The 72,089-nt window shown below is 37.6% G+C and overlaps 3 protein-coding genes across 6 annotated transcripts; 2 read left to right on the plus strand and 1 right to left on the minus strand.

Moving 5' to 3' along the window:
* Nucleotides 1-1,399: 1,399 nt before the first annotated feature.
* LOC127449590 (replication termination factor 2-like) lies at nt 1,400-43,969 on the plus strand. The gene is made up of 9 exons (XM_051713123.1): nt 1,400-1,553; nt 3,454-3,548; nt 6,792-6,885; nt 7,008-7,147; nt 8,511-8,589; nt 36,142-36,255; nt 37,720-37,774; nt 40,191-40,274; nt 43,088-43,969. The coding sequence occupies exons 1-9, from the start codon at nt 1,485-1,487 to the stop codon at nt 43,285-43,287; spliced, it is 930 nt and encodes a 309-aa protein (XP_051569083.1). The 5' UTR covers nt 1,400-1,484; the 3' UTR covers nt 43,288-43,969.
* Nucleotides 17,815-26,506, minus strand: LOC127449579 (beta-1,3-galactosyl-O-glycosyl-glycoprotein beta-1,6-N-acetylglucosaminyltransferase 7-like). Its single transcript, XM_051713109.1, has 4 exons — nt 26,072-26,506; nt 22,328-23,316; nt 20,059-20,154; nt 17,815-19,071 (listed from the first exon to the last, which is right to left on the minus strand). Exons 2-4 carry the CDS (start codon nt 23,280-23,282, stop codon nt 18,812-18,814), a joined length of 1,311 nt encoding a protein of 436 aa, XP_051569069.1. The 5' UTR covers nt 23,283-23,316; nt 26,072-26,506; the 3' UTR covers nt 17,815-18,811.
* A 622-nt stretch (nt 43,970-44,591) lies between the features above and the next one.
* On the plus strand, nt 44,592-58,737 carry LOC127449576 (transcription factor AP-2 gamma-like). Of its 4 annotated transcripts, none has more exons than XM_051713103.1 (7): nt 44,592-44,717; nt 49,132-49,590; nt 49,685-49,736; nt 52,895-53,111; nt 54,856-54,974; nt 56,187-56,328; nt 57,183-58,737. In XM_051713103.1, the coding sequence occupies exons 1-7, from the start codon at nt 44,622-44,624 to the stop codon at nt 57,475-57,477; spliced, it is 1,380 nt and encodes a 459-aa protein (XP_051569063.1). In that variant the 5' UTR covers nt 44,592-44,621; the 3' UTR covers nt 57,478-58,737. The 4 variants fall into 4 exon arrangements, with proteins under 4 accessions (XP_051569063.1, XP_051569066.1, XP_051569064.1 ...); XM_051713106.1 differs by having other exon boundaries at nt 44,659-44,717; nt 49,135-49,590; XM_051713104.1 differs by lacking the exon at nt 44,592-44,717 and adding an exon at nt 47,371-47,660.
* The last annotated feature ends 13,352 nt before the right edge of the window (nt 58,738-72,089 follow it).

Below are 72,089 nucleotides of genomic sequence, written 5' to 3' on the forward strand. Positions count from 1 at the left end.
TTTTGTTCATTAAATATTTCTATTTTAGCTACAAATGTATTAAACCTTGTGCAACCTTCAGGACTTTTTTGTCTTTTTCATGTTTGTTTTTTCGATCATTTTGGCTGTGTTAATGCCAACGGCATAAATTTTGCCAAAGGTGTGTATTTTTGGGGGAATTTTGATATTTCAACCTCAGTTCCTGTAATACATCTAGAATATGCTGTGTACACATAATAGTTACACTCAGGACCTTCAGGACAAAAATGTCCCCACTTAAACCCATTAAAAATGCAATGTTTGATCCCAGTGCCATTAAAGCACTAGGCTTCAAAATTTAAAGTTTTAATATTTTCCACCAGATGGCGCCATTTTTCTCATGTTTAGCCTATGGAGCAAATACATGCTTTTTTCCTATTTTCTGTTTGCTGTATTATAGAGCACTGCAGGCCAACTGAATAAATGATGCAGCTAAAATTATGTGTGTGTGTTGGTATGGATGTCAGAGTGTGTTTTGTATGTGTGTATTGAGAAATGTGTGTGTGTGTGTGTGTGTGTGTGTGTGTGTGTAAAAAAACAACAGTGACATTATGTAAACAAACTGGCATTTAAAGGGTTAAAATCCTGAAAGTGGAAAATAATATTAATATATAATATTATTATGGCTGTTTTTTGACGCAGACATTTTTGTCCTCTAAGGACCTCTGAGTAACTTTTTTTTTTTTTATTGACGCACAAGGATTAAATTAACCACGTGCTTATTTTTCAATGTCGTCATCAGTGTTGGGTGTAATGCATTACTAAGTAATTAATTACTGTAATTAAATTACTTTTTCATTGAAAAAACTAAAGTATGGGATTATTCTTAATTTTTCAGTAATTTAATTACAGTTATTTCTGATATAATTGTGTTAAATACTGTATAAACTATATAACAATTCTATATAAAACAATTGTGAATTTAAAATAGAAATTTAACGTCTAATTTTAAAATGTATGTTTTCTAATTTAACACTGCCCCTTAAATTCTTTGGCTAGTTCATGAATAATTTATTTGATTTTATATGATTTATTTGAAAGAATTAAAAGAACTATTTCATGTCTATCCTTGTATTTTTCATCTGGATGAGGTTGATCAGGGTTTAAGAAAGTAATTATTAATAAGTAATGCAATTACTTTTCACACAGAGTCATTTGTACAGTAATCTAATTACACTGTAGAATATATAATTAGTAGTTAGTAATTAATTACTTTTTACCCAACACTGGTCGTCATACTAAAATAGAGTATCTAGCGCCCTCTGCTGGTCTGTGCTTAAAACAACATACAAGAAAAGTAATTTCCCGAAAACTCGAAAGGTGGCGCTGTCTAAAACTGAAGTCATATTCACACAGCGGTCACTCTTTACTGAAACTCGTTGGTTGTTTACACGGATACAGGCTTTCACTGTAAGCGGCAGTCATACTTTCTCTCAGTAATAAAGCCGTTTAAATCTATTTTCATCATGGGATGTGACGGCGGAACAATTCCCAAAAGACATGAATTAGTTAAAGGACCGAAAAAGGTTGAAAAGGTAATTAAACATTCATTAAATACTCGTGAATTGTTCATTTCTTCTCCGGAAGTCAGCTCGTAGCGAATTAGCATGAGAATGTCTCGACGTTTGTATTTTCTACATTCATAAAGAAACAGAATTGGAATAAACTATAATTTCTTAAACATTTATCAGTTGGCTGGCTGCTTAATTCAAAATATCTAGGTTATTTGTTATTATTTACAAAATTATTATTATATTGCCATTGTTTTGTACATGTGCTATTCATTTAAAATGGATTTGAGAAATATGCATTTGGGATAATATCATGTTATTTTTTTGAAGTGATTTGTAAATACCATTAATGCACGAATATGGTCATCTTTCAGTACTGTTGTATCATCATTTGAATCCATATAAAATGGATTCACAAATAAATGACAAATAAATGACTGTCGCATACATACACTTAAATACAGTTGAGTTTGCAGTTATAAAATATGTTTTTAAATGCGAAATGATTCAGAAATGTGCAGTGTGTGAGTGTAATATTATTAGAATTAGAGGTAGACCGATATATCGGTTTTACCGATTAATCGGTGCCGATAGTTGGTTTTTGGAACTATCTATTATTGGCAAAAATCTGTCAATAGTTGCTGATAGTTTTTTCATCATTTAGTCATGTCAAAATAAGAGTCCCGAGTGTGTTTTGGCTTTGTGTAGGTTTTGTGTAATTTATACTATAATTCTATTTTTACATTCAATTTGAAAAATTATTACAGGCCGATTAATTGGTTATCGGCATTTCCCACACATTAGTTATCGTATCGGCAAAATCCACTATTGGTCGACCTCTGACTAGAATGATGTAATATTAGTTTTCTATTCTCAAACTCTGGTCAGCATTCGTTTGTGGAATCGTTTTGTATTTATATGTTTATTTTATACCCTTTTCTCCCAATTTGGAATGCCCAATTCCCACTACTTATTAGGTCCTCGTGGTGGCGCGGTTACCTCAATCCGGGTGGCGGAGGACAAGTCTCAGTTGCCTCCACTTCTGAGACCGTCAATTGGTGCATCTTATCACGTGACTCGTTGTGCATGACACTGCGGAGACTCACAGCATGTGGAGGCTCGTGCTACTCTCCACAATACACACAGAACTTACCACATGCCCCATTGAGAGCGAGAACCCCTAATCGTGACCACGAGGAGGTTACCCCATGCGACTCTACCCTCCCTAGCAACCGGGCCAATTTGGTTGCTTAGGAGACCTGGCTGGAGTCACTCAGCACACCCTGGATTTGAACTCGCGACTCCAGGGGTGGTAGTCAGCGTCAATACTCGCTGAGATACCCAGGCCCCTTTTGTGTTTATTTAATATTCTTCTATACTACATGTGAATTGCAGAGAATGTCACTGGATGTTTATGGGCAGTTCCACAAAAATGTCAACCATACAATGGAAAAATGCAGTGTATACAGTGTATTTTTATTGTATATAGTCTTCTTATTTTGTGTATACTGTATATTGTAAATTATTAGGTGTATATTGTGTTGTGTAACAAGCTGTGGAATGACATGGTTGAGTGACAATAAAGGGATTTGATTTGAGTTTTTACAAAGTGTGTGTGGTCTCCCAAAAACTCATGTCCTTTTTTGTCACATCCGTAACGCAAGTTAATTTCCCGATCTAAACTGGAAACAAACTTGTCCAGACTAAAACCTTTCTGATGTCTGGACTCTCTGTACGGTTCTATGATTATACATAAAAATTGTTTGATATACTGGTAATGAGTACTTTATATATGAAGTTAAATTTTACATTTTCAGTGAAAATGTCACATCCATAACACTGGAATTGCCCTTATGTAGAGTTATACAAACTCCATTACTATCAGTATAACTTTGTTAATAGATCAGAACTTTTTGTTTTACAGGTTGATAAAAATGCAGAACTCGCTGCCAAATGGAAATATTGCGCTCTGAATCAAGAGAAGTTAAAGCGTCCCATTGTGGCCTGTGAGCTTGGCAGGTGAGTTTTTTTGGTTTGTTTTTTGTTTTTGCATTTGTCTGATATGTGGCCAACTGAAACAGTTGCGCAAAAAAAGTTGAAAGGCATATTCCAGGTTCAATCCATGCTAAGGTCAGTCACAGAATTATGGTGTAATGGTGATCACCATAAAAATACATTTCAATGTGTTCCTCCTTTTCTTTAAATAAAGCAGAAATATGGTTACAGTGAGGCTCTTGCAATGGAAGTCAATGGGGCTAATCCGTAAACGTCAAAATACTGAGTGTTTCAAAAGCATAGCCACAAGACGTGAATAATGTGTGTTAACATGATTTATATGTGATAAAATTGCTTTTTTAAACTTTCTTTTGGGAAAAGTTATGATTTAAACCACATTCAAGCTCAAATAATACATGAGTTTTGACAGAAGAATTAAGTGCTTTGATTAAATATTAAGATTCACATTTTTGCCTTTAAACCCTCCAAAAATCTGTGTATAACAGATGTTTAAATTGTGTTGTGTTAATTTGATGTTTTAAGTTGAGTGTAATTATGTATAACAGATGTTTAAATTGTGTTGTGTTAATTTTATGTTATTGTAATTGATATATGTCTCATCACTGTCACGACTGCTATGTTGATCGGAACTGCACCCAAGAATTTCACACACCATTGCACTTGTGTATATGGCTGTGTGACAATAAAGTGATTTGATTTGATTGATTGAAATTTACCCATTGACTTCCATTGTAAGCGTCTCACTGAAACTTTTTTTCACTCCACAAATGCTGTCGAGTAAGCTTAACTGGTATCGAACCCAGAATATTCCTTTAAGATTATTGACAGAAGCATTGTGCTAATTAAGCTAATTGTGCCAGGATTTTGTTCACATGTTTACCTCCCTTATAAATAATTTAGCATAGTTTTTGCATAGTAACCATAGTTTATTACAGCATTAGCAACCACAGGTAAAACCACGGATGGCTCCTCATTACTTGCCTTTTAATTTATTTGTTGATAGTTGCATTTTAAAAAGAGTGTTTATATATATATATATATATATATATACACACAGTTGAAGTCAGAAGTTTACATACACGTAGGTTGAAGCCTTTAAAACTTGTTTTTTAACCAATCCACAGATTTAATATGTGTATTCCAGTGGGTCAGAAGTTTACATACACTAAGTTAACTGTGCCTTTAAGCAGCTTGGAAAATTCCAGAAAATGATGTCAAGCCTTTAGGCAATTAACCAATTAGCTTCTGATAGGAGGCGTACTGAATTGGAGGTGTACTTGTGGATGTATTTTAAGGCCTAACTTCAACCTCAGTGCCTCTTTGCTTGACATTATGGGAAAATCAAAAGAAATCAGCCAAGACCTCAGAAAAAAAATTGTGGACCTCCACAAATCTGGTTCATCCTTGGGAGCAATTTCCAAACACCTGAAGGTACCACATTCATCTGTACAAACAATACTACGCAAGTATAAACACCATGGGACCATGCAGCCAGGAAGGAGACGCATTCTGTCACCTAAAGATGAATGTAGTTTGGTGTGAAAAATGCAAATCAATCCCAGAACAACAGCAAAGGACCTTGTGAAGATGCTGGAGGAAACCAGTAGACAAGCATGTATATCCACAGTAAAATGAGTCCTATATTGACATAACCTGAAAGGCTGCTCAGCAAGGAAGAAGTCACTGTTCCAAAACTGCCATAAAAAAGCCAGACTACAGTTTGCAAGCGCACATGGGGACAAAGATCTTACTTTTTGGAGAAATGTCCTCTGGTCTAATGAAACAAAAATTGAACTGTTTGGCCATAATGTTCACCATTATGTTGGAGGAAAAAGGGTGAGGCTTGCAAGCTGAAGAACACCATCCCAACCATGAAGCATGGGGGTGGGAGCATCATGTTGTGGGGGTGCTTTGCTGCAGGAGGGACTGGTGCACTTCACAAAATAGAGGCATCATGAGGAAGGAAAATTATGTGGATATATTGAAGCAACATCTCAAGACATCAGCCAGGAAGTTAAAGCTTGGTCGCAAATAGGTCTTCCAAATGGACAATGACCCCAAGCATACCTCCAGATTAGTGGCAAAATGGCTTAAGGACAACAAAGTCAAGGTATTGGAGTGGCCATCACAAAGCCCTGTCCTTTGTGGGCAGAACTGAAAAGCGTGTACGAGCAAGGAGGCCTACAAACCTGACTCAGTTACGCCAGTTCTGTCTGGAGGAATGGGCCAAAATTCCAGCAACTTATTGTGAGAAGCTTGTGGAAGGATACCCAAAAAGTTTGACCCAAGTTAAACAATTTAAAGGCAATGCTACCAAATACTAACAAAGTGTATGTGAACTTCTGACCCACTGGGAATGTGATGAAAGAAATAAAAGCTGAAATAAATCATTCTCTCTACTATTATTCTGACATTTCATATTCTTAAAATAAAGTAGTGCTCCTAACTGACCTAAGACAGGGAATGTTTTCTACTATTTAGGGGCCGTTTACACGACAATGTTTTCAACTAAAAACGGAGAACTTTTTATGCGTTTTGGCTGTTCTTTTACATGACAATGGTGTTTTGGGGCCTGAAAATGCAAACTTTTGAAGACGGGTTTCAAAGTGCAAGTTTCTGAAAACGCCGTTAACGTCTCCGTGTAAACATACAAAAACGAATTTGTGAAAACAATGATGTCATGCGCATGCGTATTACGTGTTATGTAAAGAATGATGGATTGATAGGCATCAATTTGAGATGTATAATTGTCTATGAATACTGGTGTCTGTGCAAATAACAATAATCAACAATTTATTCATTTGGAGTGTTTTGTATGGAGTGTGAACATTGTACAGTAGGCAGAACCTGCAATCTGAAAATCTTGAAATTAATGTGTGGATTCAGATGGGAAACATTTATTTGTATTTTAAATGTTAATTATTTACTTAATTTTATTGGATGTACCTTTACCCTGCAATTCATTCACCCACCGCTTATGTATATAGCCTATAGACAGAGATGTGATGCCATGTACAGTATTCAATGATATGCTTAGAATATGAAAACATGAGGCAGTGAAAATGCATGTTAGATCCAATGTACACAAGACCTCTCTCTCCATCAGAAGATATCCATATATCAGAGTTCTGTCTGATATCCAAAACCAGTCAACATCAACAGCTTATGTTAACTTACTCTCTTACTCTACAACAAACTATAGCATTTGTTATGAAAGCAATTCTTACAACAGTTTTCTTCCACCAGACTGTATAATAAAGATGCGATCATTGAGTACCTGTTGGATAAGACAGCAGAGAGGCCAAACACTGAGGTTGTGGCTCACATCCGTGGAATCAAGGTCAGTGTAACAATGAGCCCTAAGAGCTTTGGGTCATGTGTATAAGTGTGAAAAAAGGCTTGTTATAGGACCGTATACCTGATACATAATGTTTGAACTGTGTGTGTTAATCTGTTTTGTAGGATGTGAAGGAGTTGAACCTCACTGATAACCCAGCATGGGAGGGTGAAAGCAGGAACATTAAAGGAGATCGTTATGAAGACATGCACTGTGCCATGTTCATCTGTCCTGTTGTCGGTCTGGAGATGAATGGCAAACACAAGTAAGACAACATTCTGTCAGGTCATGCACTTCTATTGACCACAGATAAAATAATAAGCCTCATAGAATGAACGTTACTATAACTACATGCTGAATTCTATGTTTCGCTGCTGTTTCCAGGTGAAATGAACACTAGAGGTGCTCCAACAACTGTGCATTTTATTCACTTTCACACAAATCACGACTGTAATGGCTGATTTATGACTTTATAAACACTTATTTTTCGCTCAAACACTGCTGTGTTATGGTATTGAAGCACTTTCACCATAACGCATCATTTGATAAACGATACATTTTAACGCTTGTATTACAGACTCACCTACATTTACACACTTATTCCAATATAATTAGCTTCTGCGGTAGCTCACCTGATAGAGTGATGGACTTTGGACTCTGAAGTTCATGATTCGAGCTCAGCCAAACACGCAAGCTGACATATAAGACGAAAGTGTCATAGAAGCGACACAAAATGACGTGGTTGCTTCAGAAAATGTGCGTTTCATGTTGCGCTTGCTTTTAGGACACTATCGGTTAGGTTTAGGTTTTGATTTAAGGTAACATAGTCTCTTTTCATTTGATTTAGATCACTATTGGTTAGGTTTAAGTTAAAGTTTTTGGTTAGGGAGGTACGTTTTACTCATTAACACCTTCATCTAAAATTCACCTTAAAAACCTCGTCGGAATACAACACTTTCACTTGCTTTTGGCGCCCCCCGCTGGATATTTTACCGAGAAACTGCAGCGAAATGTGTAATGAAGCACGTCATTTCGCTTTGCAAAAATGTCACGTAATATTCATGAGATCAGGCTGAAAATATGAAGCCTTTCTGGCTGCAACCACCTGAATACACATGTGAGATCAGCGACAGAGTTCCAGGCAATAGTTCTAAAACACCTTCTCATACGTTATTATTACTATCGTCCAGATTTTAATATCACAGGAAAGTCATTAAAACTATGAAATTACACAAATGGAAATAAAGGAATTATTTACTGGACACTTGTTGCCCACTCCAACTCATCCATTCAAAATGAGTTTTCTTCAATTAAAATGTTAGTTTTGTAATGAAAGACATATATAGGCATAATCTATATTTGTGTCCAAAACTAATTTCAAGCATGTTAGCATAAGCCTTTAGTTTAAAAGGATTTTAAGATCACGAGAAGCATAAATTCAGTCAGTTTGTCCAAATACAGTATTTGGTTATTAGGGGATATACTGCCAGAACCATTTATTGTAAATATATCCTCAAATGTATCTCAAAAAGTAAATGAAATAATAATAATTATATATATTTCTATTTCCATGTTCCCTTGAGGGTGATATGATACTTGTGATTTTAATTGCCCTGACTTTGTGTCAGGTTTTGTTTCCTGCAGACGTGTGGATGTGTTTTCTCAGAGCGAGCACTCAAAGAGGTCAAGACTGAGATCTGCCATAAGGTGAGTGAACAAAAAACCCAAGGTTTTTATTTTATTTTTATGTTTGCATTTTCCCCACTGAGCGAGCTATCGCTGCATCTCTAGCTTTGTGTTTGTTGATTTGCTGTGTAAGTGCTTTATTGGATCAACTGTATGCTAATACTGTTCATGAAACCCTACAGGGTAAAAGACCAGTGACATTACCAGAATATACTTCATTTGTTTACTTCATGCAAAATATGTTTAATCTTCTTCATATGTGTTGGTCACAGGACAGATCTCTTGGATTAAATATTTGTTTAATAGATTTTGCTTTTGAATTTTCCAGACCAAAGATTAATTTTGGATTTTGTAGATTTTCTCAAATCTGCTTTTAAGGCAAGTGCAGAGATTTAGTGTGTATAGTTTCCTTTACGATGTATTAATGCCTAATTGGATGGTCAAAATAAGACAGTTTTATGTAATGTGTTAATAGGAATTAAAATGTTACATTGGAAGTAATAATGTTTAACAACATCGATGGCTATCATCGGCATGCCGCGTAGCAGATCCATGCATTTAGAGATACAATTCACTCAAAAAAATAACTCTATGGCTGAACTTTATACCATGTAATTTCAACTTGAATACTTCAAGTAGAGGGAGCCTAATTAAATTAAGTAAACCCAACAAAAATTAACTTGCCAAAACAACTCAAATAAAACTCTTTTTTTGTGATATGCTAGCTAGTGACAGGAAATGTTGGGGGAAATGTGGTGTAGGGCTTTACTGGTTGTTTAGATCAGTGTTATTATCAGAAATAATAATTATTTCTGTAGTTAATAATTAATATTTAAATTAATCAATTGAATCTAACTCATTAAAACCTCATATGGGACTCCAGTAAATGTAGTGTGCTATGTTTAGGAGCAAGTTTGGTTAATTAAGATAATTATTAAAATCAATAGAACATTGATGAGAATCAATGTTAGCTTTTTAAAATCCTTTAAATCAACAATTATCAAAGATAATCGTTAATTGTTAACATCGATGAAACATTAATTAAAATTAACACTAGCTTATTTATCATTCAAATTCAATCATCAAAGATAATTATCAAAAATCAATAGAATATTAATAAGGATTAACATTTACGGGGCACCACCCTGAAATCAGGGACTAATAACCAAATAGTAAAACAGTCTCAATATTAGATTGTTTTCTTAGGAAAATCGACATCCGAAGAATATCGATTTTTCCGGAAAAAAACAATGAATGAAGGTTTGAATCCGAGCACTGACATCCCTTCAGCATGACACAGGTGTATGCAAAACAAACCAAAACACTTCTCTTTGTAATATAAACAAAGTTTATTTATGCAGTAATATCAATCAATAATTAATACAGTGCAGTTAATAAACTTCAGACTTACAACTACAAACTAAACAGTGATATGATTAGATATGGAAATCAAAATAATCCTATAACACATAAGGTGTGGGTGTGTGTGTGGGTGTGTGGTTAGTAGAGAGAGAGATGATTAAGTGACAGCCCTAAAGCCGATTTTGCGATAGTGGGAGAGAAAACAGCTGTGTTCATCACTCAGAGACGCGGTGGACGGCTCGTAAACAGTCCCGTGTTATTTGACTCTTTAATGGATGAACTCAGTTGCTGTCTCATCCGCGATGGCGAAATTGCACAACAATCCAATTTGGTTGGACCACAATACAGCAAAACAAATTTGTGATAATTAATACCCTGAGTATTAATAATGAGCGGACACGGCGGTCCGTAAACTGTACAAGCAAAAACCTTGAAACACAAGAATAACACGCTATAATATTCTATCTCTGCCCAGACGTAACCTCTTACTTGAATCGCATGAGGACACAGGTAGAATGTGTTTTCCTCCGTCCTTTAACTCTGACCCGGTTCCTTGAGGCTCGGGTGATGACGGGAGGCCGTTTCCTCGCTCTGTCGGCGGGCGGTACGGCTGTTGATTCTCGGTGGGCTGGCGGAGAACTCAGAAATGTCGACTTGATTGAAGATGGAAGAGAAATCTTTAATCTCTTCACTTCTGTAGGCAAACGGATGAAGATGCGAGTTGCTTGGCGGTCTTTACTTCGGATCCGTTGAGAGTGTTCGGTTGAACACAGAGTAATCTCAACTCGTCCAGCGAGATGGAGATTGTATGGCTACAGTTTCAAGTCGGACGTTACTTCCTTGTGCCATGAGGTTGCACCTGAGAGCAGCGAAGAGCTGTGTCCATACTCGGTGAACAAAGTCGCTGGAAGCAACTCACGAAACATTTCAGAGGTATTTCAACTCCTGATGATGTCATGTTTGAGGGACGTTCTGTTGTGTGCCTCATCCAATAGGAGTTGAGAGTTCGATCCTTTAGTGAGCAAGGCTTCATGGATTTGTAGTCTGTTTTGGACTCCCTTTGTTTGATTTTGGCGTGATTTTTATCAGTAAGATTTACGACTTGGAAGGTGGGGGCTTGAGTTAGGTTTTTACGACTGTATTAGGCCTGCCTTTGTCTTCTATCTGAATACATGAGGCCCAACAGTGGTGGGAAGCACAACTGAGTGCAACTTAGTCACTATGCCTTGGTTAGCACGGCAATTGCTCAATGAATAATGCAATATGTAGAATAGAGATCAACCGATAGTGGATTTTGACACTACTGGTAACTAAGGTGGTGGGAAAGGCCGATAACCAATTAATCGGCCGATAGTTTTTAAAACTGATTTATAGAATGTCAAAAAAATCTTATTTTTCCTAACTATGACGGCACAGACAAAGAGTCCTAAATGAATAAATTCCCAGATGCAGTTTATTGTTCAACCAAAATCCACAAAATAACCAGAAAGAAATGAAGATGTGGTGCATAACACTGGACTTTTAAGTATAAACATGCATGAAACACCGGGGACTCTTATTTTGTAATGATGAAAAACTATCGGCAACACTTACAAGTATCCCCCTTTATATTCATCTTGCACAAAGATATATAGAAAAACTCTTAATTTTAACATTTACTCTCCCTTTCGAATCACATGCAAAGATGAAATTCAATATATATCTCGATAATTATGTATTTGCTCTGAAATGGCTCAAAAGTGATTTTTTTTTAATCAGAGGAGCCATCATTTCATCTAAACAGCCATTGTAGCCAAGGCAAGTAGATTCAATATTTTGAAAGCATTGAAAAAAAAATCAGCTTTTCTCTAAATGAGCACAAGGCAGAATGAGATTGAATCATTTTCATTGATATGCACTTTTATATTTATATTTAATATACAATGATAAGATAGTAGCTTAATTGAAACCAGTATTTACCTTCATATATTTTTACTAAAAAAGTTTTTGTGAATAAACAATGTGTTCTAAAACTAGTCCACTTATCCTTTTCTGTTATACTGTGCAGCGTTTGTAGATGTGTATAATAACTTGTAGCGGTTTGGAATTGTGCGAATGCTTGAACATGAAGTATGTTTTCTTTCAAAATGTATGTGAACTGCTCTAAAAGTGCTTAAAACACGAGCCCCGTGCGTGCACAGAACAGCGCGTCACCTGTTTATTCAGAAGAGGTGTACCGTGTTTGTCTTTAATCGCAGCCTTTTGCAGTTTAGTTATCACATATGACCATTTATCTATTTTGATTAATTGTGCAGCCCTGAAGGATCATGAAATTGGACTATATAATGGCCAAATAAAAACCACAATAAAATCATCGTGATATTCATGATATTGCTGAATTTTGTATCGTCAGCAAAATCATTACGATTATATTGAGAATATTCAATATGTCACCCAGCCCTATGGGGAACTAGAAATCCTCCAGTTTCAGTTTACCAAACAAAAAAATATTCATGTTATCCCAACGCAAATGGATTAAGTAAAGCTGACAAGACACTTTTGTTAGTTGATTCAACTTAAAGTTCCCTTGGTTTCTTACATTTTTTTGAGTAATATTTACATGCGAGGCTAAGTAAAACTGAGGACAGTTATTTTATTTTTAAGGTGACATTAAAAAAGCATGACCTTAGGGGCGTTTAAATAGCGCTAAAAGAAGCTTTGGCACACCGCAACGAATAGAACAGAACATAGGTTTGTCGAGACGCATTTGTCAAAAGTTTTTAACTTTGCACAGGGTCTAAAAATGGCAGTGCAACAGTTAAAGATGTCCATCCAGTTCATGTTAATATAGAAAAATAATTGAACAGTGCAGGTGGATGCAAAAGCACTTTCAGGGTGAACAGCATCCGGAAAGTATTCACAGCACTTCACTTTTTCCACATTTTGTTATGTTACAGCCTTATTCCAAAAAGGATTAAATTCATTATTTTCCTTAAAATTCTACAAACAATACCCTATAATGACAACGTGAAAAAAGTTTGTTTGAAATCTTGCAAATTTATTAAAAATAAAAAACGAAAAAAATCACATGTACATAAGTATTCAGAGCCTTTGCCATGACACTCAAAATTGAGCTCAGGTGCATCCTGTTGCCACTGATCATCCTTGAGATGTTTCTACAACTTGATTGGAGTCCACCTGTGGTAAATTCAGTTGATTGGACATGATTTGGAAAGGCACACACCTGTCTATATAAGGTCTTACAGTTAACAGTGCATGTCAGAGCACAAACCAAGCCATGAAGTCCAAGGAATTGTCTGTAGACCTCCGAGACAGGATTGTATCAAGGCTCAGATCTGGGGAAGGGTACAGAAAAATGTCTGCAGCATTGAAGGTCCCAATGAGCACAGTGGCCTCCATCATCCATAAATGGAAGAAGTTTGGAACCACCAGGACTCTTCCTAGAGCTGGCCGCCTGGCCAAACTGAGCGATCGGGGGAGAAGGGCCTTAGTCAGGGAGGTGACCAAGAACCCGATGGTCACTCTGACAGAGCTCCAGCGTTTCTCTGTGGAGAGAGGAGAACCTTCCAGAAGAACAACCATCTCTGTAGCACTCCACCAATCAGGCCTGTGTGGTAGAGTGGCCAGATGGAAGCCACTCTTCAGTAAAAGGCACATGACAGCCCGCCTGGAGTTTGCCAAAAGGCACCTGAAGGACTCTCAGACCATGAGAAACAAAATTCTCTGGTCTGATGAAACAAAGATTGAACTCTTTGGCCTGAATGGCAAGCATCATGTCTGGAGGAAACCAGGCACCGCTCATCACCTGGCCAAAACCATCCCTACAATGAAGCATGGTGGTGGCAGCATCATGCTGTGGGGATGTTTTTCAGTAGCAGGAACTGGGAGACTAGTCAGGATCGAGGGAAAGATGAATGCAGCAATGTACAGAAACATCCTTGATGAAAACCTGCTCCAGAGCGCTCTGGACCTCAGACTGGGGTGAAGGTTCATCTTCCAACAGGACAACGACCCTAAGCACACAGCCAAGATAACAAAGGAGTGGCTATGGGACAACTCTGTGAATGTCCTTTAGTGGCCCAGCCAGAGCCCAGACTTGAACCCGATTGAACATCTCTGGAGAGATCTGAAAATGGCTGTGCACCGACACTCCCCATCCAACCTGATGGAGCTTGAGAGGTCCTGCAAAGAAGAATGGGAGAAACTGCCCAAAAATAGGTGTGCCAAGCTTGTAGCATCATACTCAAAAAGACTTGAGGCTGTAATTGGTGCCAAAGGTGCTTCAACAAAGTATTGAGCAAAGGCTGTGAATACTTATGTACATGTGATTTTTTTTTTTATTTATTTTTTTTAATAAATTTGCAAAGATTTTAAACAAACTTCTTTCACGTTGTCATTATGGGGTATTGTTTGTAGAATCTTAAGGAAAATAATGAATTTAATCCATTTTGGAATAAGGCTTTAACATAACAAAATGTGGAAAAAGTGAAGCGCTGTGAATACTTTCCGGATGCACCGTATCTTCTAGCAGAAGGATCCGGTGCATTGCATGCCTGACAGTAACCTTTAGCTGCAACAATATAGTTGTACATTATTGATAATAGTAATTTGATTTATAGCCAGTAGGTAAGACTGGACAATGGCTTATCATCATATGTGAAGATAAGAGCTAAGTCAGCCAGCAACTGAGGTTGTAAAAGGTAATCTGGTAATGCTCACCCTGCTTTTAATGTGTATACATTCTACTGTGTGTACTGAGCATGGTTGGGCTTGGACTGGCTTGGACCATGGCTAATGAGTGTTGATTTGTCTGTAGTGTACTGTACACTCAGTAGTGAATGATTAACTCTGCAGTCCCCTGCTTCATTCTAATTGGTTTCAGGCTCAGTGAGCTAATGTTTATCCGTCATATTTGTCTTAATTAATCAGAGCATCATGGCGGAAATGGAGAAATTGCATGCAGTCTTCTCTAAGCAGTATAAACAAGTTTACATCGAACATGGTGTGCTGAGCTGTGCTTGGAAAAACAAACGGAAAATTTGAATATAGTATGTAAACGCCTGAGGGACTGATATCTCTGAAGCCAATGTTTTAACTATTCATTGTGCTGTAAATCATAACCTGTGGTTATGTATTGTATTACATACCTTTTAGCTCTTGAATGCCCATCTGTCATGCCTGTTTTTGACTAGAGGGAAAGGCAGCTGGTTCTTACGGTCAGATAAGAGGCTGGAACCTTTTCTGTTGCAGTATTGGTCAGATGATGCATAAAGACCACAGTTTCATATGCACACTAGCATGGGCGCAAGCACCTGTTTGTCAGAATTCATCAGAATTTCATTGTCTGAATATGTGAGTGGTGCTTGCCCATGCAAAAGTCACCATCACAAATCACAATGCTAAGGTTTCATAAGTGTCTTTTATTCATCATTTACTCACCCTCATGTGTTCCAGATGTGCATGAATGACTTTCTTCTGCTGAACACAAATGAAGATTTTTAGAAGAATATTTCAGTTCTGTAGGTCCATACAATACAAGTGAATGGTGATCAGACCTTTTTAGCTCCAAAAATCACATAAAGGAAACTTAGAAGGATTCAATAAGACTCCAGTGATTTAATCCATGTCTTCTGAAGCGATATAATAGGTATGAGTGTGAAACAGATCAATTTGAAGTCCTTTTTTTACTCTAAATCTCCACTTTCACATTTACATCTGAATGTGAAAGTTAAAGTGGAGATTTAGAGTAAAAAAAAAGGACCTAAATATTGATCTGTTTCTCACCCACCCCTATCATATCACTTCTGAAGACATGGATTAAAACATTGGAGTCTTATTGAATATTTCTGTTTCCTTAGCTTGAATATGGTAAAAGAACATTCTGACAACTCTGAGGAAGGCATAACGTGAGAAATTCAGGCTACTAGACTACACCGTTGGGTGCCAATGACATGAATGAGAAAAATTAAAATACTCCGTGCTCTCACCCCCCAAAAGTTTTCCATTTGACTCGAGTGTAAAGCAGAAAAAATTTCAAGAAAATATTTTAACATTTACTGGTGGCACAAATGTATTGTATGCAGTGTATATGCATTGTGTTATCTATGTCCGGCACAACAGAGATGTGTCTCAGCACCAACTTTTATTTGACAAATAAATTGATGGCAACCACAGGAAACCTGTAGTGTGTGGTACTGTGGACTCTTATGTATATTCTACTGCTAATTATATATTCTTTGGTGTTAGTGTTGATGTTTTCTGCACAAGCAAACTGAAGTTATCGAGTTCTTCAAATTGAGTTATGCAGGTAACTGTGCTTTATTTCATTTATGCCATTTTTGTAGTTAATTACTAATTCTATAATTCTACTGGTGTTGCAATGTATTACACTTTCGGTTTTGTTTTTTTGTTTAACCTATTTACCTATTTCGGTCGCAGTTTCATCTGACGGTTGCTGAACTGTCTGGACTTCAACAGTTCAATGCGTTCACAGTGAAGCTGTACCTCAAAGCATGGTACACCTGCATTTCCTCAACATCTGCTCCACGAAATGATCTCCAATTGCTCAAAGATCTTGTTGCATACAGTGCAGTTAACAAGCCTGTTGCACATGCAGCTACAACGACATTAATGCACCATTTATGGTACTTGAGTGAAACACTTGTGGGACTAGCTTTCTTTGATTCTGAAATCTCTGCCACTGAGAAGGTTGACATGGTAGCAGCTTTGTCAAAACCTGGTAAAGACAGCCCTGCACCTCGCATTGAATCACTGGATGAAAGCATTGTGCCTCAGTTGACACTATCACACTATGTTTCGCTAAACACCAACAAGTTCTTTGATGTCATGCAGATTGAAACAGACTTCCTACAGCAGGATCCTAGCAGCTGGGAGATCAATGAACATTACAGCATCAGTCATCACAGGGTACAGCAGCTGAAGGTTGTCAATGATGCTGCTGAATGTGGCTTGTCACTGATACAGAACTTCAATTCTGTTATCACAAACCAAGAGGAAGGTTGTTGAAGGTCACCGTCAGCAGTTTCCTGTGTCCAAGAAGTCAATCATTGTTGAAAAACTCTGCAGTGACTGAAATAAGCCATGTCTGAATTGTGCACACTATACACTGTCATTCTTAAACACTTTTAAGCACATTCCGTTTTCAACGCTTTTCAATTTCAGGGATGTTGTGCCACCAATAAACAATGTTGAATTGTCTTAAATTTTTGTGTGTGTTTACTGTATATATGGAAGAATAAATCTAGGGGGTGAGAGCAAACAATTTGCAAACTTTAATTTTGACTGGCACCCTACTACACCGGTTATAAATAACTTGTGAATACGCTGTCATTTCATTCTCTGTGTCTGTTTGGGTCACTCTGCATTATCGCAAGTGAAAACAGCACGTTGTGTGCGGAGAAAATCATCGGCAGCCTGCTCCACTCCCTGTACAGCTCCAAAATGAGAAGCAGCGTGTCTGATCGCTCGCACCAAGGGCACTGTCATAAACAGGGACACTTCTGTCATCTCTCGCTCCGATATTTCATCTCATTCACATGCTTCTGACACCATCATAAAACTGAGTGTGATAAAGTTAATGTTCGAGTCAACATTCGGGACAATATTCATTCAACTCTGTTCTTTTCACATCATGAAGCCAAACCAACTCCGATATATAGGTACATCTGCTATTTTCATAAAATAAACCCACACTGTAATATTCGATGTAGTGCTAGTGTGCTTACGCCACGTTATGTACATGCTGTTGTTATAATTAGTATTAAATACATTGTTTAATGCACAGTTCCTTATTCCTTTTACTGGGATGGTGGGGTTAATGTACATTGCATATAATTTATGAAAGTAGGTAAATACATTTTAAACGGGACAAGATGACTTGGTTTCATTACTTAATTTGATTATGTATACTTTTAAAAACAGCATTTAATATTTTTGGGAGTTTCATACAAGGTTCAGTTAGACAAATAGCATTTTATATGTATTTTTGCATCTGTGTTGGGAGTATATAGCTTTTTAAAATGTATTTCCCATGATATGGTGATGAGAGGAGGGAGACGGTTGAATGCAAATGGGACGGGAGCTAGTGAAGAAACCATTGCAACGCTGCATTTGAGCACATAAACTCAAAAGACACTGCGGCCTGCATAGCAGAATCAGTTGGGAAAAGATGATAAATGATTTCTATATATATTATGTTGTGACTTGTTGAAAAACAGACCATACTGAAGACATAAGAAACATTATTAGAGGCAAATGTAAACTAAAGCAATAGCTGCAAACCCATAGCGGAAGTAGCTTTACCCTGCGGTGACGTAGTTTCTGATATTTGTGAAAAAGTCTAATTGACCCCTACTGTTTGAATGCTCACAACAGAATTGCAATAAGTAAAACCATAGGAAGCAATTGCACTTACGTATATTGCACATGTATAACTTTTATAAACAATTTTTGGGCAAAGTCAACTACAAAGAACCTTGAAAAAAAAACATAAATCTTAATTGATTTCGACTACAGTTTATCCCCTTAATGAATGCTTCAGAAACTGCATTAAAAGGGTAATTGTAAATCAATAAATATTGACTAATGTTATGTTTAACAATACAACAGTTATATTACTAGCTATAGTACTGAAACACTCACAAAACAATTAACATTCAAACAATGTTAAAACTTCAAGAGCTGTATATTTGTCTGTACATCGTGTACAGTATGTCCTGGCAAATTTGCATTGTAGAACGCAGTAAATCTTCCACAGAAGTCTTTGTTTTGTGATCTGTGTGATATTGGTTGGTTTTAAGAATGTGGTAGTTGTCAAGCCTGAAAACGATAGCTGACTGTTAGTTCCCTTTCTTTATGACATTCAATGTGGCGATAATTGGTCCAAAACAGTCTTTACGTTCAAACTCCGGCTGTTTACACTGACCACTTTTGCAAGATGCCATGATGGCTGAATGGGAACTTTGGCTTGTTGGAGAAGTTTATTCCTGTGCCACAGTTCCAGGCAATCCAAAGCTTCGAGGAAGCTTGCAGTCTCGAATTTATTCGCAAACATGCTGTCTTTGTTAACAACCCATGGTAAATCCCCAATCCCGAAGATGCAGATATCCCTGACGTATCGTCCTGTGAGTTCAAACACAGCATTCTTGATGTCATTAGATGTAAGGTTGTAAATACTCAAGGCAGATTGTGGCATTACGTAATATCAAATGAGAAATTGAACAATTTGCTCAATGTGATATTATACAATCTGGGTTGTAACTGTAATGTTTTGATTGCACAAAGACCTTCACTGCAGAAAATAATTTTCTTACCCAGTATTTTTGTCTTTTGTGTGTGTTTATTTTTTTTTTTTTTTTGACCAAATATTGAAATATTCTTAAAACAAGATACATTTACTTAAGAAGCAAAATTCTAAAAAATCTTTATGCTTAAATAAAAGAAAGAAATTGCCAATACAAGATAAATATCCTTGTGTTTGCTTATTGTTTTAAGCATACCATAAACCTCACAATTGTTTTTTAGATTTCTCTTAAAACAAGACTTAATATGTCATTTTGCTTCTCAAGTAAATGTGTCTTGTATTGTGACTTGATTGAATTTGCCTGAAATGAATGCAGTATTTTAATTAAGAATCGTTAGCCGGTGGCCTGGGAAGCTCAGCGAGTATTGACACTGACTACCACCCCTGGAGTCACGAGTTCATATCCAGGGTGTGCTGAGTGACTCCAGCCAGGTCTCCTAAGCAACCAAATTGGCCCGGTTGCTAGGGAGGGTAGAGTCACATGGGGTAACCTCCTTGTGGTTAGTGGTTCTCACTCTCAATGGGGCGTGTGGTAAGTTGTGCATGGATTGCGGAGAGTAGCATGAGCCTCCACATGCTGTGAGTCTCCGTGGTGTCGTGCACAACGAGCCACATGATAAAATGCGCAGACTGACTGTCTCAGAAGCGGAGGCAACTGAGACTTATCCTCCGACACCCGGATTGAGGTGAGTAACCGCGCCACCACAAGGACCTACTAAGTAGTGGGAATTGGGCATTCCAAATTGGGAGAAAAGGGGATAAAAATAATAATTAAAAAAAGAATTGTTAGCCATACAATTTTGTACCTTCACAGCCTTGGTGTGCAGTTCCCTCTTGGTCCCTCCATTTGATTGCACGAATATTGCCTTCCCACCCGCCTTTGATGAAACTGCCGGGTGCTTCTAAGGAGACAATGGAAGACCATGTGATTCTGAGCAGTTTCCGCTCACCACAGCTTCTTACGAAATCTTAAATCACTTTACGGCAACTAACAGCAAGTCAAATTACAACTCACCGAAGAAGCACCCATACTTCTGAGAATGCAACAGTTCCGCTCCTTGAATTTCATTGGCCAAGTAGCTTTCTAAACGGCATTCAGCTTGTCTTTGTTCATGGATTTCTGAGTTGTTGTTGGGATTTTTATTAATTCCAATGACAAGTCTTTTGAATCAATTCACTAAAGTGATTTGTTCACCTACCATTATGCCAGCAAGAGGCAACATGTGTCTTCAGAGCAACGCAAATTTTGTCATCGGCACAGTATATGTGTACTATCCGCGTACAGCCTAGTTTTTCGCAACCTGGTCTCATAGTGCAAACGTGGCTCTATATAAATTTTTTTAACTTGTTTTACGTGTCTCCAGTTACAATTCCCTGGCGATACAACAACTGTGTGTTTCATTCACTTTCACTCAAATCATGACTTTAATGGCTGATAATGACTTTATAAATACTTATTTCTCGACACACTTTTACTCTAACGCATCTTTTAAAAACGAAAGATTTTAATTCTTGTATTACAGACCCACCTACATATATAAACTTATTTCAACATGAATAGCTTACACGGTAGCTCAACTGATAGAGTGTAGATAGACCTGCTGGACCACGGTTCAAGACCAGCCAAGAACTCAAGCTGACACGTAACACATAGAGTCTTCTACATGTTAAAACAAGAATGGTTAGGTTAAGCCATTGATTTGATAAGGATGTCTTTTTTTAAAACGTCTCATTTGTATTTTAAAACACTACTGGTTAGGTTCAGGTAAAAGTTTTAGGTTAGGGAGGTATGTTTTAAAAACATCCATCTAAAATTCACCTTAAAACTTTATCTGAATATGACACCGTTTTACTTGCTTTTGGCGCCCCCAGCAGGATATTTCACTCGAAAACTGCAGCAAAACATGTTATACAGCACGTAAATTTTGAATTGAAAAAAATGTTGTAATGTTTACGTAAACTTCATGAGATCAGGCTGGTTGTTCTAGACTCGCAGACAATGCCTGCCGTTAACGGTACAAAAAAGTATCATTAAGCAATTGAAGTGTGCGTGCGGCGAACACGTCCATGGCAAAGTATACCCTAGCCTTTAGTCACTGTATCATTGACTCAACTGATTCGTTAAACAACACAGTCGTTCACAACCGAAACAATGTAAGTAATCAAGAATGATTTGTTTATTTAAAAGATTTATTCCATCATGTGCTTGATGCTTTGGCTTCATTTGCGTCAATTTTCAATGGCAGAGAAGATATGTACAAACTAACTGGCCAATTTTTGCCTGAATGCAAGTTATTCACTATTATTTACACATACACCTGTTAATCAGCCTTGGGGGCTGGTGTTGTTTCTACTACATTGTGTATTTCAGATTTATTTCTTAATATTAAGCAGGAACAGCCTCTGAAATTGTGCATATATTATAAGCATAATTAAGATTATTTTGGAAACTTGAACCTGTGCTGTGCACACTTTTCTTTACTAGGTTGTGATTGGCATCACTTCAATTTAAAAACCGCCCCACAGTAACAACTCCAGCCCCAAGGCTGATTAATAGGTGTACATGATTGGCAGATGCAGTTGCAAAAGTGATTTGCAATTCCATTTGACTTTTGTCAGGAAATGAAATTACCAATGGAAACATTGCCATTACTAATTCAAAATGACACAATGTATCATCCAGTGATGCTAGAGTAAATAATCTATGTCCTTTGATAATAATTTGGTTCAAAGTTAATGGAAAACTATGCGAGTTGCTCTCCGTGGCGCTGCAGAATTTTACACAGTCAGCAGACGCCGAGAGGTGGCGACGGTGTGCGTACCTTCATAAAAACATTATTGTTTCTAATTTTAGAACGTGCCATGTTGTCTGTCAGATGCGTCCAGTGTTGTGTTGAGAAATATGGATGAAGACTGTGTGAACTATTGTGCAATGAGTAGCTCTATTTATATATATAAAAAGGCAGATATAGATTGATAATCATCTGGAAAATTTTCTGATTATCGATGCGTGGAAAAGACAGATTCCAAGCCTAGTAAGGATCAATGTATTTTCTTTGTGTAGTTTTAGCTTACCCTCCAAATGATTTAATGTTACCCAGTAATGTTCATCAGGGCTGAAGGTATCTTTAGACCACTTCAGCAAGTCTTGGGCCACCGGACTGCTGAGCGCATATTCCACAAACTGTCTTGTCAAGGAGTAATAAGCAGTCCCAAAGTAGATAGTCAAGTTGTGTGGAGGAGGTCCCTTCTTTGCACCCTTGCTCTTTCGTGCCACATGGGAGTCTTTTACCTCTTCGTACTGAAACTCAGTCCTATGCTGCATAGTTGGCGGCTGCTTGACTCCGGGTGTCATATTCCGGTCTTTCCATTCAGAGCTGTGCATGTACCGGACCAACTCCAGGTTGCTTTGGATGGGGAAGTCCTGGCCACACAAGTTTATAACTCTTCTCCATTTTATTGGAGATCTTACCAGGTCCTTCATGCAGTTGATGTCAGCCTTAAGACGGGAGAAGCCAGCGTAGGTCACCCTTTCGCTGACAGATGGCAAGAAGACATTTGGGAAGCATCTTACCAAGTTCTGGACACTTTTCTTGTATTCTTCTGGTGCTTTAGCGTCAATATGAACGCAGTAGACGTTCTGAGGTGCATAGATCGCTCTCAGGAGCCTCACAAATGTTTCTAGCTCCTTGTGTATGGTGATGATGAAAGCCAAAGGAAACTCTTTTTCCTCTTTGCTCAGTGGCATCATAATGAAGTGAAGTTCTGACCGCAATCGAGTGCAGTTCACTTCGGGTTTGTTGACACTGCTGATCTCCTTACAGTTATTTCGCTGCCATTTAAACCCAGGAGATGGCGACGGAAGAATTGGACAGTTGTCGGGCAGGGGTGGGCAGCTCATGACATTTGGAGGGCCAATAGCTTGAGGGACATTGGATACTTTGACTTTCAGGTAGATGGTGAAACAGATTAGGATGCAGATTCCAAGGCAAAGGAGAAAACTGCACTTGGTGCTCTCAAGCTGGACCATAATAGTCCAGCATTAGAAAGCAACTATAGATATTCTGGAACAGAACACAAAAACAAAAATTAATAATTAACTTGATGCAGGTGCATTCAGCAATATTCATGTTTATGTTCCTAGTGGCATAGATGAAACATCAAGCAAAAACAGAAGTTCTCAGTTAATGGGGTATTTAGAGATAAAGCGATTCATATTCAGATGGTTATATGATCTCAACATGGCGGCACACATGAATGTGCGCCTGGTACCGCAGGTAGAATAAAGCCATTTTTTTCTCCGCATGCTGTTACGTCTTGTGCACAGTTGAGCCCCGAGCCTTTTAAAGTAAACTTAAACCGCGAGCCAGAACCGACGCGTTCAACGCATGAACACTACGATTGCTTTGTGATACTTAATGCAGCTGAACGTGGACAGGACGTGCATATCGTGATGATGACATTTCATGCACAATGTGCCCGAAAGGTAGCGGCATGCGGAAAACCGAAGTATACTTTGGCCACCTTATTGCACATGAGTTTCTCCTGTACTGATCTCCCAGCGTGAGTTCTTTAATGCGCAGAGTAATTAAAATAAATCTTACCTCACACTTCACAGCAGATGCACTGAAGGACAGATTATATATTATCAAACATTTAATGTTTTTTTTTTTTTTTAGATGTTTATAATGATTGATTATGATAGAAAAGATGCGATCGTGACTGCGCTTGCCGGCTATGCGCGCCGCCATATTTTCATTAGATGGGATTCTGAGTTTGGGAGAAGGCTCGAGTGGACTGACTAGTTTGTATATTCTTCGACGTCAGAAAACATGGCCGTAGCGCTGCATCTAAACAGTGCGCTCCGACTGTAACGGCTTTATACTTTTATTTAGTGATTGTTTTAAAGTTTGTAATATATATTAATATAAATATATTGCGATTTTGAAAAGACTATTTGAGCTGCTGGTTCATTATGACAACCGATTTTGCTGGTAAACAGCAGCATGAATGCAGATCACACTGGTTTGATCATACACGTCTGAGCCTAGCCTAGTGTAATCACACCAGTTTGATCGTACGTGCGAAAGGGTTAAGACTGATTTGACTGGAGTCTTCATCTCAAGTGAGTATACAACATTTTTTACATTTTTCAAAAAAATATTCTACTAATACAATTTATTTGTTTTTAGCAATATAAATAAATTTCTGTGCACCTGTAATTAGGCACTTTCTGCATTGGCGTAGTACCGCGCCATGTGCATCAAAATGAAGTTATTGTCATTCTTTTCAGTGCAAGTTAGTGCTATTTGCCTGGCGCAGTTAGTGTTGTGCCAGCAGTAATCAGAATTTTGATTTAAAGAGGATGATATGTTCATTTTCTAGTTATCAGGCAAGCAGTAATTCAGCAATTGTAATGATTTAAGCAATTGAAAAATTTAAATTTAATTTTTCATAAAGAAAATGAAGCCTACATTTAGGACTATTAAGATGCATTTGCATTTTTTTAAATTATTTCCAGGACACATTTGCACAAATATTGGCCCTATTCACTTATGTGGGAAAGTTTTTCTGTCTAACATTGGGTTTTGCCTATAAAAGCACTTGCTATTTTATTATTATTATTTTTGAACTTGTGTGTTATTTCAGCTGTAAAGTTGTTGAAATCGTCATTTAGGGTTTACTGCATTTCGTTGTCATAGCAACGAAATTGTAAAATTGGCTATACTTACACAGAAAAGCTTAGTAAACGATTTTATCATGTGAAAATCATTTTAACTCTCATATTGTTTGCGTCTTGCAGCTATAATTTTGAAACAGTGAGTATTTTATTGTTTACAGATTGGCCCCATTCGCTTCCATTGTAAGTGTCTCACTGCTTTTTTTTTAGAGCAAAGGAGGGACGAGTCGAAATACATTTTTGTGATATTCAACATTATAAACCCGGAAAATTCCTTTAAGGATACTGTAGGATGGTTAATTTATTATTCAAGGAAGTGTTTCAATGGCTTAATCTTAAACTCTTTAATACACCTTGAAAGCAAACACTTTTATTGTTTGCAAAAGTATGTTATTGACAGCAGTACTGTTTCATTGCTTTTTCTTGATTTGTATGTACTCAGGTAAGACTGCCAAGAGAATACAACCTCCATTATAGTTCTAAATTAATATTTTTTTATGGTAATAATCTCTCTTTGGAATTCCGTAGCTTCATGGTGGAAGATCATTCGTGCAATCTTTTAGCTGTTGAAGTAATGGTCAGATGGCAAACAGACTTTCTTTTAAATCCATTAAAGCACCTGCCAAGAGAACATAAGTAAATATATACGATCAAACTTCAGAGATAACTATACGGCCTGGTATTGTTACTGTAAGTAATTACTGAAAAGAATTAATGAACTACATGTACTTATTGTGTTATTATTTTTTGGAGCTTCTTGTACTTGTGTACTGTTATTACATTCGTATTGTTTTTTTATTAGTGTAGTAATGAAAAATAGTAATGCAACATGTGTAACACAGACACTGTAAAATAAAGTGTTACCAATTACAATTCAAGTCTAACTGTAGGGCTGTAGTGTTAAAACAGGAGGTGTAAATCTCAAACATTTTAAATTAATAGTATTTCAGATCGTTGTGCTATTCTGTATTATTACAGTAAAAGTGATATGTATGGCATCAGGTGAGTTAACCTGATGTTGTTTTCAATGAAAATATTAAACTAGACTTTCTTACCACACTTCTTGTGATTGCTCTACACACACTCCCTCAAGTGCATTTAGACACAGCCCAATAATCAATGACTTAAAGTGTGCCTACCTTTTAGCTCAAGCCTTATCCACTCCTGTAAATGGGAAATGAGATTAAACATTCACAAACGTTCTCGCGAATGCCTACTTCAGCATGAGCACAGTCTACCACACACTGTTGGGAGCAATATCCTGCTGCTGTGCATTTACAGTCAGTGCATCTGCATTATTGACAAAGAGACAGAGAAATTATACTGGGTGTGTGCCGCTTGTTGCTGTTATGTCGTCATGCGTGTGCTGTCCTCCCTAAGCTGTGGGGATTGGCTGCTCGGTTACGCTCCCCATGAGGGAGTGGGAGGAACCAAAGTTGAAAAGGGGGTTGGTCCAACCAGAGCCATAATTTGCCCCTCTTTTTCTCCTCAACACTTCTTACTTCCTCTTTATTACATGAGAAGCATATTGCTTCATGGCATCTGTTTATGAAAACATTTATGAAACAAATATAACATTTCTACAAAATTCGCATGTTTTAAACTAGATTTCTAAACATTTTCTTATTTTTATGATCTAGGACAACCTTATTTGTCTATGGCCCTTCTCCTTCATGCAAGAAAAGTGAACGGGGACTCGGACTGTCAAGCTACAAAGTGAATTTAAACATGTTTCACAAACACTCCCCCCTTCTTTCACTGGTCGGACACAGAGGTTGCTCTAGAAAAAAAATCTTTATCGGTCACTCTGATGGACTGAGTTAATTATTTCCATCATGCCTATTTTTAACCTTCATACTTGTTTTCATTTCATTAGTACTAGGCAAGGTAAGACATAACTGGATAAATAATATATTTTTGACTCCCAAAGCGAGTATGGTCAAACTAAGAATTCAAGGGGAAAGTTCTACCTGTCAAACAACCGCTACTCTAAACAAGATTTTTAAACATTGCCGATTACGTGCGGCTTTAAAAGAAAATGTGAAAAAAATTATCTTCTTCAGTGAGTCTGATATCAGCATACTGTGACATGGATGAGAAGTGCACACATCTATAGTTGAAATAACCAATAATTCTGCTCTAAAGATCATGTTTGTGCTTCGATTAAATGCAAGTATCATTGGAAGCAGGATGTGCAACTTTTTCACGCTTTATTTTTGTTCTTATACTTTTTTGACGTAATGATTGATGTATGCAGTCATGAAATCAGAGACTCTCCACTCAAAATCCTGACATAAGTGACCAAGAGATGCAAATTACCAGGAATGGTGATGGCGCCTTTCCACTTGTGATCGGATCACCTGAAAAACATCTGTAAATACCAGGCAATAAACAGGGCACACACACATGCTTGTTTCATTTTTTTATCTGTCAAAATGATAGAGAGCATTTTGAATTATCTGGCAATGTTTTAAAAAAACAAACAAACAGAAGAGGACAGGGAATTTTCGGTTAATGCAACCCCTGGTCGGACAAACAGATGTCCTCCCAAGCCATTGGTTGAGTCCATGTTGCTGTGCCAGGTGCTCAGGTTGCTCAAACAGGGCAATTAAAAAAAAAAAAAAAAAAAAAAAAGCACCAATGTTTTTACACTTTCAACCTACAAATAACTGACTTCTAGTTTTCTCTGCATATTAAACGGGGATAGGAGCAAGTATTTAAACATTAAAAAATTACAGGTTTCAGCTTTAATAATTTTAATTGTAGATGATGTGGGTCATATATATATTATATTGCTAAGTGAATGTGGTGTTTCCTCATTTTCTCTCCATCTTTTTTATCTTCATCTCTCTTTTTATCTCCCATCGACCAACTGGTTTGCAAGAAAATGGTCTATTGCTTCCGTGTTTTTTTTTGTACACCTGAGCTTTATTGCTCAAAGAGAGAAAGAGACTGACCTGATCTGTGCAGTCTGTGTGTTTGCTGTGGCTGATTGGCGAGGGAGATTAGCGATGTTGTGTATGTGTCAGTACTGCTTGTGTTCAAATCACCATGAAAGTCAATAGGAGCTGAATGCCTTTGTCGTAGTGCATACTTTTGTATTTCTTTTTGTGTTTCTGGGTCTGTTTACTTGGACTCATTGGTGCGACAATTGTTTAATTTTCTTTTCTTTTCTGGTGATTACTGGGATTTCTTGGTTGGAATCCAATTCCACGATTCTGGTTACTTAAAGGAATTGTTCACCCAAAAATCACCATTCTCTTATCATTCACTCAACTTTATGCCATCTCAAACTCATATGACATTCTGTCTTCTGCGGAAATGGAAGCGTAAGCGGTAGTTCTGTCAGGGAGACTCGTGCAGTACACGTCATCGGTTCATTCATAATTTCCTTTAACCAATCACTGTTCACCTCTTGCTTTAAAGGCCTGTCAGCAGCCAACCACTTTTTTGTCTTCAGGTGGCAACGTGGCAACCGCTGCCTCTCCACCACCACCAGCATTTCTTCGTCTGACGGGTTGTAGGCTCCTCGCCCCTGCCATCTTCCCTGGCAGGATTTGATGGTTCACTAAAATTTTCCCAGACTGTCAGACAGGGGCTTACGCCAAAGAGACTTTATAATCTTATTGTTCATCAATAAATTGTTATTCCCTTTCTGCTATGCTGTTCCGAGTCTTTCTGATACAACACAAAGAGTTTTTTTAAGGATATATAATGAGATTCTCCATACACTGCAAGTTAATGGGGTCCAACATATTCAAACTCCAAAAGGACATAAAGGCAGCATAAAGGGTAATCCATACGACTTGAGTGGTTTAATCCATGTCTTCTAAAGCAATATAATTGGTTTAGATGAGAAACAGATCCAGGGTATGAAATAAGGTCCCGCCACTCACCAAATGCGGGTATTTTATACACGGTGGCGGGTAATTTTGCTCATCAACCTGCCACTGTGGCTGGTGACTTGTAGACGTCTCGGAGTGATATATGACAAGAAATGCCATTAGACACAAAGACGTGCGTTTGAAGAAGCACACTTGATTATATTTTGAAGAACAGACGAAAAAAAGCCATCGATGATCCGCTGATCCGCTGTGTTCAGAGATTTAGTGGCAGCTTGGCACTCAAGCGCACAGCACGAGCGTTACATGCACATATGACGTGTACTCACTAATTCTTCTTTGTCAGTCATCTGGGAACAATTTGCTAGAGTAGTGTCATCTATGAGAACGCTGCATATGATCTGAGACCATCTCAGGATGCAACAAGGTTTGGACAAATGAATTACCAATGAGTCATAATTCAGTGCAACCTCAGAAATGGTTTTTGAAGTTTCCCTTGGGTGCTTGTGTACTCTTTTTTTTTTTTTTTTTTTTTTTTCTCTCCATTTTGAATGTTACAAAATTATCATTATGATGATAATAATAATAGCTTGGTATTATATGTTATATTCTAAAATAATATTGTTAAAATAAAATATATATACATTAAATAAATTATTTTAATTTATAATACCATAATTATTAATAATTAGGTCGAAACTTTAGGCGGATGGGCTACAACAGCAGAAGAAGACCATGTCGGGTTCCACTTCTGTCAACCAAGAACAGAAAGCTTAGGCTGCAGTAGGCCTACCATCTGTGTACCTCAGCAGAAATCCAGATTCATCAGACCCGGCGATGTATTTCCAGGCTTTAACTGTCCAGTTTTGGTGAGCCTGTGCGCACTGCAGCCTCAGCTTTCTGTTCTTGGCTGACAGAAGTGGATCCTGACGTGGTTGTCTTCTGCTTTATAGCCCATCCAGCTCAAGGTTCGACATGTTATGCATTCTGCTCACTACAAATGTACAAAGGGATTATCTGAGTTACCTTAGCCTTTCTGTCAGCTCAAACCAGTCTGGCCATTTTCTGTTGACCTCTCTCATCAACAAGGCACTTCCGTCCACGGAACTGCCGCTCACTGGATGTTTTCTGTTTTTGGTACCATTATGAGTAAATTCTAGAGACTGTTGGTGTGAAAATCCCAGGAGATCAGCAGTTACAGAAATACTCAAACCAGTCAGTCTGGCACCAACAAACATCCATGCAATTATCTAATCAGCCAATCGTGTGGCAGCAGTCAACGAGTCAGAAGCTTCAATTAATGTTCACATCAACTATCAGAATGGGGATGTGACGAGGAGGAGGGCGTGGCTGGAACATAATGGTGCATGAGAGCAAGATAAAGACCGGTGGCACCCTGGCTTGAATCGGGCAGGGGAGGAGTGTGACGAGGAGAAGGGCGTGGCCGGGCCATAATAGTGCATGGCCTGGGCTGAATCAGCTGCTCAGTGGGAGAGCGAGATAAAGGGGAGCCGGAGGCGCCAGTTCGAGAGAGAGAGAAATGCACGTGGCCGCGTTGCATGTGTGTTCTTATGTTTATGTTTGCTTTATGTTGAATTTCTGATTAAACTGTACGTTTACTGTTCAGCCATTTCCCGCCTCCTCCTTGCCCGTTCTCATACTGTTACAGGGGGAAAATGTGATCTCAGTGATTTGAACCGTGGCATGATTGTTGGTGCCAGATGGGATGGTTTGAGTATTTCTGTAACTGCTGACCTCCTGGGATGTTCACACACAACAGTCTCTAGAATTTACTCCGAATGGTGCCAGAACTAAAAAAACATTAAATGAACGGCAGTTCTGTGGACTGAAATGCCATGTTGATGAGCGAGGTCAACAGAGAATGGCCAGACTGGTGACCAGACCTGACAAAGTCTACGGTAACTCATATAACCACTCTGTACAATTGTGGTGAGAAAAATATCATCTCAGAATGCTATTCTGACATGCGGGTTGGCACTGTTTGGTGGCACGAGGGGGACCTACACAATATTAGGCAGGTGGTTTTAATGTTGTGGCTGATTGGTGTGTATATACACTGGTGGCAAAAGTTTGGAATATCAACCAGATCCAAAATCAACCAGAGCCATAATTTGCCCCTCTTTTTCTCCTCAACACTTCTTACTTCCTCTTTATTACATGAGAAGCATATTGCTTCATGGCATCTGTTTATGAAAACATTTATGAAACAAATATAACATTTCTACAAAATTCGCATGTTTTAAACTAGATTTCTAAACATTTTCTTATTTTTATGATCTAGGACAACCTTATTTGTCTATGGCCCTTCTCCTTCATGCAAGAAAAGTGAACGGGGACTCGGACTGTCAAGCTACAAAGTGAATTTAAACATGTTTCACAAACACTCCCCCCTTCTTTCACTGGTCGGACACAGAGGTTGCTCTAGAAAAAAAATCTTTATCGGTCACTCTGATGGACTGAGTTAATTATTTCCATCATGCCTATTTTTAACCTTCATACTTGTTTTCATTTCATTAGTACTAGGCAAGGTAAGACATAACTGGATAAATAATATATTTTTGACTCCCAAAGCGAGTATGGTCAAACTAAGAATTCAAGGGGAAAGTTCTACCTGTCAAACAACCGCTACTCTAAACAAGATTTTTAAACATTGCCGATTACGTGCGGCTTTAAAAGAAAATGTGAAAAAAATTATCTTCTTCAGTGAGTCTGATATCAGCATACTGTGACATGGATGAGAAGTGCACACATCTATAGTTGAAATAACCAATAATTCTGCTCTAAAGATCATGTTTGTGCTTCGATTAAATGCAAGTATCATTGGAAGCAGGATGTGCAACTTTTTCACGCTTTATTTTTGTTCTTATACTTTTTTGACGTAATGATTGATGTATGCAGTCATGAAATCAGAGACTCTCCACTCAAAATCCTGACATAAGTGACCAAGAGATGCAAATTACCAGGAATGGTGATGGCGCCTTTCCACTTGTGATCGGATCACCTGAAAAACATCTGTAAATACCAGGCAATAAACAGGGCACACACACATGCTTGTTTCATTTTTTTATCTGTCAAAATGATAGAGAGCATTTTGAATTATCTGGCAATGTTTTAAAAAAACAAACAAACAGAAGAGGACAGGGAATTTTCGGTTAATGCAACCCCTGGTCGGACAAACAGATGTCCTCCCAAGCCATTGGTTGAGTCCATGTTGCTGTGCCAGGTGCTCAGGTTGCTCAAACAGGGCAATTAAAAAAAAAAAAAAAAAAAAAAAAGCACCAATGTTTTTACACTTTCAACCTACAAATAACTGACTTCTAGTTTTCTCTGCATATTAAACGGGGATAGGAGCAAGTATTTAAACATTAAAAAATTACAGGTTTCAGCTTTAATAATTTTAATTGTAGATGATGTGGGTCATATATATATTATATTGCTAAGTGAATGTGGTGTTTCCTCATTTTCTCTCCATCTTTTTTATCTTCATCTCTCTTTTTATCTCCCATCGACCAACTGGTTTGCAAGAAAATGGTCTATTGCTTCCGTGTTTTTTTTTGTACACCTGAGCTTTATTGCTCAAAGAGAGAAAGAGACTGACCTGATCTGTGCAGTCTGTGTGTTTGCTGTGGCTGATTGGCGAGGGAGATTAGCGATGTTGTGTATGTGTCAGTACTGCTTGTGTTCAAATCACCATGAAAGTCAATAGGAGCTGAATGCCTTTGTCGTAGTGCATACTTTTGTATTTCTTTTTGTGTTTCTGGGTCTGTTTACTTGGACTCATTGGTGCGACAATTGTTTAATTTTCTTTTCTTTTCTGGTGATTACTGGGATTTCTTGGTTGGAATCCAATTCCACGATTCTGGTTACTTAAAGGAATTGTTCACCCAAAAATCACCATTCTCTTATCATTCACTCAACTTTATGCCATCTCAAACTCATATGACATTCTGTCTTCTGCGGAAATGGAAGCGTAAGCGGTAGTTCTGTCAGGGAGACTCGTGCAGTACACGTCATCGGTTCATTCATAATTTCCTTTAACCAATCACTGTTCACCTCTTGCTTTAAAGGCCTGTCAGCAGCCAACCACTTTTTTGTCTTCAGGTGGCAACGTGGCAACCGCTGCCTCCCCACCACCACCAGCATTTCTTCGTCTGACGGGTTGTAGGCTCCTCGCCCCTGCCATCTTCCCTGGCAGGATTTGATGGTTCACTAAAATTTTCCCAGACTGTCAGACAGGGGCTTACGCCAAAGAGACTTTATAATCTTATTGTTCATCAATAAATTGTTATTCCCTTTCTGCTATGCTGTTCCGAGTCTTTCTGATACAACACAAAGAGTTTTTTAAGGATATATAATGAGATTCTCCATACACTGCAAGTTAATGGGGTCCAACATATTCAAACTCCAAAAGGACATAAAGGCAGCATAAAGGGTAATCCATACGACTTGAGTGGTTTAATCCATGTCTTCTAAAGCAATATAATTGGTTTAGGTGAGAAACAGATCCAGGGTATGAAATAAGGTCCCGCCACTCACCAAATGCGGGTATTTTATACACGGTGGCGGGTAATTTTGCTCATCAACCTGCCACTGTGGCTGGTGACTTGTAGACGTCTCGGAGTGATATATGACAAGAAATGCCATTAGACACAAAGACGTGCGTTTGAAGAAGCACACTTGATTATATTTTGAAGAACAGACGAAAAAAAGCCATCGATGCACGTGTCTGATCCGCTGTGTTCAGAGATTTAGTGGCAGCTTGGCACTCAAGCGCACAGCACGAGTGTTACATGCACATATGTTGTGTTGTGGCTGATCGGTGTGTATATACACTGGTGGCAAAAGTTTGGAATAGTCAGACCGGTGACACCCTGGCTTGAATCGGGCAGGGGAGGAGTGTGACGAGGAGAAGGGCGTGGCCGGGCCATAATGGTGCATGGCCTGGGCTGAATCAGCTGCTCAGTGGGAGAGCGAGATAAAGGAGAGCCGGAGGCGCCAGTTCGAGAGAGAGAGAAATGCACGTGGCCGCATTGCATGTGTGTTCTTATGTTTATGTTTGCTTTATGTTGAATTTCTGATTAAACTGTACGTTTACTGTTCAGCCATTTCCCGCCTCCTCCTTGCCCGTTCTCATACTGTTACAGGGGGAAAATGTGATCTCAGTGATTTGAACCGTGGCATGATTGTTGGTGCCAGATGGGCTGGTTTGAGTATTTCTGTAACTGCTGACCTCCTGGGATGTTCACACACAACAGTCTCTAGAATTTACTCCGAATGGTGCCAGAACTAAAAAAACATTAAATGAACGGCAGTTCTGTGGACTGAAATGCCATGTTGATGAGCGAGGTCAACAGAGAATGGCCAGACTGGTGACCAGACCTGACAAAGTCTACGGTAACTCATATAACCACTCTGTACAATTGTGGTGAGAAAAATATCATCTCAGAATGCTATTCTGACATGCGGGTTGGCACTGTTTGGTGGCACGAGGGGGACCTACACAATATTAGGCAGGTGGTTTTAATGTTGTGGCTGATTGGTGTGTATATACACTGGTGGCAAAAGTTTGGAATAATGTACAGATTGTGCTCTTATGGAAAAACAAAATTGGTACTTTTATTCACCAAATTGTCATTCAACTGATCATAATGTATAGTCAGGACATTAATAACTTAATAATTTGAAAAAACAAAGAATGCAGAACTTCTTAAACTACTTCAAAGAGTTCTCATCAAAAAATCCTCCATGTGCAGCAATGACAGATTTACAGATCCTTGTTATTCTAGCTGTCAGTTTGTCCAGATACTCAGATGACATTTCACCCCACACTTCCTGTAGCACTTGCCATAGATGTGACTGTCTTGTCGGGCACTTCTCACGCACCTTACAGTCTAGCTGATCCCACAAAAGCTCAATGGGGTTAAGATCCAGAACACTCTTTTCCAATTATCTGTTGTCCAACGTCTGTGTTTCTTTGCCCACTCGAACCTTTTCTTTTTGTGTTTCTGTTTCAAAAGTGGCTTTTTCTTTGCAATTCTTTCCATAAGGCCTGCACCCCTGAGTCTTCTCTTTACTGTTGTACATGAAACTGGTGTTGAGCGGGTAGAATTCAATGAAGCTGTCAGCTGAGGACATGTGAGGCGTCTATTTCTCAAACTAGAGGTCGCATTGTATGTTTGTTGTTGCGTGCAACCAATGGAGACATCACAGTAGAAAGTGTACAATTCTGATAAAACATCATTTTCTATTAGGGCTTGATGAAATATTAACAATATAATTGTGATGATTTCGCTGGTAATATAAAATTAAGCAATATTGTATTGCGATGATATGCACTTTTTATTTGCCCACTAAGTTTCCTAAAGAGAGCGTCGTTAGACCAAGTTGGCGATCCTTCAGGGCTGAACAGTTCATCAGAATAGTATCAGAATGGTGATATGATCATATGTGATCATTAAAACTCAAAGGGTGGTATGGTCTGTGTGTGCCTCCGAGTGAATGAGTGCACGCATGAGGCTCATGATACACCGTTTTCAGCGCTCTCAGAGCAGTTCACGCTCATTGTCAAAGCAAGTGCTGCCTGTCTAACATATTCGTGCAGTTTCAAACATTTGCAACTGTTACAGGTTATTATACAAACCTAAAAACGTGGAAGAGATTACAGCGTTTCACTGGCTTAGTAAAGAGGAACATTGTAAACTGTCAAATACATACTGCACTTTCAGTGTTCACAATGCATGTTAACCACAAACTGGTCCGTGGAAATAAAGCAAACTAAACTCACAGCACCTCCAGAGATGATCAGAGAACATTTGCAGCATTGTCATAGATGACATTATTCTTGCAAAATAATTGTGACAACTCTTTACATGAGCCTGTTCCACAAGACTGATTCTGAACAAACAGCGAATCAGACATGAGCATTGATGGCTTTTCTTTTATTCTGGTCTTAAAAATATAATAAAGTGTGTTTCTTCAAGCGTGTGTCTTTGTGTCTAACAGCATTTCTTGTCATGTGTCACTCCATGACGTCTTACAGGTCACCTGCCTGTTTCGGGTAGAGCAAAATTACCCACGCATGAAATACATTTGGATGAGGAGCTTGCGAACTGGATTCAGTCTCGTCGCATTTTGCAGGTGGTGGGTGCTAGTTTCACACCCTGGCCACTGTTTAATATATTTGCCGACTTCCCAGAGCCATGGTTTTGCCATTTCCCGATATTGTCGATCATTGTCTGTTCGCTCTCAGCATTGGGATCTTTGTAAGATATCGTCGATATCCAATTACATCGTCCTGTCGCCCATCAGTGGCTCAAGTTCTTGTTGTTCTTGTGATTTTTTTACAGTGTGGTGATCCTTTCCAAGATGATGACACTGTGGTATTGAATGGATCTAAGGAGGAGGTGGAGAATCTGCAGAAAGCCATGGAGGAGCGCCGATTGAAGGCAAAAACAGCAAAGGTGCTGTCCTGATTAAATAGAATAGCTGTGGTGGTTGGGATGGGATGTGATTGAAAGCAAGAATGAACAAAAACCACAAGCGAAAGCAAATCAAATTATTTTTATCTAATTTCCGAGAAGGCAGAAAATTCAAAGAATATTTCCAGCTTGATCTCACAGTGAAATCGGAAAGAGTAGACCGACTTTTCTTTCAGCAAAATCGGTATACGTTGACCGAAGTTTCGAAACACTGCCCCCAGTGGCCAAAGCAGTAAGTGTTGTAGGGCATATGAGCTCCATTTATGTCCAGGAGAGGTCGCCAAAAGCTAGTAGTGAAGCAAGTTTACAGGACGTAAAACAATGAAGAGAAAAGCATATATTTCTAGATTCTATCCCCCAACCCAGACCTTACCTTAACTATTAGTGGAGTAAAAAATAATGTTAGATGGAAAAGTGAAACCTCCGAATCACGCTCGTCATTGATTATTCAAACGTGGTTACTGCCTGACTTTGAACCCTAGTCTCCCACGCAGCTGATGCAACACGCTACCAATCCCGCCAGCTGGGAATGTAAACACATTGAAACCACTGCAAACATGTCTGATAAGAATTCTGCATGTCAGCGCGTCGACATACAGTTGCCGATCCTAGGGTACCGAAACTATCAGAAACATCATGCCGACTTCACGCGTGATCATGGCGAATATTTCACCCAAAAAATTAAACCTCTCTCATCATTTACTCACCCTCATGCCATCCTAGATGTGTATACAAATGAAGATTTTTATAAGAATATTACAGCTCTGTAGGTCCTCACAATACAAATGAATGGTGACCAAAACTTTGAAGCTCCAAAAAGCACATGAAGGCAACATAAAAGTAATCCATACAACTCTAGTGGTTAAATCCATGTCTTTAGAAGAGATGTGATAGGTGTGAAAGATATTTAAGTCCTTTTTTTACTATAAATCTCCCCCTTTGACCAGTAGGTGGGGATATGCACGAAGGGAATCGCCAAAAAACCAAAGAATAAGAAGAACGTGAAAGTGGAGATTTATTGTAAAAAAGCACTTAAATATTGTTCTGTTTCTCACCTACACTTATCATATCACTTCAGAAGACATTGCTTAAACCACTGGAGTCACATGGATTACTTTTATGCTGCCTTTATGTGCTTTTTGGAGCTTCAAAGTTCTGGCCATCATTCACTTGCATTGTATGGACCTACAGAGCTGAAATATTCATCTTAAAATCTTAATCTATGTTCTGTAGAAGAAAGAAAGTCATACACATCTGGGATGGCATGAGGGTGAGTAAATGATGATAGAATTTCAATTTTTGAGTGAACAATCCCTTTAATGTATAGACTAAATGAAAACATTCATTTCTATGTCATGTGAAGAACATGTTTCAGTCTGAACCATTTTTAAACGTACTTTATTTATAAGCATTGTTATCACAAATGTACAACATTTCTCCCTGCAGAAATCAAAGAAGAGCAAAGATTCAAAGGTCACCTCCAAGCCGCAGGATTCAACAGGTACTAGTGATGTCAAAAGTACCAAAGTCAATACTGAATTAAAAAGATGTAACGATACCAGTCTTTCTGCAGTAACGAGTACCGACACATTTGACTGACAGGTGGCTTTTTAGAAACACTCACATGTTTATTTGTGCATGTACTGTCTGAACGGCACTCAATCAAAATGCCCATCTTAGTGAGGTAATAATATAAACACATATTGTGTCTTAATAGAAGTAAACGAGTGGAACCAAAAATCAAATAAAAGTCAAAATATTGGCTCTGTGCATGTTGACTTCCAGTGTAAATGCAGCTTAATAGACCTGCCACTTTCTATTATGTTGTTAATATTTATATAACAACTGTGTTTGTTTTTTTTATGGAAAAAAAGACTGAGAAAACCACTCACTGCTCTTAATTTTTCTGTTTTTTTTTGTTTTGTTTTTTTAGTGCTACATTCCTAGTTTACTATATACTATATTGCCAAAAGTATTCGCTCATCTGCCTTTAGACGCATATGAACTTAAGTGACATCCCATTCTTAATCCATAGGGTTTAATATGACGTCGGCCCACCCTTTGCGGCTATAACAGCTTCAACTCTTCTGGGAAGGCTTTCCACAATGTTTAGGAGTGTGTTTATGGGAATTTTTGACCATTCTTCCAGAAGCGTATTTGTGAGGTCAGACACTGATGTTGGATGAGAAGGCCTGGCTCGCAGTCTTCGCTCTAATTCATCCCAAAGGTGCTCTATCGGGTTGAGGTCAGGACTCTGTGCAGGCCAGTCAAGTTCTTCCACACCAAACTCGCTCATCCATGTCTTTATGGACCTTGCTTTGTGCACTGGTGCGCAGTCATGTTGGAACAGGAAGGGGCCATCCCCAAACTGTTCCCACAAAGTTGGGAGCATGGAATTGTCCAAAATCTCTTGGTATGCTGAAGCATTCAGAGTTCCTTTCACTGGAATTAAGGGGCCAAGCCCAGCTCCTGAAAAACAACCCCACACCATAATCCCCCCTCCACCAAACTTCACAGTTGGCACAATGCAGTCAGACAAGTACCGTTCTCCTGGCAACCGCCAAACCCAGACTCGTCCATCAGATTGCCAGATGGAGAAGCGTGATTCGTCACTCCAGAGAACGCGTCTCCACTGCTCTAGAGTCCAGTGGCGGCGTGCTTTACACCACTGCATCCGACACTTTGCATTGCATTTGGTGATGTATGGCTTGAATGCAGCTGCTCGGCCATGGAAACCCATTCCATGAAGCTCTCTACGCACTGTTCTTGAGCTAATCTGAAGGCTACATGAACTTTGGAGGTCTGCAGAAAGTTGGCGACCTCTGCGCACTATGCGCCTCAGCATCCGCTGACCCCGCTCTGTCATTTTACGTGGCCTACCACTTCGTGGCTGAGTTGCTGTCATTCCCAATCGCTTCCACTTTGTTATAATACCACTGACAGTTGACTGTGGAATATTTAGTAGTGAGGAAATTTCACGACTGGACTTGTTGCACAGGTGGCATCCTATCACAGTACCACGCTGGAATTCACTGAGCTCCTGAGAGCGGCCCATTCTTTCACAAATGTTTGTAGAAGCAGGTCTGCATGCCTAGGTGCTTCATTTTATACACCTGTGGCCATGGAAGTGATTGGAACACCTGAATTCAATTATTTGGATGGGTGAGCGAATACTTTTGGCAATATAGTGTATTTCTATCTTTATTATTACGAGTTTACCTGAATGATTACATCATAAACTTGCAACAGTGTTTACATAATTGAGAAGCACTTGAATGCCATAAAACAATGTTTTAATTTAATTAATATTTACATTGCTATTTATCTTATTAAATAAAGAAGTGTACAGTATATTAAACTTGAATGTTATCTATTATTGCTGTGGTATCAAAATTGCCGTCGAGAATTGTGGAATTTAACATGTATTTGTACTGATTACTGAAATTTTGGTATAGTAACCACTCTTAATATGTGCAATAAAATACAAAATCACATCATAAATCACATTAAAGGAATAGTTCACCTAAGAATGAACATTTTGTCATAATTTACTTTCAAACCTGTATGCTGACTAAAATAAAGGAGACATTTTGAAGAACACAAAGCCACAAACAGTTTGTTGTTCATGTAAAAATATCAAGTGTTCCCAATCATGTAATAAACTCCTCAGTTTAAAAGTTTTTTCTCTAAATGTGTGAATGTACAATTGTAAAACATTCTGGGAGGAACATGTTGTAATATATAAAGGTATACATAATTGATTACCGCCTGCTCAACTTCCTCAGATTTAATGGAAACCCCTTACCGTTTTACATGTTTAAACTCCTACAAAAATGGTTAAACTGGTCTGAAAACTTCCCTGATCTGAAACATTTAGTAAATGTTTTTGTTTTTTTCCCTCCCTCTTTTAAATGAAGGAAACTGTGAGATGAAAAACATCTCTGAGACTAAATCTACATCGCTGAATGGAGAGAGCAGCAGCATAAACGGCAGTGAAACAGGTATTCCAGCATGCAGGGGCATTTTGTGAGCTTTTGAACTTAAAATTTAATGTTTAATTTGAACCATTGAGTAAATGGTTGGCATTTGTTAATGATGGCAGGTAGGGGTGGGTGGTATGACCAAAATCGTATGTCATGGTATAAATCATTTTATGGTAATATCATGGTAACAGTATATATCACAATATTACTTTGTGGCCATGTCTATTTTGTTTTATTTTATTTTTATTTATTTTTTTTATTTTTGGGGGGGATTTTTCCCCTTTTTCTCCCAATTTGGAATGCCCAATTCCCAATGCGCTCTAAGTCCTCGTGGTCGCGTAGTGATTCGCCTCAGTCCGGGTGGTGGAGGACGAATCCCAGTTGCCTCCGCGTCTGAGACAGTCAACCCGCGCATCTTATCACGTGGCTTGTTGAGCGCGTTGCCACGGAGACATAGCGCGTGTGGAGGCTTCACTCAACTGCAGCAACCACACTCAATTCACCATGCGCCCCACCGAGAACAAACCACATTATAGCGACCACGAGGAGGTTACCCCATGTGACTCTATCCTCCCTAGCAACCGGGCCAATTTGGCTGCTTAGGAGACCTGGCTGGAGTCACTCAGCACGCCCTGGGATGCAAACTAGCAAACTCCAGGGGTGGTAGTCAGCATATTTTACCACTGAGCTACCCAGGCCCCGGCCATGTCTATTTTTTGAGTTGATGCAGTGAATTAAATACTTTACAAATGACAAATACTATTTTTTTTTTCCTTTGGATCCTGATGGGTGAAAGCAAAGATAAGATTATTAATAAAACATTAATGAAAAGTCTGGCATCAGTGCAAACACAGCTTCCCATTACACACTCAAAAATAATTTTAATATTTACGGAATGTTTAATTTCAATTATATAACACAATTCCATCAAATTGACTAGTCTCATAGAATGAACGTTACTATACACTTTTGCAGATAGAATTTTACGTGCCGCGTTCTATGTTTCACTGCAGTTTCCTGGTGAAATGAACACTAGAGGCGCTACAACAACTGTGCGTTTTATTCACGTTCACACAAATAACAAATAAAACAGCAGATTATCAGTTCATAAACACTTATTTTTCATACTATTACTCACACACTGCTATGTTATGATATCGAAACACTTACTATAGCGCATCATTTGTAAAACGACACATTTTAACGCTTGTATTACAGACTCACCTACATTTATACACTTATTCCAATGTGATTAGCTTCCGCTGTAGCTCACCTCACAGAGGCTTGAACTTCAGATTCGGAAGTCCACGGTTCAAAACCAGTCAAGCACGCAAGCTGACACGTGAGACAAGTGTGTTATTGAAGCAACACGAAATGATGTGCTTGCTTTCATTTCTCATTTTGTTTTTGGACACTATCAGTTAGGTTTAGGCGTTGGTTTAGGATAAGGATGTCTGTTTTGTTCACCTCTCTTATGCTTTTAGGACACTATTGGTTAGGTTTAGGTTAAAGATTTGGGTTATGGAAGTAGGTTTTACTCATTAAAACCTCGTCAGACCAGGACACCATTTCACCCGTTGGACAGTTTACTGGGAAAGCCTAACATGTAATGAAGCATATAATTTCATTTAGCAAAAATGTTGCCATGGTCACGAAATGTTCATGAGACCAGGCTGATAATATAATATGTGTAAATTCAAAAAAATTGGCTGAAATATTTTTTTTGATTCAGAGTGTGCTGAATCAGTAAAACTAGTATTTTTTTTATTTTTATTTTTATTTTTTTGGATTTTCTCCCCAATCTGGAATGCCCAGTTCCCAATGCGCTCTAAGTCCTCGTGGTGGCGTAGTGACTCACCTCAATCCGGGTGGTGGAGGACGAATCTCAGTTGCCTTCGCATCTGAGACCATCAATCCGTGCATCTTATCACGTGGCTTGTTGAGTGCGTTACCGCGGAGACATAGTGCGTGTGGAGGCTCACGCTATTCTCCGCGGCATCCACACACAACTCACCAAGCGCCCCACCGAGAGCGAGAACCACATTATAGTGACCTTGAGGAGGTTACCCCATGTGACTCTACCCTCCCTAGCAACTGGGCCAGTTTGGTTGCTTAGGAGACCTGGTTGGAGTCACTCAGCACACCCTGGATTCGAACTCGCGACTGCAGGGGTGGTAGTCAGCGTTAGTACTCGCTGAGATACCCAGGCCCCTAAAACTAGTATTTTAAAACTGACAGTCCCCACTCTAAATTCTGATTGGATGAGTAACATTCGAAGATGATTTACGCCCGCCTTTTGACCTCACATCAGTTGCATTTTGTGTTGTGTGATGACTCTAAACAAGTAAATTAAACTAAACTCCACTTTGCATTAACACTTTTAATTACAAGTTCTACCTCATCTTGTTTTGAACATATCATACTGTTTTTTTGTTGTTGTTGCTTTCACATGTAAATAACATAAAGCAGTCCTGCCCACAAATATATGTGCAGTATAGCAAGATCTCAAAACCATCATTCTGCTTATCCCTGCAGACAGTGTAAATCATTTGTTTTAATTTATTGAATTCGAAAAGAAAGGAAGCAAAAACTTCAGAGATGAGTATGTGCAAAATAACAAGCAAAAGACAACTCCCCAAAAGAAAATAAATTCCCATATAAACCAAAATACAAAGAAACGTCCCTAACTAATCACAAAAATAGGGAAAAGTAATGATGACAACGACAAGAGTGTAACCTCAGTATAGAAACACCTATATGTTCAATAATACAATTCAGAATATTCCTTTTAAATCATCCAAAATGTGCCCTGTTCTTTATTTTCTGCTCAGCACCCGGTCCATCAACCTCCGGTGAGTGCTCGAAGACGATGAAGACCCTCGCAGGACCCTTGATCGGCAGCAAGCGATCTATCCAAGACATGCGGGACAAATCTGAGGCCTACAAATCGCTCTTCACCTCTCACAGCTCTGCCAAACGCACCAAAGACCAGATCTCCAACTGGGTCACTCACACGCCCTACCACTTTTGAGTGCATCCTTCCCGGAAGAGTGCACTCTCTAGTGGTCAGGCTTTGGATAAGCAGTGAATTACACCATACTGTCTGGTGGATCGATACTTTACTATTTCTTTTGCATCGCATTTTTAATTTGATCTTACCCTGATATCTTCTGTTGACAGTGTGGTTATATTCCAGTTAGGGACATCCTTGCATGCCAAACTCTTCATAGTCCTGAGCATTTTATACTGCTCTACAGTTGTTATAAAAACCTGTTATGTGGATATTCTGACTCTATATTTGTTTATCAGTAGTAAAAGTGTTTTGCAACAATATCTTGTTTATGTTGTGTTGCTGGTTTAATTCAGATTAAGGCAGTTAAAGCTAAATGTTTTGCATCAAGGATGTTATTTAGGAGCAATAATACATGTTTCTAAAGTACTGTGGTTATCAAAAATAACGTGCTATTCATTGTACTTTTAACTATGCATTATTTGTGAATGGAATAAAAGTTCAGTTTGGAAGTGATTATGCACAATTTCTGTATGTGTTGCTTCATTTAAACATGTAACCATATGGTGGCAGTAGAGGTCTAGAGTTAAGAGCTGCACCATTAATACATCATTTAATCTTTGGGTTTTTCTTTACTTTTGTGTTTAACCTTAATATTATCATTGATGTACCACCGACCATTTAAATAAAAAAAAAAACCAGACTCTGAGTTGTCAGCTGTGTTTCTTAATTCCTGTGTGTGTTACAGCAATTATTTAAAATATAAATATTTACTTGGAAAGTGCAACTTTAAAGATCCTGTATTACACGTTGTTTTAAGGAACTCAAATTGTTTTAGGGAAGTATTAAAGGTATATATGCATTATTTTGCTTCCTAAAAAGGTTGCACGATTTAAGTTTGCCTGATGGACTTTATTTATTTATTTTATTTATTTATTTATTGCATGCTTCAGGGTTTCCATGAAATATCAGGGGTTTTTAAAATTGTGTTTTCCAGATCTGAATCTTATGTATTTCTTTTTATAGTGATTACCCGTTTTAGTTTAGCTTGCGGTTTTAGAATATCTTTTGTTAATGCACGCAGAATTATATGTGTTGAAATAATTTTCTTCAGAAATACGAATGACTGAAACGTGGAATTTCATTGGTCAGAGGTGTGGGAACCCGGGTTGTCTTGAATTTTAATCACAGTGTTGGACTTTTCTTTCATTAAAGCGTCATTGTGCAATAGTGTGTTTCTCTGCAGAGTTGATGTGATGACTAATCACTTAAATCGATCGGAATGCTGCTCCCCCCTCTCAGGTGTTATAACAGGCCGCGCATGCGCACTGTCAGCCGCCCAGGTGTAATGAGTGATGCACAGCGCCTGTGATCTGAGCATTCACTGCTTCACGGTGGGGACTGAACAGAGACCAAAGCAGATGTCGTTACTGGAGAGGCTAGATTGGCGGGTAGGTTTTTCAATTCAATTATTATTATTTTTCTTTATTGATCTCATATAGATATAACATACTACATCACTTTGACATAAATCCACAGTTGTTCCATACGCACTGGCCTATATCTGTGCAAAGGTTTTAATCTTCAGGGTTTATCATATTTTCCAATTAACATTTGTTTTAATCTCAGAATTTTATTTATTTATTTATTTTTATTAATGCATTAAAAATAGTAAATATTAACGTTTCAACATTTCAAGTTTCACCATTGCTTCTTCAGCCTAAAATCAGCCCAATAATCTTTTTTTGTTTGTTTTTTTGCAGAAAGTCCGACAATTGTAAAATAATATAAATAGTAATCACAGTTATATTAATAATGCTGATAAATATAATATAATAACAGTCTAATAAATGCAAAGTTTATTTACCTGCTTGTCCGTGTTATTATTAGTGGCAAAAATATTTTAGCCTATTTTTAAAATGTAGGTATTTAAATTTGATAACTAAGTTTCATCATATTGAATTGTGTAATGTTTAACCAAATTTAATTAACAAAACGTAAAATATTTAGTTTTTTTATTTGATTAAAGATTACTCAAATTGACTGAATTTTGTTCTGAAATTGAAATGTGTAAAGCTTATTTTTATTTATTTATTTGTGTGTGTGTGTGTGTGTGTGTGTGTGTGTGTGTGTGTGTGTATGTGTGTGTGTGTGTGTGTGTGTGAGGCAGAAAATATAAATTCTTATCACTAACACTGCATTACATTTATTCATTTTGCATAAATATTTCTCTAAAGCGGCTTACGAGAAAGAAAGTTTATTTATTTTTATTTTTATTTATTTATTTTTTATTTTTTGTCATTTAGTTTATAACAAATGAAAGACTCTCGTTATTTGCAGGGCGAAATATTGTAGTTTTGGAAACACCATCACAATGTGTTAAGTAGATAGCTAATTGTGCACAGTGGTTTTATACAGCGCTTTCCACAAAACAAAGGCTATTATTTCAATGCATGTAGTCTATTTCAACCTTTATGAACAACTTTTTTTTTTCTTTCAATTATTTATTTCTCAGATGAGGATATTTGACATAAAATAGGCCTGCATGAAATAAAATATACTTTGAATACGACTTACTTTAAATTGATCATTCATAGTGATGATTTAGAAAGCAATTCGTATCACAGTGAGTGATTCAATTCAGCACCAACAAAACAAAATGAGCATTTCAACATAGGCCGACTATTTAGATATTGCGCTGCATTGTATTAAGTCATAAAGTGAATGCTTTCTTGCGATGCCACCAGGTTACACACATTAAGTAGATGTTTCTCTACGCAAAATGTCTCTTGCTGTTGTTGATGCAGGATCACAAATATCTGGCAGCAGCTTCATCAAAAGCGGTCATTAAGATTAGAGGTGAATCCCACCAGCTTCTGCGGTTTAGTGAGAACACGGGCGTTTAATCTCCCTGTACTTACACACCGTTTGTAAGGATGCAACAAAAGCGGCGTCCTTTATCGCAGTCAAGCTCGAGCTGAGACTGTAAATAACCGCAGGCGCTTTTGCCCCGGGATTATATTTAATTCACCTGCATTAAAGGAATTAACAGACAGGTGACTGTGTTGGTGTGACCTGTGGATTATCGCCAAATTACTTTTTCTTTTTTCTAATCTTTCTTCCTTTCCATGCAAAAGATTTGTCTTTTATAAAATGTAGCTTATTTTGTTTTGCATGATTGGCATTATATGCAATTTAGCCTATTGTTATTATTACTATATTCGATATTTTTCGTCAAAAAAGTAAAAAATAAAAAAATAGCCAAGCAAATAATAAAATAAATAAATAAATAAGCTGGGAAAATGTACAGTGTTGCCCAAAAGTATAAGACTTCTTTAGTTAAAATGGTTCTATTTTGCATTTTTTTCCGACACACACACACACACACACACACACACACACAAAAAATCTGAAATACAAAGTCTTATGAAGCAAAATTGTTAATTACAACAATCTGTGTAAAAATTTGCAGTGAAACCTTAACGTGTATTTTAATGTCTTTTTCTCTTCTTTTTAATGAATGCTGTATTATATGTAGGCTACTATAATCCCCTTTTTTTATTTTATTTATTTTATTATTATTATTATTTTTTTTTTAATGTTTTTTTTTTTTTTTTTTTTTGCTCTTATGACAGCAACCTGATGATCATGTTATCCAGCATGATTTGAGAATTTTCCAAAGAGCATCTTGTGTGATTCAATAGAAGCAAAGAAATCTGACCGTCTGTAAAAAGATTTAACATAGTCATGGTCATAATCGCTTTTATTTGATTACTGACCTATAGACATCTTAATCTATTAAATCTATCATAATTTCAATTCTAACTAAAAAACTTTCTATTTTGTATAGCCTAATAATAATAATAATAATAATTACTATTATTATTGTTATTATGTCTACAACAGTTTAAGAGATTTTTTTGGCCAAACGCATCGAAACTTTTCGTCCAAGATTACTGTACCCTCTGAACAGACGGACAGCTCTGCGATTGGTCCGTCGTTCTGACAGTGACCAATCAGCAGCAAGCAATGCTTGGCTCCGCCCACTGCTGGCTCCTGCAAATATAATAGCGAGACTTGTGCAGAATGTCAGCGAGTGGAGGACTGAGCAACACATCTGTCCGTCAGAGGGAGTCGAGTATCGGCACTTCTGAAACGCGGGACGCCTCGAATCAGTTTGTGTTGAGAGCTGCACGAGTTCGCCTCGTTTTGATGTTTGACGTCCACTTATCAAACATCGGATTAAATGCTCTTCTGGATAACTTTCGAGAACATATAGAAAATTCTAGACAAGAACCCATCTCAGCAGCTCCACAGGTCCACAATTTGCGCTTGTGAAAGGAAAAATGTTGTGGAAATTAGCAGATAACGTGAAATATGAAGATGACTGCGAGGTAAGAGGGAGAACCCGATGAGATAAAGCACTTTTTATGTCCAAAAAAAAAAAAAAAAAATGGTTTTACTAAGTTTGGTATTTTATCAGAGAGGCGAGTGTATTTTAATTGTTTATAAAATTTATAAAATAAATCTCTCTCTCTCTCTCTCTCTCTCTCTCTCTCTCTCTCTTAAGCGTTTCTTTTCTTTCTTTTTTTAATTTTTTTATATATATTTTTTTTATAATAGATGACATTTTGAAATTCAAACTTGTGCTGAAAAACAACACTAGACTATTTGTGACAACCAAGCAGCACTTAGTTTAAAAATAAATAAATGAAAAATAAATTTTGAGATGTATTAAAAAGTTACTTCATTAGTTAATAATAATAGTTGAAGTCGCTACTTATAAGCACAATAATTGTAAAATTATTAAAACATGATTATGACGAGGATAGGCCTTATAATATAAGTGCTAGGCCTGATAACATTTATTTTAAAAAATCAGTGGCATTAATTGGCATATTTTATATGGCATTAATTCCATATACCACTTTTCTCTTCCTCGGGCACAACATTATTCCATAACAGCAACATGAGTGATTGTTTTCGAGTATCAGTTTTCAATGTAAAAGTGAATATGAGTAAAACTCCCAAGATGAAACATTTGGTCTCTATTTACCTGTATAGAATCGGGCCTTCATTTTTGCCAGACACAAGTGCTGCACACCATATCAGAAGAGGAGGGTTTCTATTAAAATAATAGTGCTTTATTGCAAAATAGCTGCTTTTCATGTATATTAAAAAGAGAAAAAAGTACACCATAAAAGCTTTTTTCAGGTACCCTAAAAATGTGCGTCATGTGGAAAATCTAAATCACAACTAGTTTGATTCAAATCAAAAATGTTATTTAAATGTAAATCAACCTGAGTATATTAGGTTGCACTATTGAAAGTAACTGTTAAGGTAACAATCGCATCTTTTCACTTTTTATAATGTACAAAAGAAAGGTGTTATTTATTACAAGGCATTTGAGCCTGTATATAAGGTTGCATGTTAAAATATATGCTGCATATATATGCTAATTATATATTTTAATATGCAAAGACTACAGTTCTGTCTTTGCATGGAAAATCCCATTTATTTCAGGAATTGTATTTACAGGAATTTGTGAATTGTGATTGTCAAATTGCCTGTATCCATGGCAATTGTCAAGGCTAATAACTTTCAGAATAAGACTGTTATTCTAAACAAAAACTGAACAGAAACTTGAAATGGAAGATTATGTTTCCTGGATTTCCAAAATGTATGCTTTCCCTTTGAAGCACTACAAATATATGCATTTGCATGTATGTTTTTGGCAAGATGTACTTCACTTTTATCCAAAGTGACTTAAAAGTATGTGAAATTAAAGCATTTCAATAAACTCATTTGTACTGATTTGTAAGGGTTAATTTTGGGTCGTTTAATGTGATGTTCTCTCTATTTCAGCAGGAAAGACATGACGTTAGCAGTAATGGAAGCTCCAGGTTACCACACATTCCCGCGGTGAGCCAGCACCTTTACAGCCCGCCACCGTCACTCTCGCATTCTGCCAGCTCGGACTTCCAACCACCGTACTTCCCTCCCCCTTACCAGCCCCTATCATACGCTCAATCCAGTGACCCGTACTCTCACCTGGGTGACCCGTTTAATATCAACTCAATACACCAATCTACAGCATCTAACCAGCAGCAGTCATGGCCCGGACGGCAAGGACAAGAAGCAATTGGGACCCACGGCCGCAGTGGACTCGCCAGCCCAATTCTGGGCCTGGAAGGGGGCTCGTCTGGGATGCGTCGGGACGGCTTTAGGAGACCAGAGCTACTGCCACCGCACATGCACGGCATTGATTCGCTAGGCGATCACATTGGATTGCACGAGTTAGGCCACGGATTGGACGACGTTCAGGTGAGTTCATGTGATATGTGTTTAAATGGTTATTGAATATTAATGTGTTTGGGAATAAGTGGATAGTAATGCATCTGCAATTTGTTTCTTGCAGCACGAAGGTGATCACAGTATTGTAATTCCTGATCATACTGTCATCAAAAAAGGTTGGTTGAATTTTTACTTTCTAAAATATTATGTGATTTCACAAAATATAATTTCTGTATCTCACAAAGGCAAATACGTCTGTCAAGATCAATCATAAAAAGTTATATTTAATGGGGCAGTTGATTCATAATATGTTCATTGACTTTTTATCAACAAGATTTTAGGTTGATATTTATACCAGTATACTAGAGGAAGTGTATATCTTGGGTCTTGTAGCTGGTCACCATTTTTAATCACCTTTTTTGCCTTCACTAGTTCATTTTAAATGGTCTTTCAGTTTTGTCTTGCAGAAAATATTCCATGTTGCTTTCAATTATTTTGAAGTACTAAATGGTGCATGCATATAATTATAAAATGTTGTTTACAATAGATTAAGATGGAGTGTAGCATATCACACCGCAGGTCAACTATCCCTCTATAATTCTGTGAAGTGTGATTAAACAAAATAATATTATGACATAAAAATCAGTGAATAATAATGATAATGATACACAAAAAGTGATTTCAACTTGTCCCTCATTTAAATACAAATAAATAAATAAAGCTAAATTCTGTTACAGTGAGGCACTTACAATGGAACTGAATGGGGCCAATCAGGAAACATTGTAATACTCACTTTTGTAACATTATAGCCACAAAACGTGAACAATATGCATGTTAACATGATTTTAGTTGGATGAAATCGTTTACTAACTTTTACTTGGTAAAGTTACTTCCATTTTTTCAACTTTGTTGCCATGCTGACATAATGGCACAACCCTGTAATCCCGGTAAACGATGATTTAAAAAACTGCACAGCTCAAATAATACAAGAGTTTTAACAGAAGAATTAATGTAAGTGCTTTTATAAAATTATAAGCTTCACATTTCAGCCTTTAAACCCTCTAAAAATTGGCCCCATTGACTTCCATTGTAACTGCCTCACTGTAACCTTTATTTTTTCTTTTTTTAAAGAAAAGGAGGGATGAGTCTAAATAAATTTTTGTGGCGATCAATTTTATGCCACAAATGCTGCCGATGAGCCTAACTTGCATTCAACCCGGAATATTATTTAATGCACTTTTTTGCAAATACTCAAGTATAGGTAGTTTAAATTCCATGCATAGGCATAGATCACTTTTTGTCACTTATGTGACCCCGATCCTGATACTTAAAATGTGTTAAAGAGTAAAAACATACACCTTCATTGTCAAAGGAGATTTATGTGGAAAAACGAAGTCAGGCTCGGAACTTTGGCTTGGCTTTTCCCGAAACAACAGTTTAGATTGAGTTGGGGTGGTACTGGTTCATACATACAGCACTAATCCTTTAGGTCATGTGGTCCATTTAACTAATCTAGCATTGATACACTGAGCGTTATGCCAATCTTTCAACATGAATGGAAAGCCAAAGGAAGGAATTCTCTTTCCAAAATGGAAGACTAGCCAATGTTGTGGAAGTTGGGCAATCTTTAAAATGGTGTGTTTGCTCAGAGAGACGATGCCTAGCATTGCTTTTTTTTAATGCGTTGGCCTTTTGAAATATCATTGAGCGTTGTCATCACGCTGTTCTTCCCCAATACACACACAGAGAGAAAGATGAAGAAACAAGAATCAACTGTTTTTGGGGTGTGGCGGATTTTAAACATGCATGGGTACTTTGTTCAGTCATATGTTTTGACATGAAATCTTTTTGAATAAGCTAAACCCAGAGACAGTTTTGTAAGTCTGTTTGTTTTGTGAACCCACTAGTTGCTGAAGTGAATGGCATATACTAATGCTTCTCAACTGGTTTTACTTTTACATTGGGCATCAAAGTGGCGACCCAACACAGTATATTAGTAACAAACAATTTCGTGATATTCTTTCTGTCTTGCATAGTTCGGTTCATGGTTTTCGGGGATGAGGACATATCACGTAAACTGTACACATTGGCATATGTCTCATTTGGCTTGCTTTTACATAGTGACTGATGAATTTGCATAAAAATACCATAAAATAGGACGCACACCATTGATGTCAACAACAAAAGATATGGGAAGTGTATTTATTTTGCAGTCCTAACTATGCATGATTATATGGTCATTTGCATTTTATTATTTGCAATTAGCATTGTTTTTTTGCTGTTGTCTGCAAGCCTAACAAAGATGGGTTGTGACCCACCAGTTAAAAGAAGTACTGGTGTACACCAAAAGCATAAGACATTAACTTTGAGTTGTAGTTTTGTAGGACATTGTAATGCCGAAATGAGGTAACGTAAAGATAGTAAATGTGTGTTAAGCATACCTGCAAAGCAGTTAAATGGCACAAAAATGAGAAGAATGTACCAAGCTAAGGAGTGTCTGAAGTATATGAAAACATACATTGCATGCAAGCACGCTGTCGAAGAGTGCAGTAAGATCTTTTACATGAGCAATTGCAAAATGGTTCGCAGCTAAGCCTTCCAAGACAAAAAAATTCTATTTCAGATGATATATTTTTTGCCATTTTTTGAAGTATAATTAGATGCGTTCCCGTGGAGCATGTGACAGCTGATTGACAGATTCTGCCATGCTTTTTAGTCAGTCAGTAATTTAGATGTTCTTTTGAGTCACAAGTGTGCTTTGCTGAATTAACGTTTAAGTCAGTATTTATGTAGACATGATTATAGCATGGATGACTGCGTTGCAGTGTGGTGTGCCATTTTGGTTTTTATCAAAATTTATGTCACATGTTTGGCTCCCATTTATTCCATACATATATATATATTTTTAAAGTATTTCCATTTATGCCATCTCAGCTCTTTGTAAAATGATAGATAATTTTCACTATTTTTGTAAACAAGCTACAAACACTGATCAAAAACTTCTATTCCCTTTAAAGGTGAAGTGTGTAAAAATAATGGTTTTAAACAGGTTTCACGAACACTCCCCCCCCCCCCCGCCCCCCCCGTCTACCATTGGTCATATGGACAGATAGTCTCGTCCCAAACTCACATCATTGGTTTTGTTGGTTGGTCAGGATGCTGCAATGCATCAAAAGCATTGTGTCTATTTTTATTTCTCCAAAAGAATTTTAAGAGAAACATCTGGGACAAAGTTGATACCTAAATGAAACATGAAAGCAATTACATTTTACTCAATCCTGTTTATTTTTTGGAGTTTTTCTGTTGACCACCCAACTATGCCTCACATTTACAGTGTCCCTGCCGAAGGGAAATGCATTTGGAATTCCCTTCCAGAAGGAGCCTCTTCTGGGAATGGTGTCGAACCCCACAGAGGTGTTCTGTTCAGTGCCGGGTCGTCTCTCTCTTCTGAGTTCCACTTCAAAGTACAAAGTGACGGTAGCAGAAGTCCAGAGACGCTTGTCTCCACCGGAGTGTTTAAACGCCTCCCTGCTTGGTGGGGTATTACGCAGGTGAGCAGCTATCATAGTACATATATTAACACTTAGATGTCCAGAAATACTGCAGTATAAACGCTGTGATATATTTAGATGTATCGCATGAAACCTGTCAATCCTTTTGCAGTTTAGAGTATTTCTAGATTATTGTAGTATTTGTTGTAGTGCCTTTTATCAACCTAGTCTCATAGAATGAATGTTATTTTAACTTATATCAGGGGTCTTGTATCACCCTGAAGGTTTTATGTTACACAGCTACTAATGTAATTAATAAATGCATGGACATACAGTATAATTTTGATTTGCGTTGAAATTATGTAATTTGTGTTGGTGTTTATTTTATTTTATTTTGTTTGTCTGACTGCTCATTATTCAGCCTATTGCAAGATTACTTGCCAAATAAACAAATAAATGGACATGAAACATTGATTTGAGTTGAACTTATTACCTTAGCTTACTTGTGGAGATTGCTCAGTGAGCCGAGAAGCAGGAAAGACAGCTCTCAGAACCCGGATGAGCGGTCTGATAAAACGACACATTTTAACGCTTGTATTACAGACTCACCTACATTTACACACTTATTCCAATGTGATTATCTTCTGCGGTAGCTCACCTGATAGAGTGTTGGACTCGGAAGTACATGGTTCGAGAACAGTCAAGCATGCAAGCTGACATGTAAGACAAGAGTTTCATAGAAGCGACATGAAATGATGTGGTTGCTTCAGAAAATGTGCTTTTCATTGCTCATTTTGTTTTTGGACATTATCAGTTTGGTTTAGGGTAAGGATGTCTATTTTGTTCACCTCTCATTTGATTTTAGGGCACTATTGGTTAGGTTTAGTTTAAAGTTTTATGTTAGGGAGGTATGTTTTACTCAGTAAAACCTCCATCTAATATTCACCTTAAAACCTCGTCTAATTTTGACACTATTTCACTCGCTTTTGGCGCCCCCCGCTGGAAATTTCTCTGGGAAACTGCATCCAAACGTGTAATAAGGCACATAATTTTGTTTTGCAAAAATTTTGCCAGTCACATAATGTTCATGAGACCATGCTTTTTTAAATAAAGAAAAATCAATATATTGTATTTAAAAATACTGTGTTATAGGATCTAATGAGAATCAAACAATAAAAAATAAAAAAAACTCAAACTCAGATTACTCATGCCTCCTGCTAACAGTTCCTCACCCCACAAGTAAAGGCTGATGTGAGTCCACAGCTCTAGTCATGCATATAACGAAGACGGAAACAGCAAGTGGGGATTTTGTCTGCGTGTGTATGCATGTTTGTTTCATTGCATTTTAAACACTTGAGCTGTGACATCATTGTGCTTCATGCGCCTGTGTTTCTTGTGAATGTTTATCCAAGGACTCTTTACATATTTGCTCCAAAGTCATATAACACAAACAAAAGAAATACAATGTGCTTTACCTGAAATAACTGAGCTAATGCTAAGCTCCACCCCCCTTAGTTATTGTACTGTTGCTTGCTCATAAAAGTGCAATAGAATGCTCCATAGAAATGAAATGGGGATTTCCATTTAAAATTGAGTTAAATGTGATTAAAGTGGTAAAAATCACTTTAATGTTATTCTTAAATGGGATGGAATGTGTGATATTGCAAAGCGTTTTATCTGCCATTTTTCTTGTAAGAAACTGGTAAATGATGGTGAAACTGATTAAAAACTGTGGAAAAAGTGCATCAGAATTGCTTATAACAACATGAATCATGAACTTCATTATGTTTATTTTATTATGAAGGGCAAAGTCGAAGAACGGTGGACGATCGCTGAGGGAAAAACTGGATAAAATTGGACTAAACCTGCCGGCGGGTCGCAGAAAGGCTGCTAACGTCACCTTACTAACAGCCCTGGTTGAAGGTAAGCACTTTAATGTCAGTCGATTGTTACATCACTGTTCCTGTAAATCCAGCCACATGTCAGAGTTTTAGCATGCTAAATGCTAACAACATAAGCTTATTTCAATCAGCGTATCCAGTATCTGCTGACAGTTTCCTGTTTACAAATAAACATGATGATGTAACAATCCAGTCCAAACCAATTACCATACTTTTCCAACACATTTTTCCAATATGCAGCTAGCCTGTTATTTAATAGCTTTTTGTTTCTGTCTGAAGTGCCAGACAGGAAACAAGTGCCTAAATTCCAGCAGAACTTCCATAGAGGAACTATTGATAATGCTATACAAAGCCAAATATAGACTTAGCGTCAAGACTTAAAGTTCACTCTTGATGATACCTAACAGCTACAAAAATATGATGCCATTGGAATTTGAAAGGGAAGGAATTCAGAGTTAGGAGACAGTTGTGAATTAGGTTTTTGAAACCAACATGGATCACAAAACCACTGCTAGGGAAAACCAACATTTGTGCAACTGAACTTTTGCCTACAAACCTTATACGTTCTGTAGCTAATGAGATACAGCCCTTGTGATAACTTTCAACTACCCCCGGTCTCCTCTACAATAGTGTGCATATAAACATACAGTGTACATGTAAGCAATCTTTACATTTCTTGACATTTAATTTCAGGTTTTACCTTTCCCATGAGTATAGTTAAGCGCTAAATCACTGAGATGCTACTGCAAAGATCATGAGTAAACTAGCACCAGAAGCGATGAATAGTAATTTTAGCGCTCTCTCTTAATGTCACTATTCTCGCCATTAATGTGCTCATGGGTTGGAAGCAGGGACATGACTAGAAGGCTGTGTTATTTACAGACCTTCAAAGCTGAATTAGAGCTTGTTATCACATGCTAGCCAAGAGGAGAGACTGACCTTAAAGATGACGACTGTGAATAATGTGCTAGTCTATCAATAAGAGCCTGTTGGGTCTCAACGACCGTTAGATGCCTTCAGCAACAAGGCCTCATTAAGGACATGCAGTGTGACCATCCTTCTCCACAAGAGAGAATCTATTAATCTCAGTGGGCCTTTGCTTAGAGTGGAAATGATTGTCTTTGTGATGCTACTTTGAGTCAGTTCCAAACTAATGGAGTAGACATTGACTCATCTTGGTAGCTCGGTTATATGGTATGCGAGTCATCTGATTCACATCTGATTCTGTCTGCAGGTGAGGCCGTACACCTGGCAAGAGATTTTGGGTATGTCTGCGAGACTGAGTTTCCCGCAAAAGCCATCGCGGAGTACCTCGGTCGACCACACATGGAACGCAATGAGATCAACTCTCGTAAAACCATGCTCCTGGCAGCCAAGTGAGTTACCATCCATTTGTTCTTCCAATATAAAGTAAAACCAGATGCTTGAAGATTTAGGGAGCCTACACACTCGAATTCATTTATTTCAATGAGGATGGTGCGTCGGAAGGACGTAGTGGAAAAAGCAAGAGTTTGCAAAAGTGATTCTCTGTCATGCAGCCGTATGCAAGGTATGTCAGAGAGGCATGTCCAGTTGTGCTAATGGAAATCAAATTTGGTGTATTCTCATTTGAATTAAAACTGACACAGCTCTTTCCATAACCATCAAAATAAATCTCATACATTCTTGCATTCCATCAAACACTCTGTCAAAGCTTCCTCTAGTGTGTTGGTGCTCTTCACTGTAAAAATTAAAAGACACTCAAGGCACCATATGGAGTTCCTCAGCTGCCAAACTATTGGAACCGTCAGGGGATCCTCTAGACACTCAATAGAAGCCTCAAAAATCCTGTTTATGAACTCAAGGAACTTCATTATTTATTTCAAGAGCCTCAAAGGCTTTCCCTTTTGATTAGGTTACTGGAGAAACCATTCACAGTCCTTAAAGTACTTGCAAGAACTACGATTAAGTTTCTCAGAGAACTGAAAGGGTGTCTGGAGGACCTCTACAGGGTTCAGCTGGTGTGACAGCTGAGGAACCTCAAATGGTGCCTCGAGACTTATAATTTTTACAGTGTAGGTTTAGGGTGGCCAAACTCTATGGTAAAAATAATCCATCCTCTAGTTCTAGGATATCTCCACCTAATCAAGTGATAATTCTTCCCTGCAATAAAACAAAACATGCTTTTAAAATGTGAGTTTTTGCTCTAATGATATAGTCTAAATCTCTTAATGGCCATTTAATCTTTCAGGCAAATCTGTAAGGAGTTTACCGACTTGCTGACTCAGGATCGATCACCATTGGGAAACTCTCGGCCGGCTCCCATTCTCGAACCAGGGATCCAAAGCTGCCTGACTCACTTCAGTCTCATCACCCACGGTTTCGGCTCTCCAGCTATCTGTGCGGCAATGACCTCGCTGCAGAACTACCTCAACGAGGCGCTGAAGCAGGTGGATAAAATGTATGTGAGTTCGACCGGAGATTCCTCACAGACGTCTTCCGATGGCACCAACAAAGTAGACAAGATGGACAAACACAGAAAGTGAGACTTGTTGAGTCGAGGTTGAACTGGATTGGACCTTTCAAACATTTTAACCAGATCTGATTCCTTGTTATCTTAGTTGTCGATTCTGTTTCCGTTTTGCTTTATGAACATCAAGGTTAAGCTTAAACTTAAACTTGATGCCCTCTTTCCACGTCTTCCAGCACTTTCTCCTCCAAAAAGACGAATACACATTTCAATACTTAGCCTTCATGAGAGGCTTACGACGAAGTTCTTTATTGAGTGATTGCTGTGGGGCTGCAGCATGAGCAATGTTTCAGATGAGCTTCAGGAAGTTGGCTCTCTGAGGAGAACCGCAAAGAGGAAGTTGTTGAGTTTCCCAAAGTCACCATTTCAAGAGTTTATGTGGATTTTAATGATGTTTTTACTCACTACCGAATTGGGAGGAGGAAATCTCATTTCTCCGTGTCCTCCTCCTTGGTGCTGACCTCATATCGGACTTACCAGGGATGTGATTATGTTTGAGACATTATAAGTTGTTCTACGCTTGACTTCATTGGACTCAGTGTTATTGTTATTGTTTGTGGGAGAGTTGTTGAGTGCGTGTTTTGTGTGCATGGATGTATGATTACCATTTTACACAACCTTAACCCATTTGGATCAAGTAGATCAGTGACGCATCCAGGAAATGTCATTTAGTTTAGCGTTTCCTTCGAGTTTGGCCTAAAAAGTTCAGAAATGATATCAATTAAGAAGTGTTGTTACAATGATTAAGTTAATGTGGTCATATAAAATATCATATGATTGGGTTTGCGTGCATGTGCATTTTTGTATGAGAGTACAACCCTGTTTGTGTGTATCGTCTTTCCATGCATTTAAGTCAGACTAGAAGTTAGGCTAAATATTCCAATCGTCTTTCCACAAATGTAAATATTTTCTAATTTATGTTGTAATTTAATGGGATTTGTAAATATCGGTGCAACTATGGTGTCTGGTTTAACTTTTTAAAAAGATGTGTTATGCTTTTATAAAGGGGTTCGTTTTTATCACTTAGTGGTTAGGCTATGGGAATGATTTTCTATATAGATACAGTATGTGTAATATTGGTTTGAAGCTGTAGGAGAAGAAAGAAATAAAAACACAACTCTCTTTATTTGCATCAGCCAAGACTCCCCATTTATGGCATTTATGAGTTGTACACTTCACTACACGCGTACCCTACTAATGAGGCATGTCGAACATGGCCAATTCATGTGTACAAAGATTTCTTTTCACAATAAATGACAGCAGTGCTCACTCTAAATCGTGGTCATCATTCATCAGTCATCAACAAAACAGCATGTCAACTGAAGGCTTTCCTTGGAAGCATTTAGTTGAACAAATTATCGAGGACCTACCAAACACCTGTCTTACCTGGATTACTCTTCGAATGTTTGTGTATGCCATTTGTTCGAAACAGACAGTTCACCTCTTTTATTTCGATGGATGCTTATCTCGCAAATTGGTGTGAAAGCACAACAGTAATGATGTGAAAAGTTTCTGCATCACTCTTTTCATATTTATATCATCTTCCAATGCATTCTCACTGTAGTTTTGAATTATGTGACAGGACTGTCAAGTAGAGATAAACAAAGAGGCGTGAGAAAATATTGACCCAACACTTTCTGCATTTAACATATCTTATTAGCGTAACGTTGTATTATTAATAATTAACTGTAAATTTAGCATGTACACTGGTAATCAAAAGTTTGGACAGGCTTGTTTTGAAGGCTTAAGCTTAAATATTTGAAAGTAGTTTTGGAAACAAATATAATTTGTGCCTATGTACTAATTTCTTAACAAAGCAAATAATTTTATAAAAAAAAAAAAAAAAAGGTTTTCGAAGCTGGAGAGGATACTGCAGGAAGACCAGCCAACAAGTGTCCAGAATACATGGGATCCCATTCAATAATACCGCCTAAAAAGCTGCTTTGAAGAAGCAGATGTGGTCACTACATAATTCTCGTACTTCCATTTGCCTTCATTATTCTTTTAATAGGTGCAAAATAGTAATAAGAAACTATAAGTAGGTGTATCCAAACGTTTGAATGGAACTGCACATCCTACTTGGTATAAACATTAAGATTCATCTGGCCAATACATCTTCACGGGTAAACAGACTCTCTGTATCGCATCTCCTTATCAAAACCATCCCCTATCTTCATTCGTTCTCACAGCAAACACATCCAGCTCCGGTGCTTGAGACGAAATCGCAGGTGTTAGCGTGCGTATGGAGTGACTGACTCATGCAACCGAACTGACACTAGAGCAAGTGTGAGCGTCTCCCTCAGAACCTGTTGAACCAGATGTGTCGCTTTGCAGCGCGTACACAGTTGACTATAACTGCCTCTACTTACTCGTATTCTTTACAGCATGGAACTGTAAGTTGAGACCAGCTTTGACAGGCTCGCTTTGATGGTTGACTGTGGTTGATTGTGGAGGAACTTCCTCCTGTACCTGAAAGGTGTTGATCGGTGTGAAACGCTGGCACAAACAGACACACACCAACACAAACAGTCTTTGAAAGGTCCCATGATGATGATGAGTATACATGGAAAGTCTATAAAACATTTGCGACAGAGCTGTATCTCTTGAAGGAGCTACGTCCTGAAGATGTTTGTTGACATTGGCTGCAACCCAACTCTGAAAATGGCAACACAACTTAAGCCATCTTAATTAAAAACATGTGGAGACAAAGAACGTGGACAATTATTACTGCCATCCAGGGCAATGGATCACCAAGAGAAATGGGACTCGGATATAGCTCTTTAAGTAACTCGATTTGAGCATTTTCTAAAGAAAATGTGAGTGGTGCTTAGCTTGCCTGTGCAAAACTCACCTCAACGGACAATGCCAGGGTGTTGTGGGTGCTTACTAGGCCATTGCTGTTTGGTTGCAAAGGTGTCCTGAGTGGATTTATCAAGTTGCTATGCAGTTGCTAGGGTATTCTGGGTGGTTGCTTCCAGGCCCAAGTCAAAAGAGCCCATTTCTAAGTCTCTTTAATAGTCTGGTGTCTATGGCCTAGGTCTTTCTTTGATAGTAAATCTATGGCATTTTTTGGCAGGCGAAAAATGCAAATATACAGTACAGAGCCCCTGAAAGAACAGGGAAGGAATTTATTTCCTGAAATAGTTTTGTGTTCCCTCGCAAAACGTTTTGCATTCCCACTGCAATTATTTTAGGTTCCCACACAATAGCTTTATCCATCCTTTATGAAAATTAACCATGGTTATTCTACTCTAACCATAGTATTTGTAGTAAAACAAAGTAACCACTAAATCTACCATACTTTTACTGCAGCAACCATATTTTAACTATGATATTAATGGTAAAATTGTAGCAATAATACAGGAAAACCAAAACTATAGTACTAAAAATCATAATCATCAAAAAACAAACAAAAAAAAAAAACATGCAAGATTCATTTATTTTGTTTTGGTGGAAACCATGGTTTAAAAAAAACATATTTGTACCACAAATTAACCATGGTGTTACTATAGTAAAATTGTAGTAACCATGTTTTTTGGCATAATAACAGATTTTTATTACCATAGTTAACTAAGCTACTTTTGTTTTACCACGAATATCATGGTCCTAATACGGTTACTGTTGTAACTCTATAGTAAATTTTGTGGTTACTACGGTATTACTACAGATTCCGTGGTTCTACTCTGGTTACAGTTGCAAAGCCATGGAGTGTTTTGGTAAGAGATTGATAAAACTATTGAAACTATTTTAAAACTAAGGGAAAATAATGTTTTATGAGGGAATTACGAGGTAACACAAAAAACAAAATCAGAAAATAAATTCCCTCCTTGTCCTTTATGTGGCTCTGTACAAATATGATACCTTAGAAAAGAAGGTCCCACTTGTTTTTTTATTTTTTTTAATTTTTAATTGTAATTTTTCTCCCCAATTTGGAATGCCCAATTCCCAATGTGTGAGTCCTCGTGGTGACTCGCCTCAATCTGTGTGGTGGAGGACGAATCTCAGTTGCCTCCGCGTCTGAGACGTCAACCCGCGCATCTTATCACGTGGCTTGTTGAGCATGTTACCGCGGAGATGTAGCACGTGTGGAGGCTTCACGCCATTCTCCGCGGCATCCACGCACAACTCACCACGTGCCCCACAGAGAGCGAACCACATTATAGCGACCACGAGGAGTTTACCCCATGTGACTCTACCCTCCCTAGCAACCGGGCCAATTTGGTTGCTTAGGAGACCTGACTGGAGTCACTCAGCACGCCCTATATTCGAACTCGCGACTCCAGGGGTGGTAGTCAGCGTCAATACTTGCTAACCCAACACTTATCCTAAAACTTATCCAAACCTCAATCTCAATAGCAGCAAATGTGTATCTTCTGAGAATTTTGCAGAACAACATGTAGTTACACAATAAATACATTGTATTGTATGTATTTTGTGTGACCGAAAAGTAATAGTACACAAACCCCTAACCATAAGTATGCCTGCTTTAGCTAGCATTATTTGTCATCAAATTAGATCAAATGTTAACATTTCAATCAATCCCTACTTTTGTCAAAGTTTTCTGTAGATACAGTTAATAAACACATATCTATATCTCCTAAACCCTTGTTGTATAATATTTGTGTGTGATTTATCAAATGATTAACTGAACAATAACATCTGATGAGCAAATAATTATGCATGGCAGTTAATTAGTCAAAATATCAACAGATAAGATAAGCTAGCATCTCATTAGCAGCATTTGTGTTCCAGTTTTGCATATTCAATTTTAATATATGCAACTTCCTTCTCTTATGAAGAAGTGCAAAGCCTCATTTGTTTGGGGTCAGGCATATGTTTTTATACAACCCTTGATTGGATGACCTATGCTAGGTCAAAGGCAATTAGCGGAAAATGCTATGTCTCAAGATGGCTGCAAGCTGTATCAACCACAATGCGTTTTCTGCCCTAATTGAAAAGTGTGCTAGTTAGTGGTGTTCGTGACGCTAGCGTCGCTATTGCTCAAACTTTGGATTAGAGATATTAATGAAACTCTAAATATTACACTTTCTTGCATAATGTTTGGCACACAGTTTGTGCTACAGTCATGAATGAAAACTTAAATCCTGTGGCTTGTTCTGGAAAGATGTGTTATTACTTTTCTAAGTGTTTACATGTAAGATTTGCATGTTTTTAATGATAAAACAGTCAAAAAATTTCAGATTTACATTTAAGGTTGGATCATATCAGAATAACATAGAGACTTGGGTTGGGTCAGTTACCGAATACAACCACCCAGAAAAACCCTAGCAATGCCTTAGCAAACACCCAGAGCTCACATCTTTTCCACAAAAAATGAAAACAATCGAGTTTCTGAAAGAAAACATCGCTTTACTCAATGTACAGCCCATGCAAATTATATTTGAGCTTTGCCAATGCGAAATCTGTTGTTGAAAAAACACTTATGAAATTACACACTCAACATAGTGTTTGTTGTGCTTCAGCTGGCACTGAAATCTTGCGGCTGCTTATATAGTTCAGATTTCTCTCTTGTTTTGTTGGCACTGATGTAACCTCAAATACAGTAGTAATCTAGTTAGTTTTGGAACTTTTGGATTTCGGTGATGCCTCCTTTTCCTCCTTTGAAGTTTAGCATCTTTATTTGACTCTTTATTTGGCTCATTGGACTACAAATGTTAATACATTTTTCAAAACAATAAAATAAAAATGCAAAATAACCATTTTACTTTCCAAGATAATAACTAGACCCCACTCATGATGAGGTCATGTGACAACAATGGGTTAGGGTTAAGAGCAAACTACTCTTTTATATGTTTTTTTTTTGTTGCACAGTGCGTACTGTTTAACTTTATTTAAAGAAAAGCAGAAAAAGAAAAACTGTGCACTACACAGTATTCAGTTAATACACAGCTTAAGATATTTTCTTTGTTTTTGTCTTGTTTTCCAGTAAAAATGTCTAAACATCCTCAAAACAGCAAACTAGCAGAAGATGCTGTGAGAATCTATATTTAATTATGCTTACTTTTCTTACTACATTGGCAATTTAGTCAAAACAATTCAGAATTTTTTTATTATTTATTTTTTGAAAAATTCTCGGAAAACTCTCTTATTATTTTACGCAATTTTGCTTCTCAAGTAAATGTATCTTATTTTAAGGATGTTTAGATATTTTTACAGGAAAACAAGACAAACACTGATTAAGGGAACACTTCTGTTTGATACATTTATCGTTGCATAATGCGTACTGTTTAACTTACTACTTTAAAAGAATAGTAGGCAGTGTACACTGCACAGTATACACTGCATAAGTTATTTTCATAATCAGTGTCTTTTTTCCAAAGAATAAATATTTAAACATTGTTAAAACATGATACATTTACATGACAAGATAACTTGCAATTGGTAATTCTTGCTGAACATGTAATGAAATGTCCTGGTCCTATTTTACTCCAAAATACGAAATTCTATTTTGCTTTTAGAAAATGAAGCTTATTTTTAGGTCCATTAAGATTTTTTATATTGTGACATTATTTTCATGACAGTTACACACATTTTACTCCCCCAGTTCTCATTACCGCAATGTGAAATATCTATATATATAATTATTTAAATTGTAAATTATTTATTCATCATAGCAGTACTGTCTTGGTACTGACTTTAATTTTTGCTGATTATAATGTAAAATATTTTTGTACAACATCTTTTTTACAAGTTTACTGAGAATCATCCATTTATTGATTTTTATTATTATTATTATTATTATTATTATAATTATTATTAAATTGTTTATTTTTTCTCATCCCATTGTCAATTTATTAAAAACATAATGGAACATTTAGTAAAATTAACTTATTAACAAATAGGTAAAATTAAATAAACTTAATTCAAGATATTGTCTTAAGCAATTTATCTTGCTTCAAGGATGTTTAGATATTTTTACGGGAAAGCAAGACAAAAATACTGATTGATTATTTTTTTTATTTTTTTGTTTTTGTTTTTTTCGTTTAGCCAGCTAGTTTTCCATTCCAAACACTGCCATGTGTGTTTAAAAGGGGGCAGGACCGACAAAGAATCCCTGCTGGAAAAGCCAGGAATGAATTTAAATTACAGACGAAGAGAGGCATTCTTCTCCTACGGGGTGGAACAGACCCTTACAGGGAAGAAACAGTGAGAGTTGGTGGGGGGCTTGAGTAGAACAAGGTAGGGTGGAGGTATCGGGTAAGCTATCATGAACTAACTCTCCTTTTTATCCTTTCTTCGACCCATTCTGTGGGAATTTGGTGGTCTGCCTGCGTCTCCAGGGTCACCCACCCAAACACCCCTCCTCCACGTCCCCCTCACTCAAAACACGCACCACCAATTATCCTACGCTATCGCTAACGAAGCCACGGCCTCCTAACCCCTCCACAGCAGACAACAGATGTCCGTGTTTCTGAGGGAACTAAGGACAACATAAAGATGCTTCTAGCTTTCTCAGAAAACGGCCATTATCTACTTTCCAGCACAAGAAAATTACTCCACGGCTCACAAGACTTATCCAGCTTAATTAAAAGCATCTGTCTCTCCTAAACCAATACACAGCTCGTCCTGTTTATTCTGCTATAACGAACTAAACAGCAATAATCAAAACAACCTGGACGAATTCTCTTTCCAGCCAAGTCCTGTCTTAGAAGGCATTATCTGATGAACGGAGGTTTTGTTTTGTAAAAGCGGTCTGTTTTCTTTTCCTGAAAAAATGTCCTGGTTTCTCTTGTCCCACATGGTGAAATAACAGATATTTTGTTATATTTTTTTTATGTATTAAAAATGTAGAAAAAAAGGCCAAAGAGAAATATATTAGTAATATGTTTATATGAATAAAGTTTAAATATATTTTTAGATATCTGTTTTTCATTTTTTTTATTCTATTTTATATATATATATATATATATATATATATATATATATATATATATATATATATATACACACACACACACTGTAAATATTTGACTTACTGTGCATTCAAGCTGTGTTCTGTAATATAATTTGAAAACTAAATATATATAATTTTTTTTTTAACACTGTGCTGATTACAACATACAGTATATTTACAATATTTAAATATTTTTATGCCCAGAAAAAATGTATATACTGTCTTATGTTTGCCGTATGGGATTGTAAGAAATTGTCAGACTTGGTTCTCCATATTAAATTTGATGCAAATGAAATCAAGGCTGGAAATAGCAGATGTCTGTTCTATATAATGTTCAGTTTGAATGTCTAAGGTCACGTCTAATTCTCACAACCCATGTTTTCTGGAGTTTTATGTGCACAAAATGGAAACAGAAGTTCTTGGAAATATCTTCAATGTTTAGTCAGTTAAACGATTGTTGTAAGCAATTGTCAGACTGTGTCTCCAATTGATTGCAGTATGATTGCTTCAACTGTGGACTGTTGATGTTAATCTTACATGCTCATATGGACCATATGTTCAATTGTCACAGTGCAGGGACACTTCTGTCAGGGATGTTTGTGATGTGACTTGTGAACCACCTGTCACTGATGGTGCCGCTTCTAATGCGAATTGCAGCATGTTGATCCTTTTCTTTCTTCCACTTGTAATGTGTGTCCCGAGATTCCATTGGCCGGAAGTTCATCTAGTTTTATATTTGCTTCAGGCTCAAATTGTTTGGTAACCACTGTTGGAATTATCCACAGTCTTCCAGATTAGCTCATTATATGCACAATCGAGACACAGTCTGTTGAGGTTCATAATTTCACACTTGTCTGCAGGTGTGCACGTCTGGACCACTGCCAATCATATGATTTATACAACAAATGTTATTTTCCACAGGAGTTTTAGGCTTCGGGTGACTAAACTGCCATAATTACAACCACTGTCAATGTTGTTTCCCATCAATAATTATTAACATTTTGTTGTGCTGTATGCCGTTGCATGCTTCTGCAGTCAACAGACCCTTGCTCTCTAAACGGCAAAAAAAAAAAACATATTGAGAATAAAACAGATAATCTATCTTAAACTTATATAGAGAAATCTATGAAAATGCATAAAATGCTTGCTACTAACTTATATTTTGATTTGCATGTATCAGGTTGATTTTCACTCAAGCCCTCCATAAGCTCATCTTGGCAGCAAACACATGGCAAACCTGACACAGGTGTAATTTTGGTTGGGTAGGAAAACAACATTGCGGTTTATTTACAATAACAGCAACAGATGTGAAAGGGCAACAGCTAACAGTGCCTTTATTTGGCACGTTATGAATAATGAAACACTATGAATAATCCTTGACACATACCCATTATATTAGGAAATTCCCATATTTAAGGATATCGCTTGACTGTTATGCGCCTCAAACCTCTGTTGTCATGCAAAACTATGACATCTGGGAAGTTTGCCCATAAATATAACTGACTTTAAAGTTACTAAACATAAGTCATTTTAACTCAAAACCTAGTGAGCTGCCTACCTAGACAGATATTTAAGGCATCAGTAGTCATGTTTCCATCAAAGTTATGGGTTTAATTTATGTGCAAAATCTGAATATTGCAAAAACTATTTTTGAACAAGGCAGCATTTCCATCACATATGTTTAAGAGAACAAAATTGTCAAAATAGACATTACAACGGAAGTTAAAGCCACTGTGGGGGCCTGGGTAGCTCAGCAAGTAAAGACGCTGACTACCACACCTGGAGTCGCAAGTTCGAATCCAGGGCGTGCTGAGTGACTCCAGTCAGGCTTCTTAAGCAACCAACTGGCCCGGTTGCTAGGCTGGGTGAGTCACGTTGGGTTAACCTCTTTGTGGTCACTATAATGTGGTTCTCGCTGTCGGTGGGGCGCGTGGTGAGTTGTGGGTGGATGCCATGGAGAATAGTGTGAAGCCTCCACATGCACTACGTCTCAAGCCACGTGATAAGATGCATGGATTGACGGCCGCAGAGGCAACTGAGATTTGTCCTCTGCCACCTGGATTGAGGTGAGTCACTACGCCACCACGTGGACCTAGAGTGCATTGGGAATTGGGCATTCCAAACTGGGGAGAAAATAGTAATAAAAAAAGCCACTGTGGCTCTTTTGTGAAATGTAATGAATTACAGTTTAAAACATGAAGACAAATTGCTCTGACGAACTTGATGTTTGCTAGCGTTCAGTGGCAGACACCTGATGCCACACATAGTATAAACGCAGGCTTCGTTCGCCTAGGGTGCTTTAGTTCATTCAGGAGAAAAAAAGTTTGCCTTCTTTCATTGTACAAATTAGGGCAGCATTGATTATTCTTCGAGGAGAAAGCAATCCCAGAATGCATTGTAACAAACTCCAAGATGGCAGACGAAGCAAGGCCTAGCGATTAGCAATCTAACTCGCCAATACAGGTACAAACAAGTATGATGTTCTTTTTTTACATGGAACACAAAAGGTGAATTTTTAGAAATATCCTGGCCGCTCTTTGAAAGTCACTCTGATGGTGGGGAAGATTACTCAATGACATAAATGTAGCTCTGATTGTCACTTAAAGCTACTATATGACTTCAGAAGACTTGGAATATAGCGCACAAGTCATATGCACTACTTTTATGATACTGTCATGGTGCTTGTTTTGTCCTTTAACAAAAGGTCTTTTGGGTGTTCTTCCTAAAGTTAATACAATTCCTGTTGTGTTCCACAGAAGAAAGTCATACCGAGCAACAAGAAGGTGAGTAAATGATAGCATAATCATTGAGAGAGGGGGAGAGAGCAATAGCAATGCCTGAAAGCACAGACCATTCCTTATGGTTCATATAAAGGTAAGAGTCATTACTTGATCTGCCATCTCCAACCAGCTGTCTTGCATAGCTAAAAAAGGTCTCGAGGGCTTCTGTTTTTCTACTGATAACACATGCAAATTTGGAACTAGTTAAGTGAGAGAGTGAGAAAGAGAGAGCCATTTGTGGGTTTGTTTACAGTTGAATTGTTTGATAGTTATAGTTTGAATTAATGAGCATTACATTGGAAGTCTATTGGATCTCTCTAGGTTTTGAATGTCCGCTGTGTAAAAACCGTAAATCCGATCAGTTAGAAAAGACAAAGCACACTTTTCCAGAACAGTCTGAAGGTCTGTACCAAGTTTGGTGGATGTAGCTTAAAAGCTCTAGGAGACAGTGTTAGAAACTTTGGTCTCAGTTTAGGGATTTAAAAAAAAAAAAACTAAACTAAACCAAGGTTTTAGAATATCAGTATGTTGACATTGTCAAGATAGCATAGCTACAAAACAAAATACTTGGTCTTGGAAGAATTTAGTGAGAAATGTTCAATATCAGACTTTTGATTGTAGACTATGGTATCTTGACAAGTCTGAGCACAGGTTGAGATAATGTTGAGATCTCTTCTGAAACTCTAGAGGAGACACATGTAGATTGCTGGGGTCTTTTTGCTTTGGAGAAAGCCTCCATTTGCTCTCCATTTAATCTCTTTGCTGTACAGGAGAAACAATTGAGATGGCAGAGAGATCCAAATTGTGATTTTTCTTTCTTGTGAGATAACACAAGTTCTTAAATCTAAAGTGTGTGATTTCTGCGCCGTTAGAATAGAAATTACATACTTCTTCAACCTACAAATTATGGTTGAATGATTCATCGAAATTGAATCATGATATGACGTGTGATTTTTAAAGTGCAAAGGCTGGGATTTAAATAAATAAATATTCTGCACACGCTGCCCGCTGCGCTTACTGTATGTGCAGCTCTGTTTTCTGTACCATATTTACACATACTTAAAGCAGGTGTGAGGCTTATGAGTGAGCACAAAATATTTACATCACTCTAGATTCCCTAATTGCACATTTGTGTAATTCCAAATATGTTTGGCCACTAAAAGTTACTATTGAAGAATCAAATGTAAGGTCACCTCATGACAGAAGAAGAGTGGATGATAGCATTTCTCTGCATTAAAAGGCCATTGTTAACTCTAAATAAAGACCAAAATAAAGACTTGCATAGCTGTGCTGCATACAGGTTAAGAACATATTACATAAATATGGTACTGTTTTATAATAATAGTAGTAATAATAATAATACAGATACAGTAATAAAACAGATACAATGTGAAGATGATGTGAATCTGTTTTTTTTCTCCCTCTATGTTTTACTCTATTTTTCATTTATGTAGTCTGTTTCATTTTAAGAGGACTCAAGTGTGAGCACTCCTTCTTAAACAGTATTTCTATTAGCAGTCGAGCATGTTTGCCCATGACCTAATTTTGGTCAAAAGGAAACACTTACTTACTAGCATGTATCGCAGTTCAAATCGCAATTGCAATCTGTTCGATCTCAATATCAATTAGACTTTTTGTCCAAATCGTTCAGCCCTACTACGCATACATGATACAAGAAAAAATGTTAGCACTGAAGAAATTACATCAGCTTTAAAGGAATATTCCGGGTTCAATACAAGTTAAGCTTAATCGACAGCATAATTACCTTAGAAATGACAATGAAGCAGACGCACACCTTCAATTAAGCAACAGATTATATATATATATATATATATATATATATATATATATATATATATATATATATATATATATATATATAAGAGTAACTACACAACTCAAAATATAGGCTCATTTATTTGCCAACGTTTCGGCAAACAGCCTTTTTCCAGGTATGGTATTTGTCAAGGTTTTCATACTTTGAAACATGCTGATAGCCAAAACGTTGGCAAATAAATGAGCCTATATTTTGAGTTGTGCAGTTATACTTTTCTTTTCTATAATGTTGATTACCACAAAAAGTAACTTCAACTCATTCCTCCTTTTCTTTATAAAGGCACTTACAATGGAAGTGAATGAGGCCAAACCATAAACGTTCAAATACTCACTGTATAGCCACAAGACATAAACAACATGTGTATTAACATGATTTTAGTGTGATAAAAACGCTTACAAACCTTCTCTGTAAGTTCTAATTTGACTTCATGACGACGTGGTAGTTATAACTGAAGAACTAATGTAAGTGCTTTAATAAAATTATAAGCTTCACATATCTGCCTTTTTGGCCCCATTCACTTCCATTGTCAGTGCCTCACTGTAACCTTGATTTTTTTTTAAGAAAATGAGAGACAAGTCGAAATAAATTTTTTGTGGTAATCAACATTATGCCACAAATGCTGTCGATTGAGCTTAACTTGTTTTGAGCCTGGAATATTCCTTTAATAGAGCGTTTCTTCAATTTCCATTTAACAATATCAGCGGAACATGTCAAGGAATATTCAGTCATTTCTCCGGTAACGGGAACTGTTGAAATTTCGTCAGAAAGCCGCAGCGTATAAATGTACTCATGTAAATACTAAAATTAGCAATGACTTAAAAATGTAGTTCTCACGATAAACAAAAAACAACAAATAAGCACTTAAAAGTGGCATCTGGTGCTGTAAACAGTCCAAACATTGTCTAAAACCTGGAATGAATCTTTCAGACATTAAGTGTTTCCAGTCTAGGGTGAATCATGACTCAACCGCACTCATTTCCTGTATGTGTTTATCTGGGTGGGGGGGGTTGTTAGCTGTCCAGGCTTGTTTTGAGCGCAATACTGGATGGATGGAAAGAGGGAGGGATGAGTGTGGCACTCGTATCTGCAGTTAATTTTGAGGAAGCAGATAAAGGATGAATCAAACCGAAAACCAACTATCGAACTTAAAGTGATAGTTAATACAAAAATGAAAATTTGGTCAAAAATGACAAGCATATGACTTGTGCACTATATATCCAGTTTTGGCCATACGGTAACGCTGTGAGAGGAACAGACCGAAATCTGCATCATTACACCTACCTCTCCGTCGTAGCTCTCAAATCTCATTCGTACTTTTGATTGCATCCTTTATAGTGCATCATGTGAGTGGACGATTGCTGCAGAGCTCTTTTGGTGCACTTTGTTTACCGGGATCTCTGATTGGTGGATCTTTCTCTTCAGGATTATGGGTAGTGTAATTTTTCACATCAACATTTTGAAATCACGCACTGATGGCTTTAACAGAAGCATATACCATCATTTAACAACCTCTGAGCTCAAGGTAGATCTGTCTTTAAAGGTTTATAAGTTATCGAAAATCAATTCCCCTATGGAAAAAATGAATGGGATTTTTTACTTCCGGAACCAGACTGTTGCGCTCAGGTCAGAGTTTTTCAAACCAAATCTCATAGGCCTACCAAACATTTACATCTACTTCCTGTTAAATGTTCTTGTATTGTCACAGTTGCATTCTTCCATAACTGTCCATGCACCAAAACAAGTCGATAAGTCTACATATCCAGCAAGTGGAAAATACATTCAGCACGTATGCACACGAATGTCAGGATGATGTTATTAAATGTGTTTCAGGAGAGCACAGATCTTTCTTTGTTTGCTTTTTGTTTAGGTGTTGTTTGACGTTGTATTGGGCCACATTCCAGGGTAAAGATTTCTGGCAGCAGGAGATGCATGCTGTTGAAATGTGTCCATGCCACCTTGTCAGACAGTTACCATATGTAAATAACAATGAGAATGAAGAGAAAGAGCAAATCCTTTATCAGATCTATCAAAATGATACTGCAGACAAGTGTGTAAATTAGGGTGATACCATTGTTTTGCTTTTAAAGGGACAGTTC

Source organism: Myxocyprinus asiaticus, chromosome 12 (genome assembly GCF_019703515.2).
Source record: "Myxocyprinus asiaticus isolate MX2 ecotype Aquarium Trade chromosome 12, UBuf_Myxa_2, whole genome shotgun sequence".
Lineage (NCBI taxonomy): Eukaryota > Metazoa > Chordata > Actinopteri > Cypriniformes > Catostomidae > Myxocyprinus > Myxocyprinus asiaticus.

Coding starts and splice junctions, on each gene's coding strand:
- LOC127449579 (XM_051713109.1), bottom strand. CDS start 23,282: ATGGTCCAGCTTGAGAGCACCAAGTGCAGTTTTCTCCTTTGCCTTGGA. Junction 20,155..22,327: donor AACATTAAATCATTTGGAGG/GTAAGCTAAAAC, acceptor TTGTCTCCTTAG/AAGCACCCGGCAGTTTCATC. Junction 19,072..20,058: donor TGCACACCAAGGCTGTGAAG/GTACAAAATTGT, acceptor TTGAACTCACAG/GACGATACGTCAGGGATATC.
- LOC127449576 (XM_051713103.1), top strand. CDS start 44,622: ATGCACAGCGCCTGTGATCTGAGCATTCACTGCTTCACGGTGGGGACT. Junction 49,591..49,684: donor ACGGATTGGACGACGTTCAG/GTGAGTTCATGT, acceptor TGTTTCTTGCAG/CACGAAGGTGATCACAGTAT. Junction 56,329..57,182: donor ACCATGCTCCTGGCAGCCAA/GTGAGTTACCAT, acceptor TTAATCTTTCAG/GCAAATCTGTAAGGAGTTTA.
- LOC127449590 (XM_051713123.1), top strand. CDS start 1,485: ATGGGATGTGACGGCGGAACAATTCCCAAAAGACATGAATTAGTTAAA. Junction 36,256..37,719: donor TGAAGGCAAAAACAGCAAAG/GTGCTGTCCTGA, acceptor TTCTCCCTGCAG/AAATCAAAGAAGAGCAAAGA. Junction 37,775..40,190: donor CAAGCCGCAGGATTCAACAG/GTACTAGTGATG, acceptor TTTTAAATGAAG/GAAACTGTGAGATGAAAAAC.